At 35.2% G+C, this 70,655-nt stretch overlaps 5 protein-coding genes across 9 annotated transcripts; 4 read left to right on the top strand and 1 right to left on the bottom strand.

Annotated features, from left to right (window-relative positions):
• The first annotated feature begins 16,465 nt into the window (after positions 1 to 16,465).
• Positions 16,466 to 23,702, top strand: LOC113760538 (F-box protein CPR1-like). Its single transcript, XM_027303164.1, has 5 exons — positions 16,466 to 17,806; positions 18,444 to 18,618; positions 21,206 to 21,318; positions 22,001 to 22,046; positions 22,723 to 23,702. Exon 1 carries the CDS (start codon positions 16,791 to 16,793, stop codon positions 17,760 to 17,762), a length of 972 nt encoding a protein of 323 aa, XP_027158965.1. The 5' UTR covers positions 16,466 to 16,790; the 3' UTR covers positions 17,763 to 17,806; positions 18,444 to 18,618; positions 21,206 to 21,318; positions 22,001 to 22,046; positions 22,723 to 23,702.
• A 2,388-nt stretch (positions 23,703 to 26,090) lies between these two features.
• LOC113761838 (F-box/kelch-repeat protein At3g06240-like) lies at positions 26,091 to 34,064 on the bottom strand. The gene is made up of 2 exons (XM_027304991.1): positions 32,551 to 34,064; positions 26,091 to 27,084 (listed from the first exon to the last, which is right to left on the bottom strand). The coding sequence occupies exons 1-2, from the start codon at positions 33,768 to 33,770 to the stop codon at positions 26,472 to 26,474; spliced, it is 1,833 nt and encodes a 610-aa protein (XP_027160792.1). The 5' UTR covers positions 33,771 to 34,064; the 3' UTR covers positions 26,091 to 26,471.
• A 3,897-nt stretch (positions 34,065 to 37,961) lies between these two features.
• LOC113762824 (transcriptional regulator ATRX) lies at positions 37,962 to 41,752 on the top strand. Of its 3 annotated transcripts, none has more exons than XM_027306441.1 (7): positions 37,962 to 37,984; positions 38,572 to 39,089; positions 39,487 to 40,171; positions 40,271 to 40,371; positions 40,481 to 40,570; positions 40,657 to 40,781; positions 40,924 to 41,752. In XM_027306441.1, exons 2-7 carry the CDS (start codon positions 38,607 to 38,609, stop codon positions 41,072 to 41,074), a joined length of 1,635 nt encoding a protein of 544 aa, XP_027162242.1. In that variant the 5' UTR covers positions 37,962 to 37,984; positions 38,572 to 38,606; the 3' UTR covers positions 41,075 to 41,752. The 3 variants fall into 3 exon arrangements, with proteins under 3 accessions (XP_027162242.1, XP_027162240.1, XP_027162241.1); XM_027306439.1 differs by having other exon boundaries at positions 40,904 to 41,752; XM_027306440.1 differs by lacking the exon at positions 37,962 to 37,984 and adding an exon at positions 38,132 to 38,337 and having other exon boundaries at positions 40,904 to 41,752.
• Positions 41,753 to 43,105: 1,353 nt separating this feature from the next.
• LOC113761528 (RNA polymerase II-associated protein 3) lies at positions 43,106 to 48,189 on the top strand. 2 transcript variants are annotated; one of them, XM_027304552.1, is made up of 12 exons: positions 43,106 to 43,204; positions 43,958 to 44,026; positions 44,423 to 44,647; positions 44,732 to 44,856; positions 44,977 to 45,098; positions 45,179 to 45,261; positions 45,475 to 45,639; positions 46,088 to 46,216; positions 46,606 to 46,788; positions 47,250 to 47,344; positions 47,443 to 47,540; positions 47,817 to 48,189. In XM_027304552.1, the coding sequence occupies exons 1-12, from the start codon at positions 43,163 to 43,165 to the stop codon at positions 47,912 to 47,914; spliced, it is 1,434 nt and encodes a 477-aa protein (XP_027160353.1). In that variant the 5' UTR covers positions 43,106 to 43,162; the 3' UTR covers positions 47,915 to 48,189. The 2 variants fall into 2 exon arrangements, with proteins under 2 accessions (XP_027160353.1, XP_027160352.1); XM_027304551.1 differs by having other exon boundaries at positions 43,928 to 44,026.
• Positions 48,190 to 53,637: 5,448 nt separating this feature from the next.
• LOC113760669 lies at positions 53,638 to 65,444 on the top strand. 2 transcript variants are annotated; one of them, XM_027303344.1, is made up of 20 exons: positions 53,638 to 53,781; positions 54,846 to 54,984; positions 55,461 to 55,535; positions 55,790 to 55,905; positions 56,225 to 56,339; positions 56,803 to 56,931; positions 57,098 to 57,145; positions 58,505 to 58,695; positions 58,781 to 58,977; positions 59,687 to 59,970; positions 60,091 to 60,240; positions 60,726 to 61,109; positions 61,212 to 61,361; positions 61,636 to 61,714; positions 61,794 to 61,918; positions 62,409 to 62,600; positions 62,757 to 62,888; positions 63,124 to 63,264; positions 64,607 to 64,813; positions 65,025 to 65,444. In XM_027303344.1, the coding sequence occupies exons 2-20, from the start codon at positions 54,850 to 54,852 to the stop codon at positions 65,139 to 65,141; spliced, it is 2,967 nt and encodes a 988-aa protein (XP_027159145.1). In that variant the 5' UTR covers positions 53,638 to 53,781; positions 54,846 to 54,849; the 3' UTR covers positions 65,142 to 65,444. The 2 variants fall into 2 exon arrangements, with proteins under 2 accessions (XP_027159145.1, XP_027159144.1); XM_027303343.1 differs by having other exon boundaries at positions 60,091 to 60,258.
• The last annotated feature ends 5,211 nt before the right edge of the window (positions 65,445 to 70,655 follow it).

The raw sequence follows: 70,655 nt of genomic DNA, 5'->3' as shown, positions 1-70,655 counted from the left end.
CACAGGATTTCTGGAATTCCAGGCATAATATAATTCATGTGCATGTAGAGCAAGTCAAGTAAAGTCGATAAACAAGAACAAATTTGGATAGGGCAAGTGCGATAAAGTACACCCTTACTCTATCAAATCACATATATATCACGTATTCACGTTGATCAAAGATAAATGGCAAATATCGAGTTCAATCAGATATTTGGGAGCACTCACCAAAATAGTGCCTCTAGTGCTCGTGTCTGGGTGGTACTCCGGGTTTGGAGTCCAAATCTGCGATAAAACTTAACTTGAGAACTTTGAAAATCAACTAAGGTTCGAAACTTAAGCGTTTCGTTCATTAAGAATCAAGAAATTGAAATTCACTTGAGAAATAGTCGTGAAATAGTTGCTCGCTTTTCAAACTGAAAAATTTGATAACATGTTTGCTTGGAGATGACTTTTGAGTCAAAAGTGCAAGTAAAACGGTTTCATAGTGATTCATATCGTTTTCCTAAGAGTACAAGTTCGGCCAAGTCCTAACGTATAACCCTCGATAAACAAAGTAGCAAAGGTCCTCGCTAGTTCAAGTGATAATCACTTTTAACCTTTACTCAAGTTGCAAGTATAGTTTTCTAGTCCTCAAGCGTAAATTTGGCCAGCATGCCCTTTGTGTTTACCTAATTTTCCAGCCATTTATGGCTTCATTATTTTTCCTCAGCCAATCCCAAAGTCATACATATCATAGATTCAAGTAAATAGCCGTTCCATAGGCTCATAACAACATAAGAACAAAAATCAAAGTGATAACAAGTGCGGAAATGTAACCTAGCAAAAGACAGATTTGACGTGTGGTTGCGGAAATAACACATCCAAGGCTACGCTTATCAGATTGAGGCGCAACTTATACCATTTCGAAGCTAAGACACAGGGATAAAATTTTCATGAAGATCACTTAGTCCAGTTTCCAATGCAACCTAGTCAAATCCCTAATTTACAGAACCAAAATCCAACTAGTCGGCTAATTAACCGCACTGCACTGGAATGGTCATATCTCAGGTTACCAAGGTCCGATTAAGGTGTTATTGGAGGCGTTTAAAATATAAGACAGAATACTAAAACTTTCATGTTTTGGAAAATAGCTAAATCCCAACGGATTATAGTGAATAAACACAACCAAATAGACTAAACTGTCCACGCGGAACTCTGGAATGTAACCTAGAACAGCGAGGGTATTTTCATCCTTTCACAAGATACATTGCTCCGATTGGGCTGAAATTTTGTAGGAACATATAAAATACCATTATATACAACTTTCATGTTTTAGGCCAAGCCTGATTCGGCCTATAACTATGAGTACTAAAACCGGGCAGAATGTAAACATGAAATTCCAGAAATCTGGAATTTTTGGGATTTCATGACAATCTATTCATTTCCTTGCTTCCAACACTACCAAAGCCCCTTATATAATCTTATATACAACATATACCCACTATACAACAAGTCTAGGCAGAAATTTATTAAACCCTAACTTGCATATATCATCCAAAATCATCACAACAACTTGCATATCTTGTAATCAAGCCAAAACATGAACTAGATAACATCTTAAACCAAAATTTAAAAGAACAAGAACCATGATCAGATTTTATACCTCAAAGACAAAGCTTGGAAGAGTGATACTCCACCTCCTTTGGAAATTTTTAGTTCCCCTAGCTTCCCAACTCCACAACTCACTCTTTAATCGGTTTAGTTTTCTTTCTTCTCACTTGGATGACTAGATTTCAAGAGGAAATGATGAACTCTCTTTGTCTTTCTCTCTCTCTCTTGTCTCGGCTATGGAGCAGAAATAATGAAGGAAAGATGCAAAAATTGGGGTTAAAAAGGAATACTAATCTCTTGGTCAAGAAACCCTTGGGTGGCGACACTTGTCGCCACCACCACCTTTCATTTTTCTCTTTCTTTTCCTTGCTATTTTTAGCCTTAAAATTCGGTCAAGCTAGCTGGAAAATAAGAAGATATTTTGCTCAAGTATTAATGAGCTCATGTGGTAAGAAAGTGGTCATCAAGTGGTGTGTTCAATCGGTAGTGCGCGGTACCTGACGGTTCGCGCCGTTTTTCTTAAAAACACACGTACTAGGGTTTTTACTTTCTATTCACTAACCTTGTATCATTGCTCCTAATCACATATTATTTCTCATTTAAAAGTCACTTTTAATCACCAAATTTGATCCCTGCTCCGTACCGAAAATTCATCCGGTGAAAAATTGCGAAAACCCTAATTTTGCCCCAATCTTGAAACCAAAAGTGAAACTCTACTTTCTAGATTTATTTACACTCATTGTGGAATGATTTGGGTAGTAGGGCTTTAATAAATAATAATTTCCAAATAAAAGGCATTTTTGAGAAAAAATATAAGAAATTTGCGAGTCCTCACACATGCCTTACACTATTTCTTGGCCTAAAATTGCATAAAAGGTGGCGTATACAAATACAAACCAAGCTTGGCTTATGAAAGTTTGGCATAATTTCATAAGTCTCTCCTAAAGTTTGTAATGATTGCAATCACCTCTGTTAAGGTTTGAAAAATTACAGAAACCTCATGATACATTTTTTTTTCCCCTCAAAAACTTATGACTTTGATTGAATAGAAGCTTTCAGCATTTCATCAACTTAGGAGAATAGCAAGTTAATTTCTTGTTGGTGTGATCAATCTTAGAAGTCCCCAGCTAGGTTTCTGCAATGGACTTTCAACTGGGGATTAGGTAAGCATTTCATTAGAACAGTTAGCTAATATTCTTGAAACATCACACATGTACTCTTGATAGTTTAATAGCTCCACGAAGATCACTATACACGATAAAATAATTGGATTATTTGTGTGAATCTTCAAAATCTATCATTTATTCCTGCTTACCTTCTTCAGCTACAACACTTCTAATTGCAAAGTCATTTGCTCTTACATCTTTGTTTGAACAGTCAATCCACCTCTAATTCATTGTTTTTCAAATTCCAGTGAGAATCTCAGTTTCATTACAAAAGTCTCAATCTTGCATTAAATTTTGGTGTAAATAACCAAGATAGCTCCAAAGCTAATAATCTAGAATAACCCACAATGTTGTTCATGAACATGGTGCACTTTTATTGTACCTCCATCCTGTACCCGTGTCCATCTTGATTGGTGCAGTTCTAGCTAGAAAACAACCTAGATTGATTCTCTAAAACATGTTTTTTGATGTCGAAAAAAATAAGTATGGCAAAATTAAAATTAAAAGCCCTAAATATTTTGCATGTCCGTTGTGCTTAATTCGTGCATTAACTTTCTTTGGCTCAATGAAAAGATGGATATTTTTTGGGGTCAAATTGTTAATCTTTAGAACCCTTCTGTAATGAGAATCATATGCATTGGAGACTCTAATGGGATTACGGAAGACTTTAATGGGATTATGGGACTAAAACATGAAAGAATTTAGCCTCTGTTTGGCAAATGAATTTTTTGGGTGTTTGTCTAAAACTTTACTGTAACTTACTGTAGAAATTGTAGAAAATTTTTTAATATAGAAAACTTTTTTTTCTTTTTCTTTTTCTTTTTCTTTCTTTTTTCTTTTCTTTCCTCTCTTCTTCTTCTCCCTTCCCCCTGCCCTACCACCTCACCCTTCCCCCGGCAAAACAAGCTATAGCAGAAACAATTTTTTTTTTTTTTGCTTTTTTCTTTCTCTCCCTCTTACCCCTCCCCCTCTCCCTTTCCCTCTCTGCAGAATAGAAAGGGAAGCACACCGTCCAACTCTCCAACAGCTGTATCGATAAAGAGAAAGTCCAAGACAAGTATAAATAGTACTGGTCCTTCTTTGGCCGCCCCAAGGAGTTCAAGACCGCCGAGAAAGTCCCCGCTTTCGTTGACACCTTCTACAACCTCATCACTGACATTTAGGAGTGGGTTTGGGGTCAATCCTTCCATTTCTCTCCCTCCATCCCCGACAAGTCCTATCGAGACGCCACCAGAATCCACGAGGAAAGGGCTGTCGATCTCTTGGGTGTCAAGAAGAGTGCCTGCATTCTTGATGCTGGCTGTAGGGTCAGTGGCCCGATGCGCGCCATCGCCGCTTATTTCAGTGCCAACATCGTCGGCATCACCATTAACGAGTACCAGGTAAACCAAGCCCAGATGCACAATGAGAAAATTGGCATCGATTCCCTGTGCGAAGTTGTTTGTGGCAACTTCCTGCAAATGGCCTTCCCCAACAACCAACTTTGATGTCCACGAGATATTGTTTGTCACTGCCGATTATCTCACTAGAGGCGGGGGAGAGGGGAGAAGAGGGGGAGAGAAGAAGGGAGGGAAAGAGAAGAGAAAGGAAAAAAAAAGAGGTGGCTAGTGCCAACCGGTCTTGGCTAGCGGTGGAGGTAGTGGTGGGTTGAGGTGGAAGAAGAAAGAGGAAGGACTTTTTTTTATGTTTTGGGTATTTTGAAATGTGTAGTTTAAAAATTTTGAGAAATTTTTTGAAATTACTGTAATTAAAGTTGTTAAAAAACTGGCAAGAGACAAACTTGGCAAAAAGTCAGTTTGCCAAATAGGGCCTCACTTTGATTGCACGTGGTTTTGGGTTTGAAGTTTGATAAATGAGTATAAGTTGGCAACAAGTAAAAAATTACATATCATAAGGGGAAAATTGTATCAATCGTCCCTTACATATCGTTGATGTGAAATTTTATCTCTCAAAATGAAAATGAGCGGTTTTTTAGTTCTTACCATATAAAATGTGCTCGTATTTAGACCTCCAACATCTTTTCAAGTCAATTTGATTGAAATGAGTCACAAATCTATCACGTGTTCCATATTTAAAGGGTAAACTTAACAAATCACTTATTGCATTGACCCATATGTAAAGTGCAAATACTTGAGTGAATCCGGTGTATGACCTCTATATAGACCCTGTAGATATGGGCCACATCACGCCTCCTAACAAGAGTTCCTAGTTTTTTCCCACACAACAATAACTATTTTTGGATTGTCAATATAAAAGCATAAAAGAGTAAAACAAGCTTCAATTTTCAAAAGATATATTTTTTTTCTTAGATTGACAAGCTATTGCAGCAAAATTACCCAAAAAAAAAAAAACGTGCGAAACGCAAACAAGGATTCCATCTCATAATCAGAAGTTTCTATTAAATACCCCCAGTTCAAGGTTTTTTTTTCTTTTTTTTTTCAAAAAATTGGTTTTATCACATTCTAACGTTTCAAATTTCTGATGTTTGATTCATAATACCAAAATTCAAAATCCTATTGTACTTACAATTCTTGTGTACATTTCTTTTTTTTTTTTTCCTGGTATGCATTTCTAGACTAGCCTATACTTCACTTTTATCAAGGGCACTCAAAAATCTTTAAAAAAAAACAGGAAACAAAAAGCAAAAAACAAAATCACAACAAGCTAACCACATGAATAAGAGAGAGATAGTCCCTCACAGGACTCCACAAGTTACCGGCTTTTGGAGTTACTGTGGGGAGTTAGGTTTATTTGCCAAAAATTCTTACTTTCGTAAGAAAATGTCAGAAAGAAAACTCATTCTCAGGGGGTCTGGGGGGTCTTTATCTCTTAGTAGCGGGGCACCCCTGTGGGGTTTTCTATCCCACATCGGTAATGGGGGGGTTGGGGTTTAGGTTTATAAGTCCCTCACAGGACTCCACAAGTTACCGGCTTTTGGAGTTACTATGGGGAGTTAGGTTTATTTGCCAAAAATTCTTACTTTCGTAAGAAAATGTCAGAAAGAATAAGAGAGAGATATTGGCGGCAAATGATGAGTTAAGAAGGAGGAAGACAACAACAGTGGAGGAGCAAACGTGATTCAAGAGATCCGAAGAGGAGGAAAATGGTAGAGTTAATATTTCCAATGGGGAACTGGCGACTTAAATAGGGTGGAGAGTTGTGGAGAAGGGAATGGGGAGAGGGTCAGCAGATGAGGAGCAGGGGAGAAGGGTCAGCCCCATTTTTCATAATAGTAAGCTGAATGATATTTATGGAAATAATAATATTTGTATGCTTCAAAGCTTAAAAGTTGCGCAAAGATTATTATACATGCATGATTAAACAAGTAGATTACTTGGTCCTTAAAAAAAAAGTAGATTACTTAGTGTCATGTAAAATTATCAATTCTACACTCATTGGATTTAACGCACTTAGTAATAAAAAAAACACGTACCATGCACGTGTGTCATATCATTGATTTTTTTGTTTGGTCAACGGAAAACTCTAAATCTTACAATGAAAAAAGAAAAAGGAAAGTCTTGAGAATAGCATTAAAAACTTCAAGATCATTTGGTCAATATCCCTACTAGTAAAACTAGATTTTGTGTAGACAATTGTTTACCATTTTGAATATTGTTTAATGGGCATAACGTTCCATCAAAGTTGGTATACATAAATTGTTACAAACAATTGTAACAGCAATCGATATGGGTCATGGTCCATACTGAATTAATCATGCAGCCTATTCTTCAACCCTTGTCTAATTTAGCAACCAATATCATGCAGATTTCTTCCATCTAATCAATCCAAGTAGACTTTTTTCCCTTCAAGAATTTATGATTTTAGTTACACAGACATTTCTAGTATTTGGTGATGGTATGCTCAACTTTATAAGTCTCTAGGTCATTTGATTGAACTTGTTAATTAAATTTGGGCAATTTACTGAACATTTAAGTCAAGACTAGCTGAGGATATTTTTAAAAACAACTGAATGATATTCATGAAAATTTTATTTGTATACTTCAAAGTTTAAAAGCTATAAGCACATTTGTTATGCTGATTAAACAATTTGATTACCTAGTATCATGTAAAATGTGCAATTTCTACTTTTCTTGTATTTTTATACTTCGTAATACTTTTAATAAGCAGCATGTGCCACGCACACATATCGTGCTATCCGTACTTTACTTTCTATTTTTTTGACTTTTTCGATACCTAATAGTAAAATACATGTGCTAGTCATGTGCCTTACACAATTTCTTGGCCTAAAATTGCATAAAAGGTAACGAATATGAAAATGAATACAACCAAGCTTGGCTTATAAATGTTTGGCATAATTTCAAAAACCTCTTCTTGAGTTTGTAATGATTGCAGTCACCTCTTTTGAGGTTTGAGAAATTATAAAAACTTCATGATCCATTTTTTTTCCCCTCAAAAACTTATGACTTTGATTAAATAGACACTTTCAGCATTTTATCAACTTAGGAGAATGGCAAGTTAATTTCTTGCTGGTGTGATCAATCTTTGAAGTCCCCAGCTAGATTAATGCAATGGACTTTCCACTGGGGATTAGGTAAGAATTTCATTAGAATAGCTAACTAATATTCTTGACACATCATACATGTACTCTTTATAGTTTAATAGCTCCACGAAGATCATCATACACGATAAATTAATTGGATTATTCGTGTGAAAATTTTAACTAGCATCCATGAGTATTGTCCCAACCCTAATTTTCAAAATCCATCATCTACACCCCTTAAATTCCAATATGTATCTTAGTTTCACTCGGAAAGTCTCAACCTTGCACTAAATTTTAATGCAAATATCCAAGACCGCGTTATAACTAATACTAGGGGGAATGCCCGCACATCGCACCGGTGTTTGGCACGTGTGGTTAAAGAGGATTTTTCAGTGCCTGTTGTGAGAACCCGTAAATTTTCTTATTTCTAAGCCTTATTTTAATTATTTGCACGCCTTTTATGCATTTTCTTTATTAGAAATTTTCTAAATAATTTTTATGAGTAAATATAGTTTTTAGAAGATTTTTCTAGTATCGGTTAATTTTTGAGAAATTAAGAGCGTATACTGGACGTGGGACCCCCTAGTGCGAAAAGTTTGAAAAAATTCGACCAACTAGGTTAAGTTTTGGATACTGGGTTTAAATTATCGGGTGCTAAGAGATAATTAGAGATTACCAAGTGGATTGGTGTGAGAGGAAACAAAGTGATATGCATGCATTAAATAGGGTGACAAGTGTCACCATATGATTAAATCTTGCATTTTGACTACTATTCACCTTTTTACCATTTTACTAAATAAACTCAAAAATTGACCAAAACTCTTCATTTCCAAGCTTCTTGTGGCCGGCCACTTCAAACAAAAAGAAAGGGAAAATCTCTCCAAATTCTTGCTCCAATCTTGCTCAAATCCAACAAACCAACCATTTAATCTTGCATTTACTCCATAAAAACCCTTAAGTGAGTGGTTGTGAGGTGATTAGTGGAGTTGTTTGGAGGATTAAGGTGCCAAGTTGCTCTTTTCCTTTGGTTACTAAGGTGAGTAGTGAAGGAACCCCTCTCCTCTATCTAATGATGTCTAATTAATGACTTGTGGTAGCCTAAGGGGTGATTTGGTGGATTATATCATGATTTTGGTTGAATTTGGTGAAGTTTTATAATTATTCATGATTTTTCTGTTTTCATATGATTAATGTTGTGTGGTTATGTATGATGGTTGGAAATGATCTGGAATGAAACCTTAGTGTGTCAATTGTAGTTATTTGCGGAAAATTTCCGCATTGAACGGAAATTTCGGAAGTTAGGGTTTCGATTACCCCCTTTCTACCTGGTACTGTTCATCATAGTTAGAGGCCGAATTAGCCTTGGGTTAAAACATAAAAGTTGTAGGGAATGATATTTTAGAGATTCCTACAAAATTTCAGGTCAATCGGAGTAGCGTACTTATGAAAAGACTGAAATACCTCTGCTGCCCTGTTTCTACCCGAACTTGGTAATCAGCTTTGGTAATTGGTTAATTTGATTGGGAATGCTTCTGATTTGGTTATTGACGCCTTCTGAATAAATTTAACCTGGTTTCTTAGCTTTTGGATGGCTTTGGAATCACTTGATTTTGACTTAGGTAGCCTGACTTATGATGTTTGAACCAGAATGCGGTTTGTTCACCTGATTTTGCGGTTCTGGTTTAGTATATTGAATTTTTGACCTGGTTTCACTAGAAACTGGACTGAGTAGCCTTCTTCAACATTGTATCCCTACCTCTTAGCTTCGAAACGGTGTATCTTGCACCTCCATCCGATAATATGAATGCCAATGGTACCAAAACCGCAAAATGATGTCAAAAACTATTTTTATGGTTTAGAGCTTAATTCCATTTCCGGATTTCCCTGGTTTACTCTAGTGCTTATACATTCTTATGGAGCCCTATTTTGGTAGTATGTGGAATTGATTTATGACTTGTAATCGAGTCTTATTGTGCTTATTTGAATATTTTAGGGCGTGACGGTGAGTAAAGACGCTCTTTGGGCGGAAGTTTACGAAATTCCACTTGCTTGCTTGGTGAGTATACTACTCACTTGTTTGTTTACAATGTGGCTTTATTATATTGAACTTGATGCCTTGGAGGCTTATTTGCACTGTTGAAACTGATTAAAGTGAGGGTGTACTTGATCGCCCTCACCCCCTTTTGTATTATACACGACTGTCTACTGTTTCACTGTGGTACTTGAAATGTACATGAAAAACTGGATTTGGTGTCGTTTGGACGAGAATTCAATGGCTTTTACTGTTACTACTGAGCTCAACCTCATTGGTAGTCGATTGAATCGAGCCAACGAGGGTTTGGTCGTGAAAGTTGACGAGCCATGGGGACTGTTATATGCAATCTTGTAGTAGTGAGACTCTTGATTCCGGTATACTCGAATATTATCAAATTTGTACTGTATGGAGTTCGGGCCCGGTAGGGGTATGTTGGGTGGAAGGAATGGAAGTAAAGTGGAGCCTACGGTTGATTACTCGTAAACATTGACGGAGGGTCAATGAAGTCTGATCAAGTATACAAGCAAGGAAAGAGACTCTTGAGAGTTGTCTGTATCCTTTTACCAATTTTATTGATGTGTACTCTTGGCTTACTTTTATTAGATTAATTGGAATGAAATACTATCTGCTTATATGATCTTCGTTGCTTGAGTGGTAGTGTTTCACTGGGCGTAAATTCACTCTATTTCTTTTGTTTTCCTTACAGGAATTTGAATTCTTTTGGAAAGGCTATGCATGTTGGTTGCCGAATTGAGCTTATGTGACTGTAATTTGAATAGCTCCTTTTAGGCAAAATTCTAAATGTATTTTGATCCAATTATCTCCCTTTTATTTTGTAAATTTACAAACGTATGTGTATAACACTGTTTTAACCCCGTTTATGTGTCCTATTTAGTTGAAAATATTTTTTCGAATTATATGACATGACACCCACTATTCACCGACGGTTTAGTTTGCGTTTGGCTATTTTGCGATTTCGGCTTGTGTGAGTGCGTATTATTTTTCCGAAACGTCTTAGATCGTATTTGCCTACATCGTTAGTCCTGGCGAAAGTTGGACAGGCAGTCCGCTAACCTCTTTGGTTCGTCTTAGGGGAAAGTGGGGCTGTCACACCTGTGGTAAGCAAATAAATGAAGACAAATATAAGATAACAGCACATAAGTAATATTAAGGAAATATAACTTCTGCTGAAAACCATTATGAAATGCTGAGTGTAAATGCTGAAAAAATACTGCAACCATGAAAGCAAAAAAGGGGAAAACAGAAGAATGTGAAGGAGGAAGAATTGAAAAAGCCATAATTGAGACAATAACTTAGCAGCATACCCACATTATTGGCCGTTTAATTGGGATATAAATAGTGTTTTATTGCTAGTAGAGAAACTGTTTCCAACAACTGAACTTCTACTAAACTTCAGACATAGAAAAACAAGTGTTGATATAATTATGAGTGTTTCAGACAATTGAAATGGAGCTATACTGCAATTACTGAGGTTATCAGCAAGCAATGTGGTTCTATTTTAATTACATAATAACCCCATTTCAGTAATTGCACAAAAACACACGCTTATATGAATTGGACCAAATGCACAAATGATCGCCAAATAAGCCCACATTCCACAAATGCCCAGATGTGTCTATAAATACAAGTTTTAAATGTACAAATATGGGAGTTCTAATGTAAAAACACCCAAACATATGTTGCAATCAGTTGTACCAAAAGGTTGAAAAAAGCAACATATTTTTCAAATTTCCAAAATACCCCTGCCCATGTGGTTGAAATTCAACACCCTCTTTGACTAAATCTCAATCTTATATAGTATAAGGATTCGATAATATCCCCACTATATTGTTCATGAATCATGGTGTACTTTTATTATATCTCCATGCTATACTCGTGTCCATCTTAATTAGTGTAGTTCTAGCTAGAAAAACAATCTGAATTGATTCTCTAAAACATGTTTATTGATGTGGAAAACAAATAATTATGGCAACATTAAAATCAAAAGCCCTGAATATTTTGGATTTTCGTCTTGCTCAATTCGTGCAGTAACTTTCTTTAGCTTAGTGAAAAGAAGGATATTTTTTTTTGTCAAATTATTAATCTTTAGAACCCTTCTGTAAGGAGAATCATATGCATTGGAGACTCTAACGGGACTAAAACATGAAAGGAATTTACCTTGATTGCACATAGTTTTGGTTTTGATTTTGATAGATTAGTATTAGTTGGTAAAAAAGTAAAAATTATGTATCATAAATTAATTTGTCAATGACTACTTTACAAAACGCTTATATGCAAAGAATATACGTGCAACTGATATTAGATACTGAATACTAAAGAGCAATACGGTGTTCCTTTAGATGAGCTGCACATGCCACCGAGTGTTTAACCGACTTCATCTTGGGCAGGGTTGAGTTAAGTGGTAAGAAAGGAATGATTATAAGTAGGAGGTTTTAGAATCAAGATCTCCTTCTTACCCGCTTCCCCTCCCAAAAAAAAAAGAATTTCATCTCTCAATTTGGCTTCCTAACAAGTCGGCCTCTTATAACGTATAACACTACCACTATTTTCTCTATCGATCCTTCTTTATTCCCCTAAATAATTAACCAAAAATAAAGATGTAAGTCACACAAAACCGATGAATATAATCAAAATACAACAATATTGCAATACATGTACACATGCTTAGAAACCCGTATGGAAATAAAGATTTATCTTTTCTCCATAAGGGAGAACACTCTTTCTGGTTTTTATTTCGTCCGTTGGAAGGAAATTTTTCTACGAGTTTTCTCTTCTCCTAAAACTTCTATGTGAGAATTTTTTTTATTTTTTAGTTGTTTTCTTTTGAAATTTTATATCTCTCATATATCTAGATTACTATGCTATGGATGGAAGATATTTTAGAATTTCCATTCTATACTTATTTTTAAAAATTTTTTAACAAGAAAGATGTGGAATTTAATTTAAAAAGCAAGAAAGGATAAGGGAATCAGAGCCCTAGAGAATCTTAACCTCAACTATTAGAATTAATCCCACCATTGTAAGTTTCTAGTAATCCTTGGAGGAGAAAAATGGCAATAAAAGTTTGCCAGTAGAAGTGATAGTTGTTAAATTTCTCGTAAAATTGCCCTCAAGAATTCTAGCCAATTTTGTTTTCATTTGCATATCATACCATAATTTTATTTCCTTTTAAGAAGTTATGATTATAATTGAAAATGCATCAGTTCAACGAGTCAAAGGATTGCAAGTTTCTTGATGGTGTACTCAATCTTAGAAGTCTCTATGTCTCCAAATTAAACTAGGGGCGATATTGAGTCGAGTCGAACGAGTATTCTAAGTTGAACTTGAACTCGAACTTAACTTGCTAGAGTTCTTTATGAGTTCGAGCTTGACTTGTCAGAGCTCAAAAAATTTTCAAGCCTTATCTTCGAACTCGATAAACAGTTTTGAAATATATGATAGCTAAATATTGTAACAAATAAACCTAAAATATTAATTTGAAAAATAATAATATAATAATCAAATATTCAATAGAAAACTCGATAGAGCTTGTCGAACCTTCGATTCTTCCAGATCTGTACTCGAATTTGACTCGAAATCTCAATCAAGTAGTTCAAACTTGACTTGAATTCGGTCATCGCCGAGTTCGAGTCAAGCAGTTGACCAAACTGCTAATGAGTTCAAGTAAGCTACTTGATTAATTATCACCTAGATTAAACTTGTTTAAATTAGAAAGTTACAAAACATTTAACTTGGGGCAAGCTAAGGATCTAGTTAAAACATGTGACGGCCCCACCTCCCCCTAAGGCGAACCAGAGGGTTCGGCGGGTCGCCTGCCCGGCTCTCGCCGGGACTCAGTCGTTCACTACGGTCCTCAAATAAATTGCAAGATAAATCTCAAATTTACATCCATGGTCCACAAATATACATCCAAGTCTCCAATAATTACATGTCATAAGCGAAGCGGAAACAATTCTCAACTATACATAAAATGATTCCAAATCCAAACTGTACAAGATGCCACGTGAATAAGTACTACAAGCCTTCCTTCGCCTTGAGCCCTGTGGAGGGGAATAAAATATTTTTGGGTGAGCTAAAAGCTCAGCGAGTAACCAATAAAATCAGTAATCAAATCGGTTTCACAATAGTTCATTTCAATGATGTCATAAATCAAATGATAAGTCCAGAAATAATTTCAACAAGTTGTCAAAAATATAATGCATTTACCGCACTTGCGGGTCCCACGTCCAAAATACGCTTTTAATTTCTCAAAAACTAAACGATACTAGAAAAATCATTTTAAAACTATTTTTACCCATAAACTTTATCTGGGGAATTTTTCTAATCAAGAAAATGTAGAAAAGGCTGGCGTTTATAAAAATAAACCCTAGAAAATTAGAAAATTTCCGGGTTCTCAAACTCATTTTTTTTTCGGGGCGTCATAAACTCCCCTCCTTAAAAGAATGTCGTCCTCGACATTCCCTTTTGTACCAATCAAGTCAAGATATCCCGCAAAAATCTCTCAAGAGTCAAATCAAACCCACAGTCCGGCATCCTAAACTTCAAGCCTAGGATACACTATAGAGATCTGAAGCCTAAGCTCTGATACCACCTGTGACGGCCCCACCTCCCCCTAAGGCGAACCAGAGGGTTCGGCGGGTCGCCTGCCCGGCTCTCGCCGGGACTCAGTCGTTCACTACGGTCCTCAAATAAATTGCAAGATAAATCTCAAATTTACATCCATGGTCCACAAATATACATCCAAGTCTCCAATAATTACATGTCATAAGCGAAGCGGAAACAATTCTCAACTATACATAAAATGATTCCAAATCCAAACTGTACAAGATGCCACGTGAATAAGTACTACAAGCCTTCCTTCGCCTTGAGCCCTGTGGAGGGGAATAAAATATTTTAATTTACCGCACTTGCCGGTCCCACGTCCAAAATACGCTTTTAATTTCTCAAAAACTAAACGATACTAGAAAAATCATTTTAAAACTATTTTTACCCATAAACTTTATTTGGGGAATTTTTCTAATCAAGAAAATGTAGAAAAGGCGGGCGTTTATAAAAATAAACCCTAGAAAATTAAAAAATTTCCGGGTTCTCAAACTCATTTTTTTTTCGGGGCGTCACAAAACAGCTATATGATATTTATGGAAATAATATTTGTATGCTTCAAAGCTTAAAAAGTTGCCTAAGATTATTATATATCATTAAACAGGTAGATTACTCCGTGTCATGTAACATTATCATTTCTACACTCATTGGATTTATTACACTTTGTAGTAAAAAACACGTACAATGCACGTGTGTCGTACCATTGATTTTTTTTTTTTTTTGGCTTGAAAGGAGATTCCAAATCCTACAATGGAAAAAAGGAAAAGGAAAGTCTTGAGAGTAGCATTGAAAACTTCAAGATCATTTGGTCAATGTCCCTACTAGTAAAGCTAAATTTTGTGTACACAATTGAAATATTCTACACATTTTGAAGTCTATTGTAAGACTCCTTAAAATGTTTTTGTTTTTGAAATCTACAGTCACACTCCAAAAATAATTTCAATAATACACACAATCTCAATTACATCTAATAAATAAATAATTTATAACCTCTTCTCCTTTCACCCACAACCACTCATCACACAGCATAATTCCATGGCCCTGAATAAATGAATTCACGACACACAATAGTACAAAATTCCAAATTTCCAATCTGTCACTGTCGCTTTATGACGCCCTGCCAAATCAGCAAACACTTCAGTTACTCAACTCTTTTGCTCCCCCAACGGCGATCGTTCCAATTTGCTGCCAATTCTGCCACCATCTCCATCCCGATATCTCCCATCTAATTATTCCGAATCAATGGCTGAGCAAAACAAGCAATTGGTGGGCGAAAAAAATCAAAGCCTCCCAGAAGAAGTAGACATTCTTCTTGTAAGATTGCCTTCAAGAAATCTAGCCGATTTTAAAAAAATATCCTAAAAACACCAAATCCATGAGGAACTAATTCATTGGCATAAATTGCCACAAACAATTGTAACGGCAGTCGTAATGGGCCGTAGTCCATACTGAATCAATGGCGCACAAATCCAAGAAAATTACCATATGCCGAATTGTCACTTATGCTTGGCTTCCAAATCAGCAATCTCTACGGTTACTCGTCCTTTTTATTCCAAATTTCTTCTTACTAATTTTTAGACGACAACTATCTTCTTCCAAGTAGAAGTTTTTCCCTTCAAGAATTTATGATTTCGGTTACACAGACATTTCTAGTATTTTAACTTGTTAATGCTATGCTCAACCTTAGTAGTCTCTGGGTCATTTGATTGAACTTGTTAAATTTGGGCAATATTTTGAACATTTAAGTCAGGACTAGCTGAGGATTTTGTTAAAAAGAGCTAAATGATATTCATGGAAACATATTTGTATACTTCAAAGTTTAAAAGCGCTAAATATATTGTTATACATGATTAAGCAATTTGATTACCTAGTATCATGCAAAATGTGCAATTTCTACTTTTCTTACATTTTTATACTTTGTAATAAAAAGCACATTCTGCGTATGTGTATCATACTATCCATACTTTGACTAAAACTACAGAGTAACAACCGACCATTTATAGTTTTATACGTAGGTTTAACCTATATTAGGGGAGGGATCAATTGGACTAAGAAAAACTAGAGGAAGAGGATCTTATCTCTAAACCAAAAGGATGCACTACTACATACCATTTAAATTTTAAAACATGTGCAAAGGTTTGAAATCCTAACTTGTAACCAGATTTGCACTTTATGCTTTACCTAATGATCAACTCATCAATTTACCCGAGGGAAGTTGGTTCAGAATCCATCATTTATGCTTTTGCTAAAATCATGTAAAATTTTATTTTATATATTTCTCACAAGTTTTATACTCATCTTCAAATACACATGCAACTATGTGTATTTTACTATTTCTTGAGCCTAAAATTGCATAGTAGAAGGTGATGTATACAAATGAAACCGTATTTCTGTAATAACCATGAATTAGTTGTTTTTTTAGAGCGTTTTAAAAAAAAAAATTCGAGCATTACATTCCATGGCCTTTAATAAATGAATTCATGACACGCAATAGTACAAAATTCCAAAATTTCCGATCTGTCACTGTCACTTTATAACTCCCTGCCAAATCGGCAAACACTTCAGTTAATCAACTCTTCTGCTCCCCAAACGGCGACCTCTCCAATTCGCTGCTAATTCTGCCACCATCTTCAACCTGATATCTCCCATCTAATTAATCCGAGTCAATGGCTGAGCAAAACAGCGATTGGCGGGCGAAAGGAATCAAAGCATCCCAGAAGAAGTAATCTTCGGTGACATTCTTGTAAGATTGCCTTCAAGAAGTCTAGCCAATTTCATTTTCATTCGCAAATCATGGTGTCAATTTATAAGATCTCCATCGTTTATTAGAACCCACCTTAGTAATTGCTTTTCTAGTTATAAAGATGATCCATCAACTGGGTATCTTTTTCATATGTTTTTGGACGGGGAAGAGCGAGAAACTGCATACCATCTGTTATCTGATGGGCCTAATGGATATGCGAAGGTCTTAGAATTGAAACCCCCCATTGATTTTGTATCTGGGTCATGTTCGGTTGTTGATTCATGTGCTGGATTGCTTTGCCTCACAGAAAATGATGACGTATTATACGGTCGGGTTGTCTATTTCTGGAACCCTTCAGTTAGGAGAATTATAACCATTAGGAATTCTAGCTGTGAAGGGATATCTAAGGAATTTAGTTGGATTTCCCCTGGTTGTGGTTACGATTTTGATGCAGGTGTCTTTAAGTTGGTTAGGATTATATATGATAGCCCAAATTGTGAAGCTCCCTATGACCTGGAGAAGACTGAGATTGAGGTCTACAATCTGAGTACAGGTTCTTGGAGAAAGATTGAGAATTTAGTCGTTAATTGGATTATTTACTGCCAATTGCGAATTTTATATGTGAATGGGTTTGTTAATTGGCTTGCATTTCATCCTGAACGACACGATGAAGATTTGATTGTGGCTTTTGATGTTAAAAGTGAAGATTTTAGGACACTAGAGTTGCCGGATTTAGAGATGGAGGGGGATTATAGAGGTCCATTGCTCAAGGAATACAAGGACATGCTTGCATTTTTTGTTTGTGGAAATTTTGCAGCTCTTGAAGGGACTGGTACTTGGAGTTTGTGGGTGATGAGAGAGTATGGTGTGACCAACTCTTGGGAGAGATTGTTCAATGTGGTAACGGAACAGAGGATAGTTTGGTCTCTAGGGGTTACTAAAAACTGTGATATTCTGCTTCTCACCCCTGATTCAAAAGTGGTGGCATATGATTTTAAGGAGCAGGAAGTGAAGAATCTTGGGCTTCCTAAGTATTGCCCGCATAGCTGTTTCTTGATAACATACATGGAAAGCTTGCTCCTACTGGATGAACAAGCTAACCTGGATGGACATATGGATTAGAAATATGAACAAAAGGAAGAGGAAGCTGTGGATCAAAAGAAAAGGCAAGATGATTTCAACTTATCTGTTTGTGTTTCTTAATTGGTTGTGTTTACTTGTCTGCTATTTTGTATGCAGATCTGTTGTGCAACAAATGCCTACCTATGAATTTTTGCTAGTAGTTTCACAGCATGTTTAGAACCACGGACTATTTGCATTTCAAGCTCCTTTGGTCTTATCTTGGCTTAGTTAAATGTACATAATCTGCAGTTATTGCTGTTCTTTGTTTTTTGAACTGATTCTACTGATAGAGGAAATTCTTGTCCTTCAAAGTGAGTATCGTTATGACAAAACCCGAAGTGTTGATCCCTTATCTCTGCTAATATAGTTACTTCTAAGCTTTATCAGATATATTTGGATCCCAACTATACCTTTCCTCCCTTCAGGCTTAGGTTGTTTGATTTTTAATGTGGGGAAAGTTTTGAATTTTAAATGTCTTTCTGCATAAAAGGGCTTCATCTGCTCTTCTCAACATATGTTTAGATACTCTGGAGCTTTGATATGCATCAACATCTTTGTATCTGATGCTAAATGAAATTTTTGTGGAATTTTGATTTCACTTGCTTTAAAATTTGTATTTATCCAATGTCACATTGATATTTAGCTTTCAGGTATTTCTCTTCTTTCGCTATCCTTTTGCAGGCCAAGAAGAATGGATTTTGGAGCATACTGTTAGCTATCCTTCTTATGCTGTATCTGAGCATCAATGACTTGCTTTGAAGATATTGGACTTTGAGATCTGAGGAAGTTTGATGCTTATAAGGAGACTTGTGTCTTCATATCATTATGTTGTGAATCTTTTACTAGACAATTAGAGGTAAAACCAATAGCCTTTTTTCTTTTTCTTTTTTTTTTTGTGTTTTTGGGTCAAAAATGATATTTAACTCTAGTTGTGTCTTTCTTGTTGACCGGGAAGAATGTGTGTGAACAGAAAGGATGTTCCTTGGGATTATGCTTCTCATGGATTTCTTCCATGATTAAAATTTCTCTCTCTCTCTCTCTCTCTCTCTTATATTCTAACATGAATAAAGCATTACTTTTAATTTCGATGGATATCATACAGAACACATTTCTAGTTCAATATGCCATGCAGACATTCTGCATAATGGATGCCTAATGCACTAGTTTTTTGTCTAAACTATTGTATACTTATGTGTCCTGTATATGTTCTAAACTCAAGCTGGACTTTTTATGAGCTGCAAATTCAGAGAGGGTGAAAAATGTCTTTATGCATTGAATAACTGATTGACTGTGCGAAAGTAGGATGGGACGTAAAGAAGAAAGCTAGGACTGGCTCTAGAAGACCAAGACTTTGATCTTGTTTTATGTAAAACTTCTTTGTGTGCGACCTCATATGTGGTTCTTTTTTCATGGAGTGGAGGCCTGAAGGCCATTTTGTTTTAGGAGGCATATTACCCAAATTGATCATGTTGTTTCTTGCTCAAATGAGTTTTTTAAAGTTCTAGTTTGAACTCCACTGGATGAGCAATGGAGTGGCACTTTTTAATTGCAACTAGAAGATGAGATACAGAAACTTCCCCAAGCTTATAAGAGGTCTTTGCTAAATTCTAAAAGTTGTTTTAAATCTTTGAATAGGTGATAAAGGCTTGTATTATTGCTCGGTTTTGTTATAGGAAATTCTAGCATCTTTCTTTCTGTGAAGTAGGTCTTATTCTGAGTTAAAAGCCAACTTTTTATCTTAGCTTTTTGGGCATCTTTGGTACCACAAAAGCTCTACCCACCCGCTCTCGGAGAATTTCCCCTTCCTTACATGGTGCTATGAGAAAGACTCCTAATCACCATTTCTTTGTTAACTGGCAGCCAGCTTTCCGTTTTTTTTTTGGTATCACACTAGCACCAGGCACTAGCACAGCTCAATGCTAGTGACTCGGTTTACTACTCTTTTATATGCTTCAACTATGTTGATCCAAATTTAGACATTAGGCATTTTCCTATTACTCATATACAGTTTTTCCATCCAGTGTCTGGTTATGGTTCGGATTTAGCACTGCTGTCTATTAGACGACCTACCTTCTATCTTAAACGATTATTCTCGCCAACAGCTCATATGTTCTTGCAATTTTCTTTAATGAGTATCAAATTTTCTTAAAATGCCTCAGTCTTTCATGCTGGACTCCTGCTAAATGCTGAGAGCTACACTATTCTGACACCTTTATGTGTGTCCATTGATGATTTCCACGGCCAAAATCTAGAATTTGTGTTCTGGATATATGTTAGACATTTCCTAATCATGCATCAACACTTAGCACACTTAGTGATTGTAATTATACAGGTAAACAGCATGACTAAATATGAGCATCTCATCTATTGAATAGAGTCGAAAGGGAAGTTGCTGAGTTTTCTTCATATTTTGCTATGCTTTATCCTTTGAATATTTTACAGTTAGATAATATGGGTTAGATAATCCCCATACATAAGTATTTTATCCAGAAGAGGCTTGCAAATCTTCTGAAAAGCCAATGTATTGATCCGGTGCCTCTTTAGACTTTCTCTAACATCTCTGGCATCCATGTTTATTTTCCTTAAGCTTTCATAGTCTGATACAGTTTTTAAGAAATTTCGCTTCTATATCACCTGATTTAGCTATATAAAATTTTGTTTTCTCAAAATTCATTTTAGCATGCCAACAAATTTACATACTGGGGAAGAGATTTTGAAGCTCTAGATTTTTTGGGTTCACAATTTAGACCTAGTGATGACGTATTCCTTTTGGCAGTTGCTTCCCTTGGTGACACTTCAATTGGTCGTGGTAAAACTTGGCAAGACTTCTGCAGTTCTCTAGTAAAACTTTCTTGCATAGCTATGATTTTTTTTTTGGCATAGCTATGATTGATTCTTAAACTCCATAGTGTATATATATAACAAGGAGTAATACTGTCTTATTTTAGCAGAAATAATTCTCGGTATGTTCAACGTGTAAGACTTCTTATTCGAGTTTCTTTGGTTGGAAAATCATCTTGAGCATATCAGCAAGTAGGTGTGATATTATTACTCTGTACATAAATGCTATTTTTGCTTCCTCTGCCATTTGGAGAACCCATAATGACCTCGTTTCTTAGAATATTATATGTATCTGTTCAAGAAATATATCTTATGGTTCTAATATTAAGGGTCAATAAATCTATTGCTTTAGTCACATAAATTATTCTGAGTTCCTTCTAATCTAATCTTTGAAACTCATAATCCTTGACCGCAAGCTATAATTTTCTATCCTCCAAAATTAACAGCAATATTCATTCTGATATCAGCATATCTATATTATAGTGCAGTAGAACTATAGTCTTTAGTCTATTATAGTTGTTTTACTATATTTTCATTTTGTTGAATGAATTTGTTTGACTTTGTTCTGAAACTTTTTTTTCTTGGGTTGCTTCTGTTTTCAGGTAATTGTTGCCGTCAAAGTTCGCTCCATCTGAAACTTGTGGACCCAGTGATAGGTGGAGGTATTACATCACTGGCATTGATTGTATTCTTCCTACAACTGTATTAACAGCAGGTAAATCTGTTACAAATTCATGCAAGCATAGATGATTGGCAACTGTTAGCATTGGTTCTTTTAGCATTAAAGTTTGATTCAACAACTTCTTTTTGGTCAATGCATCAAGATTGATTGCAAATTTAATCATGGTTTTGCCATTTGTCATTTTTTTCTTGACGCGTTATTGCTGATTGAATTACTTTTCTTACTTCTTTTGACTCTGTGTGAGTCCAATCCTTCTTTGTGGTCCATTGGCCCTTGTTCAACCGTCTGAAAAAGTGGCCCAAAAAAGTATTATAGATCATGCTAGATCATGTCTTTCGTGTGTTTTTTTTCTTGTAAATTTCGATTAAATTTGAAGACAGTTGCTGAGCTGTGCTTGTTTCTTCTTTTATCTCATGTTAAATGGTAATTTCTCCTAAATGCTTGGTTCATTGCTAATTAGATAATGTTTTGTACAGTTTCTGTCGGTGCCTGCAGTAGGACATTTTGATTATGGTTTTAACTTTCCAGCTTAAGTACTACAGCTGGAATAGCTTAAATCCGTCACATTTTATATGTTTATATTCAGACATTTTGAAAGCATGACCTTTAACTTCTGAAGTGCTTTTCCTTATCAATCTTGTTGTTTATGCAAAGAAAGAAAGAAATGTTGCATTGGTAATGAAAGTTACTCACTTTGTCCTCTATTAATTTTCAGGTATGGCTGAGAGTTTCTACTTGTGGGGGGAGTTATTATGAGTTAGGTAAAATAACCTAAGCCTGCTAAATTTATTCTCATCGCATTGTTTTGGTCACTTAACTATTAGAAGTTTCGGATAGGTCAACAATTCTGTATACTAATGGTCATTCGGTCCATTTTGGCTGTTGCATTTCTTTAATTTGACTAAGTTTAGGGGCATTTATTTCCACAGATGATACTCTCAGAAAAGAAAAACAAAAAAAAAAAATAGAAGAAGCAAAATCATGCAATTTGTGTTTTCCTTATTCCTGTTCACATATTTCTTCTCCATCTCTTTTCATTTTCTTAACCATGTTATATGGTAATTTTCTTTGCTTCTATAATTTAATTTATTTTATGTACAGGTAAAAATCCTAGATTTAACTGAATGAAGAAGTCTTAACAATGACGTTAGACAGAATGACCAATTGTTGAGGGATTTAGTTGTTGGGTGAGCTATTTGAAGGTTTTAAGAATTCAGTGGCCAAAACTCTACGATCATAATATTTTAGTGACATGTTAGATATTTTATACAATCTTATAGGTAATGTGATAATTGGAAGTTTTAATTATTAGTCCTTTTCAATGTTGGACTGCTTATTAATTTGCTTGTCTTTTCTTGATTTATGCACGTTTGGTAATTGATTTGAAGTACTGATATGCTTATTTTGCACGCTTGACTGTTGCTGCAAATGAACCAGTTAATGATGTACAGTTCTGGAAGTGCAGCATACACATGAAATGTGACCAAAGATATGGTTCAATGTGAGGATATATCTTCAAGTAACTTTCAACATTGGCGAGTTTGATTTTTTCAAGCCCAATAACTGGCTGAAGTACAGAAGCTTAAGATTTGGAGGTGGTAATGGTTGGTTTGCACTGTTTAAAGTAACACAAACTACTGGATGGTTTATAAGTGAAACGGAGCATACACTTTTTTGGGTGTCTTTGTGCTCCAAATTTTGGGCTATGTGACCAGTATCAGTTAGAAAAAAAGACAGGACTATAAGTCAGGTATGCAGCAGACATGGCATTAAGATGAACTATAAGCCTGATCGTACTCGCCACAAGAAAGAGAGCGTTTATGATAGGTTGTGATTATGGAAGATCTGATGGCATGCCATGATTTTCATGTGAAAGTGAATCAGGCAAGTGGTTATCAGGGGGAGTGGTACATTGTTTTCTTGAAGAGTTCTTCAAGGGAGTTACTCATACTAGTGGACCATGGATGTAGATCTCTACCTCAGCCCATGTACCCTTCTCCAAGAGCCTTACCTGTGAATACTGTACAAGGGAAGTGACTCCTAGCTCCTAAGATCTTGCGAAGTTATTCTAACTTTTGCAGTGGACATTCTTTAGGCACTGAAATCTCTGTTTGAGATGTGTATTAAGATTTTGACTCATTATGTAGCTTTTGTTGCAGGTTAGCTCAACGTTAGCACCAGAAGTTGCAGAGGAGGTAATTTATGTTTAGAGGCTTTTAACAGGTTCATCTCTTCTTTCATTGCCGAGTAGGCTACTGAATCTCAACATACATTGATAAAAGAGTGTTTTTTGATCGAACTATCGATTTGTTGTTCTGGTATTTCCTCTTAATGGAAACAATCAGTATCTTGTGCAGCAATATTAATAGCTTATTTGAACAAAAATATTCTGTTCTGATCTCCCCCCGGCCCCGTGGCATATGGATGGTGTGGTTAACATGTCTCAAAATGCTTGGTTTAAAGCAAGCCTTATGATTCCCTCTCATTTTAGGATGTACGAGTTCTCTTTTTTTTTTTTTCCATGGAAAACTTATCTACTCTTAGCCTGTTAACCTATGATTCATTTTAATTTTGGCATATATGAAAAAAAAATACAATTTTTTTTAATTTAATTTTTCTATTTCTGGGTGAATCTATCAACTCTTCTTGACTTACCTTTAACTGAACGGTAAAACATATCAAAATCTTACAAAGTATTAATTAATAGTTGTCCCATCTTTCTTTCTTTTTTTTATCGCAACGATAACATTTGTACAACCTACTCTAACCTAATTTAAGGGAATGTGGAGTCGACAGAATTTTTTCATCGGAGGAAGCCAGAATTAAGTGGTAAGATAGGAGACAAGGGTTGAACCCATGACCTCCCATTTCCACCAGACATAATAGTTGTCCCATCGCTGAACAAGCAATATGACTATTTTACTATGACTGTTACTGTTAAATGCATAAACAACTCTTTTGGGAAACCAGGTCATCAGAATAATGGTGCATCGTCTGCGAACAGGCATGGCCGCTCTCTCTTGACTCTTTCGACCTATCCAAAGGTGCAAATACAACAATTTCTCTCAAACCATTACGGGGCAATGAATTGTTTCACACACTCCTAGCAAATACACGCACCAGAACCATGGAAATTCCAAGGCAACATGGCCCAGAAACCAACACCAGCAATCATATCCCGATTGAAATCCTGATCGAAATTCTTGTGAGGTTGCCAGTAGAGTACCTTGTAAGATTTTTACTAGTCTGCAAATGATGGCATTCACTCATCACCAGCCCAAGATTCATCATCATACGCATGCATACAAGTTCATTTCCGAGTAATATCCTTGTCAGGCCAAAGAAAGAAAAGTCTTACTTGTAGTAATCAGCCATCCAAACAATTTTGCGTAGTACTTAGAGACGAGAGGTTTCTTGAACATAGAAAATATCATTTTCCTTTACGATGTATTGAGGCACATGAACTTGTTTCTATAGGCAGTTCATGCCATGGTCTAATGTGTTTAGCCTTTGGGATGAGAAGAATTTTAGGAACCAAACTCTTCTTGTATAATCCTGCAGCAACCAACCGTTTCCAAACTATCTTCTCTCTCGCATTCCCAAGAGATGTGTTTTTTGGCCACGCAGAAGTGTTTTTCAGCCTTGTATTAGGATATTGTCGATGGACTGATCAGCATAAGATTGTGAGGATTGGTTACATTACCCCTATAACAAGGCAACCATGTTGGGCAAAGTGGCTTGCGAAGTTGAAGTTTATAGTTTAATCACTGATTCATGGAGAACAATCCAGGCAGGTGTTCCTTGTATAGCTGATTATGCTCATCATCGGCCTGTGACGTGCGATGGAGCAATAAATTGGCTGGCAAGCAGAAGGGATGATGAGGTTTGGGACGCAATCATGGCATTTCATGTCAGTAATGAGGTGTTCTCAGCAATAGTTCTGCCTGCTGAACGTTCACCTTTGTCGGATGGGGTTCTGTTGGTATTCGAGGAGTTACTTGCGCTGTTCTGTTCGTGGAATCTCCCTCCTAATGGAAGAGAACAAGAAGAGATGAAATGCTATTATGAGATATGGGTGATGGAGGAGTATAATGTTACCAAGTCATGGACTAAACAGTTTATTGTTGAGACAAAGAAGGTATTGGGGTTTACACAGGATGGCAAACTTATTCTTCTTCAGATGGATAACTGATACGGTAGTTTCATGGGATACTAGAGATCAACAGTTTAAAGACCTTGGGATTAACGGCGAATTCTATCACAATGTAGAAACTCACAACAGGAAAACTGTTGTACCTTGAAAGGTAATGTAAGATGACAAACAACTCTATTGTGGAATCCTCAGAACATTTCTTTCTATGTTTTTTTGGCCCTTTCACTAATGTAATCAGAGATGATGAAAGCCAATTCAATACATAGCTGTTCTGCACTTTGTAGAGATAATAAAAACTCGAAAAAGCATGCTTATGGGAGATTGTACTTACAGTCCAGAACTAAAGTTGTGGCCAAGTATTCAGGTTAAGCTCAAACAGCATTCCACTTAACAGAAGGGGGTGGTGATTTCATCTTTCATCTTTGTCATGCATCCTGGAAACTGAGGTTCTGCAAACTTCTGCGTGGCTTGTACCTCTTAGCTACCTAGAAAACTCAAAAGATCTTTGTTGCATAGCAAAAGGAAATTCATTTGTCATGGCTACTCTACCAAATCTCTTTCCCTCTGGACGTTTTACATAAGCAAGTATAGACCACATCCAGGAAACTGAGTCGTGGAGTGCCAGAGTGTGGACTAGAAAATGGATCAAACCTGTTGCAAATTCCTAGATCTTAATGTTCTGCATAGCTAAATGCTACATAGAGTCAGCCCTTTGTGATAAGTGTTACACAATAACACATAAGAATATCTAACTGACTTGCTAGGCACCAAAGTTACTGCTACTGCATTCCTGAAGTACAGACTATTTAGCAACAAATAAGTAAACATGCACCACCACTATGGAGAAGGGAGGTTCAAGTCGTCCAAGCGGATGCCATGTTGTGAACCGTTACAAATACATGATACATTGCGGTCGAAACAAACAGAGAGGGAGGGAAGAAAAATGGTAGGTTTAACAGTTTTACAACTGTTTGAAAAATTACGAAAATTGTAAAAGAAGAAATAGCTTACTAAAATAAAAGAAAAAGGAAGTTTAAAGTGAACCAAAGAGTTTACTACTGATCCTAAAAGATGCATAGACATGATAAATGGCCCACTTGACATCCTCAGCAGAGAAAGCTTCAGTCCTGCAGTCTAGGCCAAACCTAGCAGGATATTCTTCAAGAACAACTCCAACTTCATCTGCAAGAGGCTTCAACCCCCATCTGCTAAAATAATGCTTCCTTAGAACCCTGTAAACTAAATGACTGAACTCAATCCCATTTCTTTCCAGGAAGAATGGCCCGAGATACAATCTGTCAGGACCAACATTTACAAAACATATTTCTGGATTAGCCAAAAAATCTCTTAGTGATTCAGGAACATAACCCAGATCATCTTGCTTAATAAGCAAGCAATAATTCTCTACACAAAGTTGCACAGTAGAAGGTGAATCCCGTGGCTTAGCCATGATACACACTAAGGCTGGGCGTCTCCAACACAGACTTTTAAGTTCACTTATACCACATTCCAGCGAAGCAACATCAGCTGCTACCCTCACCGCTACTTCGTCACCATGAATTGGAACTTTAAGAGTATCCATGCTTGAGAGCAATTCCCGAGAATCCATGATCCTCATACTTTGGCTAGTTTCTGCTACTATTGTGCTGGCCATTAAAGTATCAGCATTAGTATGAAGAACCAAGAATATCAACTATGACACAAAAAATCAGTAAGAGATCTGTTTGCTAAAGTTCTATTTTGTCTATAAGATAATAGTTCAACTTGCAACTTTGTGGAAGAGAATATAAGACAATCATACAGCCTTTATCTTCTTAAGTGCAACTTTCACCAATACCATGTACCAAAACAGGACAAAATCTGTTGAAGCATTAAAAAATTAAATGAACCTCCAGACAGGTAAAGAATGAGGAAAAAATTGATTAACTGTTTTTTTTTTCCCTTTCTCTAGTTAATGGTGATGAAACTACACATCACTGGAACACTAAATTGGAAAGCCAATTTGCCAGTCATAAAGTTCAACCTAAACAAATGACAACATCAAACAAATTAAAATCTTTCATGAAATACTGACAGGAAACTAAACAATCTGTCAACTTACCACTCTACTCTGACAATCATCAAATTCCGTTATCAGCTGTGTTTAATATATCAATCGCTCGTATTTGCAGTAAATGGAAAGTTACAACACTCAATAATTTCTCTGAAGGATGTAAAACAATAGAAAAAGCGGAAATTTTACACCTGTGCAAGCTAATCTAGTAATTTGTCATCTCCAGTAATTGTCATGGAACTTGAAACCTTTGAAGGATTGAAAAGTTGTTTCCATGGATGTCATCAAGTTAGTTTTAAAGAAACTCTCATCTAATTAACAGTCAATATAATCTTCTGATTTTCTAACTAAAACAAATCATTCCAGAGATCATGGACCATTAAGTTAAAAAAAAAAAAAAAAAAGAACAGACAACCAAGAAAACCAGCCAAATTAAAATGCAATGAGACTTAAAATTTGTTGCCCAGGAAAAGAAAATCTTCTCAGAATGTAGAAACGCTGGATTTCATAGCTAAAATAGAAAATGAGGACAACTTTGAAGGTAGTTTTCTTATTTTTTGCAAGATGGGGTTCGTTAAATGTGTATATTTTGGTTACTGGCAGTGCTTTAGAAGCCTACCAGGCTGGTATAGAAACACTAGATTTCATAGCTAAAAAAGAAAATGAAGGACAACTTTGAAGGTAGTTTTCTTATTTGTTGCAAGATGGGGTTCGTTAATGTGTATATTTTGGCTACTGGCAGTGCTTTAGAAGCCTGCCAGGCTGGTAACATGGATCCAAATTGTTCATCCTTTCCCCCCCTTAGGTACAGTAAGCTAGCTGGTTATTATCTGCACTCCAAGCCGAAGCCGAAGAGGCAAAGGAGAGGAGGGGAAGCCGACGGTCTCACTGCCAAGTCAGGTCAGATGCTTTCCCAAATCATCTTTCCCTGCCTCGGGTAGAATCGAGTAATTAGAAGCTCTCCCGAAGCTTCCTTCTTTCCTCTCGTGCCTAATGTTGGTGATACCGGAATATTAGAGGGTTTGCAAAATGCTCTCCCAGAGCTTCTACCCCCAGATTCTAACTTGTTTGAAAAGAAGATCTTTAAAGCCTAGACCTGGAATAGTGATTAATACATTCTAAAGCAGCCAAATGTAAGAAATGCCGCAAATAAGACTAAGCAGCTAATGATTCTCACTACTCTGGATCACCCAATAACAACAGTTAGCAGTTACCACAAGCAAACAGATTACTATTCAATTCAGTGAGCATATGAAAGTCCCAGAAGTTGTTCAGTTGGAAAGCAGTTTCTCAAAAATTTTCTTGCAAAATTTTTCCCACCACCCTCTCCAACAACCTATATATCATGCTCTACTCTTCAAGAAAGTTATACAATAGCATTTTTCTAAAAACTCTTAAAAATGCAGCTGTCTTTTGATTGCTTCTGAATTTACTAACAGAATATACTTTAACTTTTGCACCAACAAAAATAACTTCTTTCTGACAATTGTCTTATCAAAATTCTCCAACACGACGAAGATTTACTTTCAGAAGGGGCCGTTTGGTAATGTTTTTGTTTGGTGTTTTTTTGTTTTTGTTCAGAGAATTCAACAGACGAAAACAAAAAACAATTTTTGTTACGGTTGTTTCTGTTTTTGCCAAATATGAAATGGTTCAAAAGAGGGGCCCTGTTTTAGATACACCAAAAAAGATGTTTCTAGTTGTTCGACAAGCAACATTTAGGACACGAGCCCTTTTATTTCTCTTTATAGCAATTTTTCATTGTCGCACTCTGTATCTCCTGCTCTGAGACTTCAGTTCAGCTGTTCAAGGTAACTTTCTCAAACCCTCACTCCTTTCTCCCTCCCTAAATTCTAAAATTGGTGATCTCCTCTCCTCCTACTCTTCCTCTGCACCCTTCCCGCGGCCCTCCCCACTTTAGATCATGGATCTCTTTGTCATCTGCTTCTGGTTTCTTTTCTTTTTTCTCCAGAATTAAAGCCCTAGAATGATCCCTTCTGATTTCTTCTTTCCTCATAAATGTTTGTCCCTTTAACTCTACCTAAACTTGCCCTTTTAATTTTTTTTTTCTTGTTTGCAAACCAATAGATTTTTACAACCCAAAAATATTCTGTGGGTGTTGTAGAGTTAATTATTTCGACAGGAAACAGGGAATTTCAAGTAAGATTTTCCATCTTCTATTGTTGGTATTTTTGTTTGATTATTTATTAACACGATGCATTTAAATCATAGCTGAAGAGAGTGGGATCCGGGCATAAGCAAGAAGCCAAGTTAAACCTGAAAATGTACCCCAAGCTTATTGTTCTGGTTTAAGTACAATTAACATTGTTTCTAGTTGCTCTATCTTTGTGTTTTTCCAGCGATTGTTCTTGGTGATTTGCCCCCACCCTCCAGCTCTTCTAAGTATTGTATGTAAACAGAAAAAATACGAGACAGAAAGATAAAGAAAATAGCCTTAATACTTTGGTGGAAATATTCTGATTATTTAATATTTAGTTATTAATTAATGTTATGCATGTTTAACAAATTCGGTGATTATATTAGCATGTCCGTCATATGCATGTGTTATTGCAGGATTTGGTAAAGGTTATCATTTGATTGCAAAATAACATGTTAAATCATATTCTGGATATAAGATATCTTATGAGGCTTTCAGATTTGATGCTGATTCCAAGAAGTTCTTCCACTGCATTGCGTTAAAGTTGAAATTTCGTCTCTGTTTTTAACACTTGTTTACTCTCTCTATCTCTCACACATTTAGTGTTTTCTTTTTTGATGGAAATTTAGGATGGAACCATGAAAGTTGTTTAAAGTCTTGTAGAGTGTGATAAACTCTTCAGAGGGATCCATTTTGCCAAAGTATTAGATAAATCCTACTTGACTTTGGCAGCCAGGCATCAAAATTTCATCTGAAACATCTCTAACCAAACATGTTTGATTTTTTTCATTTTTTAAACAATTTTGTAAACCAAACGTGTTTATGTTCAGTTTTTGCAAAAATAAATAAATAAATAAAAACAGAATAAGTATTTTGTTCTGTTCTTAGAAAAGAACAAAAACAAAAAAACATGAACATTACCAAATGGGCCAAGTTAAATATTTGATGTATCCCACGTTTTTAACCAAAGTCAGACACAAACAGAGTCAAGAAATATCCCCATTGAAGGACCAGAATTCATGGAGTATAGCATCTGCATGTTGGTAATTGATGCATCAACGTGTACTCAACTCTCAACAAACAGTCCAGTCAAAAATCACAACAGTTAAATCACCAATGCTGATCGCTCTTCTTCTCAAAAACAAAAATTCTATTTCATTTCTGAAAACTTATTTGGACAGCAAAAGCAGCTGCATACTAAATTCATGTGGTGAACTGATTCTAGACATCTTATTCAGAGGCAGAAACACCAAAGCAGGACCAAATAAGAGTATTTGATATTCAGATGGCAAAGCAAGAAGGTTGATGAGTACCAAGTATGTTCTCAACTTAGATACTAAGCAAGACTTTATTCTACAGGTGCTGCAATATATCTATTGATTCTCCTCATCTGCAAAATATCTATTGATTCTCCTCATAGTTATCTATAGTTTTTTTGTGCTACATTAATCTCCTCTTTGATAAATTCTCAAAAGAAACTTTTCCATAGAACCAAATCTCCTACTTTTAATGTATAAACATTATTTCACCTAAATTCAACTTCGTACATATGAAGCCTAATACCAATTCAAAATTAGCATTAACTGAGAGCCAATTCCTTAGTAAGTCAACCTATTATATTAATCAAGCTTGAAATAGGCAATAAGCAATAAACAATGCCATTAATCTTGACTATACCATTAATGTTTCTGCTCCTTCCCTAGAAGCTTTTCAACTGCGTACCAGTTAAATTTCTGCATTTGTCTTCTGGATTGCAAGTTTACCCTATCTATCAAAGACAGAACAAATGCAATTGAACAGGTTCTTAATATTCTTGGGAGATAGAAACCAATTTCCAGGAAGAATGGGAGACGGTTAGGATACCTACTCACTTAAAACCTATTTCCAGTTTGAGGAAGAAATAGATGACACTGATGAGTCAAACAGTATTTGAAGTAAAACTTTGTTCAAGGCACGGAAATTCTAGATTAATCCCAGAAACAATTGATATAATAGGGACTAGTTTCTTAGGCACTTGAATCCAAAATATACATAATTAAATTCTGTTATCAGAGCCAAACTGTACGATTTGCTATTGTGTGTATTTTTCTCATCTCTTGCAAGGGTAAGGTACTCTCTTCTCAATTTTCTTATTCCTACTTCTCCTTTAATATCCTATAGAAGGACACTATCCAATGCATTCATCTACCAGTTTCAATCTCTTCAGTTAGTAAACCCAAATCCTGGTCTTAACAAAGTAATCTTGTTCACCTTGACTGCCAAGAGATCCTCAATCAGCTATCAAGATGAGAAAGTACCCTATAAACTGCATATGGCTAGTTGCTGGAAAGGCAAGAAGGCTATGTAAAGAATGACATCCATGCGATTGCATGAACTGCAAGGTAGTTTTTCGTTCAGATACTGAAATCCATAAATTCCAGCATATGTCATACAATTGATCCATGTTTTTCTAGACTACTCATGTATTTCATGACCGGATAACAATAAATACTACTAACCAGCAGCCTATCTCTGACAGCATTTGAACACTTCTTCCCCTTTAATGGCATTGATAACAGAACAAATAACATTGGTGAACACCAAATTAGTCTAATGGTTTAGGGGAACGTATTGTGTAGGCAATGATACTCCATAAATAATTCCAACATGGTAGTGATGTATAGAACTCAGAAAGAGATTATGGTGGATTGCAGAAGCTTTATTTATTATATGACTGATGCATCTATAGCTGCAACGCATTCTAGCACCATTAATGCATCCTAGCACAGAGATAATTGATCAACGCATGCTAAAACACTTTATCCTGAAAACAGGAAAAACATCCAGCACTCTAGCAACAAGCTACAGATCTTTAACTGAGATAGCAAATGATAAATGAGCTAAAAGTTCTTAAGATCTTACTTTGTTTCTGCTGAAGCAAAACATCCACCTTCATATAAAACAAGACTCTCCACAAAAGAAGCATCCACATGATGTAGAAATCCATCAATCTCTAGATGTTTCAGACAGTTTCCTTCAGGCTCCCAAGATGCTAACCTATCACCGTGCATCTGCATCACAAGTTGTCCACTCTTTGTAAATCCAAATGCCTTCACAACAGATCGTTTTGTCTCCAAAACAAATAGTTTAGTCCAGGATTTGGCAACCTTATACTCCCTCATCACCCATAACTCGTAGCATTTATAGCCTTCGTACTCTCTAATGCTAATGCCATCCTTGAAAATAGCAAGCAACCCCTTGAAGACCAATAAAGTCCCATCCTTCAATGAGTGGCACTGAACAGGCAAATCGGTCTCACAAAACAACTCATGAGCAATATCAAAGGACATGATAGCATCAAAAATCCGTCCATTCTTCTTTCGAGCCAACCAATGAATAGATCCATTGCAAGAAACCGACCTATAATTGACAATACACTCGACATTTGCCTTAATCCTTCTCCAATTATCAGCATTCAAACTATAAACCTCCACCTCAGGTGCTACATTCCCCAACATTTTTGACTCCTCGTCCTTAACATAATGGATCCGCACAACCTTATAGTCATTAGTACACTCACAAAACCCAAATCCCAGTTTGCAAAACACTTTGTTACGATCAAACATCATATCAGCAAAGCAATTATGGGATATAAGCTTCATTCTCCTAATTACAGGATTGTACAAATACACTTTCCTACCGAAAAATGCCTTCTGATCAGTGAAACAGATTATTCCATTGCAAGAATTCCCAACGTACAAAATCTCAAGCCAATGATACAACATCGGAATTTCAAAACTTCCATTATCATCAAAAGTGCTATCAAAAAACATAGAATAAGAATGTCTCTCTAATTCCTTTAGTACAATAGGAATTAGCAAGACAGAGCTAAAAGGGGTAGCCGAGCTGCTGCTGCTGTCGCCGCTGCTGTAAGACTTATTAGACAGCGAGATGGAGTAATCCTTGAGATGCTTATTAATGAACATATAACTTGTGATGAGAGAGTACCATAATTTGGAGACTGTGGTGAATCTGCCAAGGACTTTGACTGGCAATCTTGAGAGAATCTCAATTATCATTTCAAATGGGAAAAACTCGAAGCTGAAATCAGCATCAGACCTCAATTCTTTTGGATTTTCCATGTCTCATCAATTATTCAAACGAAAAAAAAAATTGCTGCCAAGAAAAATAAATAAGACAAACCCACGTCAAAAAAGACAAACTTTGCAAGAGTGATGCAAATTATTGGGATTTCTGAGGTGGGATTTTGAGGATTTGGGAATTGGGGTTGAGGCTTGAGTCAAGAACGGAATGGTATGTACATCTTTTGTGAGTACTAGCATAATTTTTCTTTATTTCTTCTTGTTCTATTTCTCGGTGCAGTTTTCCTAAGCCTAACCAAGACAAATACAAAATAGCACGAGGGTTGAGTCAAGAACGGAATGGTATGTACATTTTTTTTGTGAGTACTAGCATAATTTTTCCTTATTTCTTGTTGTTCTATTCCTGGGTGCAGTTTTTCTAAGCCTAAACCAAGACAAATACAAAATAGCACGAGGGTTGAGTCAAGAACGGAATGGCATGTACATTTTTTGTGAGTACTAGCATAATTTTCTTTATTTCTTCTTGTTCTATTTCTTGGTGCAGTGTTTCTAAGCCTAAAACACGATAAATACAACATGGCAGGTGAATATGAAGCTAAAGTAAGATGCGTTGGATAAAATTGAAATTTAAAAATTGAAGTGTGACAGTTCATTTAATAAAATTGAAATCTGAAAACTATAATTTAAAATTTGAAATTTGAAATATGAATCCATTAAGTTATTGAATTGTTAAATATTAAATCTCATACCTTTAAGTGTATATCACATTAACTGATAAGTAAATAATTTATCACTTATTTTTAGCAGCAAGTTTTACCTAAAAAATTCAGTGTCACTGAAATATAAATCCATTAAGTTATTGAATTGTAAAATACTAAATCTGATACATTTTAGTGTATATCACATTACCTGATAAGTGGATAGTTTATCACCTATTTTTATGCGCATGTTTTGTCTAAAAAATTTAGTGCCACTTAATTAATTCGGATGTTCAATTTTTTGTTGTCAAACACGCCTGAACATGTTAAAATCGAAATCCATTAAGTTTAAATACTGATTTGGGTTATCAAACAAGGCATGAATCTGAAATCTGAAATTTGAATCCATTAAATTATTGAATTGTTAAGTATTAAATTTAATACACTTGAGTATATATCACAATAAGTGATAAATTTAAATTTTTGAAGCAAGTTTTGGTTAAAAATTCATTGCCATTTAATTAATTCAAATATTCAATTTTTTGCTAAATTTTTTAAATTTAAGTGCTAAATTGGATTATCAAACAATGCCTAAAATCAGGAATGCCCAAAAATGATACTTGTGACGATCATATATTTGATAGATTTTTTGTTTTTTTTCTTCTAAACAACAGGATTCCACATTCTTTTACTAATCATGTTCGAGTCGAGTCGAACCCTTTCAGGTATAATATCGTTTTATGGTATGCAACTAATTCATTTTATGTTCTGCAACTATATCCGTGATTTAAACCACAGGCTAAAACCGTTTTACAGTCTGCAACTATACCAAACCACAGGATTTTGTTTCTTATGCCAATGCTTTTCTTCTTCTTTTCTAGAAAGGAATCCTTTGTTTCGTGTCAATTTGGCAATCTGCTAGGTAGTAGGTATGTTTACATGAATGTTAGTCCAAAAAACTAACACAAAAAGAAAATAATAATAATAACAATAAGGTGTATTGAGCTTGGCACCATTTTTCGTTAATTGCATCTCATTTTGTTTATTGCTTCATGCAAAATTTATACAAAGCAAAGTGATGTTATGATGAAGTCGTGCAAGCTGTCCAAGATGCTTAACATGCTCAAGTCGATTCCGTGAACATCCCCAGCGGATCCAATGACGCGCGCTGGTGCCAAGAAACTTCGAGAGTCGTCCAACCGACAGTTCAAGCTGTTCAAGATTCGATTGGAATGCCGAGCATGATCATAGAGATTAACGAAGGGAGTTCATCTTTCGTTAACCTAGTTCGAGTCACGAATAAACGTACGAGAGAAATGAAAGCCGAATTTTCCAGCTTATGATTTAGTTACATTTAGTCGTTATTTTAGTTAATTATTAGGCAATAGACGGACCAGCATTAGACATGTTTGGATCCGCTTCTTATAACGCCGGGTTTATTTTCCAAATTTAGTTAGGATTGCTCTGTGTAAAAGACTTATAAAACTCTTGTTTCTTTTGAATGAAACACGCGAAATATTCCAGAAAAATTATTATGCATGAGCGTGAAGCTCTCTAAAGCTCTTGCGAGCATCCTTCAATACTTCCGAATTTCTTGAGCGTTCGTTTCGACTTATCAATCAAGTAATCATCTTTGATTGTGGCTCCAGTTACCTTCTTAAAGTTCGCAATTATTCAACTATTAAACTTGTGTCAGTCACTAAAGATCCGGATTTGTTATTCTTGAATTTCGTTTGAACGACAGGATTCATATCATGTTACTTACAAGCCATGAAAAGCTGATATTCGAACATATACCCCATGTTGGATTTCTTGCATAGAAGTCGATTTTGGGTCATTAATAAATGAATTTTAGTATGGCTTTATTTATTAAGTTTCTAATACAACAAACAAAAAATCTACGTGGTGTTAAGCTTTAGTTCTGTACGCGGAAAAAGGTTACTCTAAAGAATGTTAGGATGTTAGGTTTTTAAGCTATTAGGTAGATAATAAGGAGGTCGGTAAGCCATACAAATTATATTAGATTTGACTTATTGACCGTTACAATAATGAGTTACGAGGTGCCAAGAAGGAAGCCACTGACCATTTGGTCCAGTGGTCATCACCATTAAACGTGATGCTGGAGGTCAGGGGTTCAATCCCTGCCTCCCACAAATTTGCCACAATTTGTGGCGGTTTTAATTGACTTTCATCGATGGAGTCTGTATTCACATCGATGTGGTCAGGTACTTTATTGTAGTTAGCTTCTAACAAAAAATTGATATGAAAAGCATGTAATTTCAATAATAGAGTGATTGATTATCAAGAAAATATCTCACCTTTAATATCATGAAAAAATATGTTAATTGATTCAATGAAAGAATTTATGACAACTTGTAAAAGTAGTTTTTAAAGTTAGTAATTCCTTTATATCATAGATGTTCTAATCTTTAGTTTTTTTCTAAAGAAAAAGTCGTGAGTGTCTTTTGTTATTGAAATAAGATGAAGTAATAAAGTATGGAGGTTTAAACATGTTTACGAGACATCCAAACCCAAAAAAAAAAAAGAAAAACTCTTATTTCTTTGACATGTTGACCGTAGAAGAATTGAAATATTAGCTAAAACAGAAAATTAGATCTTGTTTGGATTGCATTTTTCAGAGAATTTTTGGAGAAAAATTATTATAACACTTTTTGTAAGATATGATATATTTGAGGTAAAAAAAGATTGAAAATATGAAAATGAATATTTTTTCCAAAAAATAATATATTTTTATGAATATTATGAACAGAAAAATTAGGTTTATAATAGGCAAAACTACTCTCTGCTCCCAAATCAATTTATCATTCTTTCTTTGAATGTTTATATATATAAATTCAAAATATAACATAAATAATATGTCATTTGTGTTTTAAAGTATGACCAACTTTTTTTTAATTTCACTTAAATAGCTAAATCCTCTGTAACTAGGAAAATCTAGACCAAATACTTGACACAACTTTCCAAATATTTCATTTAGGTGGAAATAAAACCACAAGTACTAAACGGGGTGGTTTCATAGAAAATTTAAAGGAAACAAATACTACTAACTTACAAGCTTGTGGTTGTGAATTTATTATGCATAAAGTACAAGTTAAAAATTGATCCCTTATCAAAAAAAAAAAAAAAAAAGAGAGAAGATTTTTCCCTCCTGTGGACCAAAAATGGAGGGAATGAAAAGCAGCTATGGATTAACACGTTTGTTGGAAAAAAAGAAAAGCAGCTATGGAGAAATATAGACAAACTTGAAGCTTGCGGAATAGGCCCAATAGGCCATAAGGGACGAGGGGCTAAGGACTCGGGAGGAACTATGGTTGAAAGTTGATGGAGCAGGCCAGCAGGTTCATTGATGGCCTCCTCTCCTCCCCCTCCTCCTCCTCCTCGCCCCAACTCCCCCAAAGTTCCCAACTTTGTCACTGTTTTCCAACTGGGCTCCTGTAATTCTTGACTTTCCTTCACAAAATTTCTGCCCTTTTCAGCTCCTCTCCAACCTCATATTTTGAGGGTTCTGTCATCTGTGGAAGAAAATAACTCAAGGTAATAAAATTTTCATCTTCTGCTTTTTTATGCTTATCATATGTTGTCTCTTGAGTTCCAGAAGGAAACTTGTAATTTTCTTCCCATTTTTATACGTTTTTCTTTTTCCAGTTTCTTGATGTCAAGCTAGTGTTTTTATGTGGGGTTTCTTTAAAAATCAATTATACCATGTTACCTGTTCCTGGACTTCAGTGAGATTCGCTTTTATGTTTTCTTGTTTGCTTTTCAAAGATTACATCATAAAGTTCACGGTTTCTTTTGATATTAGTCAAGGAGCTCGACCTCTGTTGGAGGACGTACGATAGTTGGTAGCATATTTTATGAGGAAAAAAGAAGTACTTTAACCAACTAGCGTAAGTCGGGACAAAGCTTATCATAGTATTATTTAATATGCTTACAAGGTTGTTTGTTTCTACTCAGAAATTGCATTAGTGTAGATATTAATCTCGTAGTCGTGTCCTTTTGGCAACTTTAAAGCAGATTGAGAATGTTAGAAATGAGATCTGCTTAATTCTTCTTTGATCTCCTTTTCTTGCACTATAACAGATTTTCGTGACTTTGACAATGTCTTACTTGATGAATTGCAGCAGCAGAGGCTTGGAAGTAAGTGGACTGTGCCACTATGGAAAACGTTGGAAGTTTTGTATTTGATGATACGGGCAGAAATGCAAGGAAAAAGAGGAGCATTCGGCCTCGCCGAAGAGTAGATGATTCTCAATCTTGTTTGGATTACCGGGATAATTCTTCCCTGTCATCAACGCCTGTATCAGACAGTATGAGCAAACCATCAAGTGAGGAAAATCTCAGTCATGCTGCTGCTACGGGGGGAAAAGAAAGTACAAACCAAAGCGTTTCCAGAGCATCGTATGATAATCTTGGTGACGCCGAAACTGTCTCTAAAATGAGTAATGAAGTTGGACGATTGGGAGAATCAAATGATGCAGGCATCAGTAAACTTAAGAAAGTGAAGCTTAAGGTTGGTGGTGTTACTCATACACTACATACTAAAACCGTTTCTGAGGCTTCATCATTTGCTGGGTCTTCATCAACCAAGTCTTCTCTCTCTTCTGATGGCCCACCTGTGCACCCTAAGCTGATTGCGCAGGTAACTCCGTGCTTTAATGTTTGCACTAAGTAAGGCTACCAAAGTCCGAGCTTGTTCTATTTGAAACTTCTAATCCTTTTGATATCTATAGTAGGTTTGTTCTCTTCTTCTGGGCTCTGGATCAAAGATGATCCCTTATTCGGGATCAATGACCAAAAAAGTTTAGCATAATAGCATGTTATTTTTCCAAGTGAGTTAACAGATAGCTAAGTTGATAAAAGACCCTTATTTTGTCCAACCATCACAGCGGTTTGGTCTTTACCAGTTCATTCCCGCCTCAATACAAACCATGCCTTCCCCCCCCCCCCCTCCTTGGGCCATATTTTTCTAGCTCTAATTTGTGAAAGATGGGTTGAATTAGAGCTTAACAGGGGCTTCTTCTTCCTACATTTTCCAGGATAATGAAAACACAGGTCGCTGCACTTCTAAGGACAAAGGAAGTGGATTGCAGGGCATTCCATGGAAGGATTTTTCTAAGAGTGGTTTTACTGTTAAGAAACATGTTATTTCACTGGGAAAGATGCCTGGACAAAGTGTCTCTACTAGGCAATCTGGTGCTCTTGAGTCCTCTCGTAAGAGCAAACGAGTTCCTAAGAAACGTTCATTAGGTGAAGTTTTTGATGATGGAGAAGATAATAGTGATGACGAGATTCGGTACCTTGAAAAGGTCAGACGTCTGAGACTTAGTTCAAGTCACGGCACAGAGTTTGAAGATGTAGATGAAGTAGGGAGCAAGAAGCAACAGAATGCATCTAGGTTATCTTATGGTGATATCTACAGTAATGATGTAGATTTGAGATATCATAACAGCTCTTCATTAGGCAAGGAGCGTAGGAAGTCCAGATCAGTTAAAGCATCTGAAGATGCAGACTATTTTGAAGATGAAGACTCATTCTCTGATGATGAGCCTGAACCAAAGAGAAAGCACAGCAACGAGTTAATTGATGAGTCAGGGGATTTTAAGAGGGAAATGGCTATCACTACCCGCCAACGAGCACTCAAAAGTGCAAGATCCACTTCTTCCCCTTCTGGTGCAAGTTTGATTGAGTTCCCAAATGGATTACCTCCTGCCCCACCTAAAAGTGAGCATTCCTGTTGTAGAACTCTGTCCTGGTTCAAATGCATCTGTAACTTTTCTAATTGAATGTTTACAATATAACTTATGTTGGGTTGAGTGACAGAGCAAAAGGAAAAACTGTCGGAGGTGGAGCAACAACTGAAGAAAGCTGAGGCTGCTCAAAGACGTAGGATGCAAGTGGAGAAGGCTGCTCGGGAGGCTGAGGTTGTGCTTCCTACAACAGACTTTTATGCCAGTTATTTAGGTTGATATTCCAGTCAAATTACGTTATGTATTGTAAAAGATATGACTTCAAGGGTTGATGCTTTTACAGGCTGAGGCGATCAGAAAAATCCTAGGCCAAGATTCCAGTAGGAAGAAGCAAGAGGATAAAATGAAGAAGCGACAAGATGAGCTGGCTCAGGTGACAACGCAAATGATCCACGTGAAGAAGCTATCTATGTGTCTTTTTGGATTCATTCTAAATTATAGGTCTCTGATGTGATGCAGGAGAGGGCTGCAAACAACGTTCTTGCATCAAATGCAGTTAGATGGGTGATTGGCCCGTCCGGGACTACTGTGACGTTCCCTGATGAGATAGGCCTCCCAAGAATTCTTGAATCCAAGCCTTGTAGGTAATATGCCACTTTTTCAATCCTGTGCACTTTTAATTGCACGCCAACAGATCTTCAGGAGTCTCCGTGGCACTACAAATATGTACTTCTGCTATTCTCACCCTCTTTTGTCTCTGACTCAGCCTTTGTTCTTTGCCGTCAGTTATCCTCCTCCACGTGAAAACTGTGCTGGCCCTTCTTGTACAAATGCATACAAGTACCGAGACTCAAAGTCAAAGTTGCCACTGTGCAGCCTCGGTTGCTACAAGGCAATACATGAGAAGATGCAGACTGCGGCTGCTTGTTTGATTTGACCACCTCTGGTTGTTGTCTTCTGCTGGAATTTAGGAATACAGTGTTTGCATAGTTCTGTTAGGTTTACCCAGTTTAAGTGGATGGGATGTATATAATCCAATTTGATGCTGGCATCTGTAGACTGGAAAGATGCGATGCTGAAATTTCGCTTAATTACTTTATTTGGTATAGCTTTGATAGGTTCCTTATTAATGTTCTCTTTAGAGATTGTTTTTGCACTCTACAACCGCCTGGCTGCATGGATCAATGTAAGTCATTTTGGTACGGTGTCCATTTGGAGTGCAGCTTTTGGGAGTTTCTTGAAGCAATTTGATCCCCCCTCATAGAAGGACCAAGATGCAGATCTTCAAGGCTGGAGTTGTAATATGCAAGAAAGCCTACATATGCCTTGGTGTTGGTTTACTGAAATTGTCATGCCCCACCAGAATGCGGGTTGACATTTGTCTAGAATTATCATCAAGTTGTCTTGTAAATCTTGTAATGCTATTAGGTTTGTGGTACCAGAATCACAAAGTTGGTTAAAAGCTGCAGAAATTTGCTTGTTATGTTTTTGCGTACAAGTGACTTATTCTCCCTTTTTGTGCTGAAATCTGTTGGTCTGCTGCGTTAGTAACGATGTAGAGATGATTTTCAATTTTTCATGCTGTCTTGGCTATAGATTAAATGTTGAAATCTGACTCTGGTAATCTTGCAACTTGCTTTTTCATTTGTTGGATACAATTTACTTTTCAGCTAGGCTCAATTGTCTGCTTCAACAGTTGAATATGAACAAACGTGCAGATACAATCTCTAGCCTGTGCTTAAGCAAAGTGTATAGTTACCATCCACATAAAATTCCATACGCATCCTCCGAGCTAATGGAAATGCATGATATCTAATGGCAAAACCAAAACGAATGGTTATTTATAAAACAATTTTGTGCGTTAAGTGGGTGATTTTAACTAAAAATAGTTAAGTGGCAAAAGTTATTTGTATAGTTTATTGGTGTTTGTTGAAAAAAAAAAGTATAGTTTATTGGTAAATAAGTTTCTCAACCATTAAATATTTTCATAAAAAATAACAATATTATATTTAACTATAAAAATAAATTCTTTAACATATTATGATCAAAAAATATTTTTTTTAATAGGAATGAAGGGGCTATACGATTGAAGTAGTCTAGAGGTAGAGCTTTTAACGAGACAAATCGAGTTGAATGCTTGATGTTCAGGCTTTGTTCGTATATTATACAAATAGGTTCAAGTTCGATTCGAATATTAACAAATTACAAATATCGTTTGAATTTGATTCGTTTATTTGTATAAACATTTAAGATTGAGCTTAAACTCAACTTGTTAAACTATACGAGCCAAATTCAAGGTCAAGCACGGCTCGAATTTGGCTCGTTCTCGAATTTGATTTTGAAGATGATCTAATTATATTGTTAATAAATAATACATTGTTTAGAATAAAAAATAAATAATGCTAATTTATGTATAAGTACTTTTTTAGTAAAATATAATATGTATTTAATAATATTAATTGTATTTATATTTATATATATGTGTTCACGAAGAGGTTCATGTTCGGTTCGATTATTAAACGAGTCTAATATTGTGTTTGAACTGCATTCGTTTATTAAACAATTGTACTTTTTTCGAATTCAAACGATTCGAACATAAATACGTTCGTAAACAGTTTGCTTCATTAAAAACTCTATCCATTGATAAATATAGTAGTCTACCCTTAAAAACTTTTCATAAGAAATAATAATCTATATTTAAGTGAGGAAAAAGATTATTTAGCACAATATTATCAATATTTACAATAGAGTGGGAAGGGAAAAAAGTAAAACTACACATATAAGAGAAATAATGAAGAACAAAAAAAAATTAGTTTGTAAATTTTGTAAATGCAGGGGGTCAATTTGCACTAACTCCTAATTACTGGGTACAATTTGTAATTAAGCCTTAAAGTTGATCCAGCTTCGATGGTAGTATTAAAATGAAATGTGTTTCTTTCTCCCCTTGGAATTCTAGAAGCATCTGAATTCTGAACTGCTTCCGCTCTCTCTTCTTCTCCGACTGCCGTGCCCTCTATTCCCAGCAATGTCTAGGGTTCCCTCCAAGCATTCTCGCGATCAAGCTCAGGTGCATATGCATTTTCTCTTCTATTTGTTAGCAGAGCAGCATTGCTGTAGTATCTTTTCACCAAGCATGATTTCAATATCGAAACGGCTTTAGCTTTTGCATTTTTTTTTGTGGGCTTGTTGATTTTAAGGTCTGGATTCTATACTTGCTGGAGGTATTAGTTCTATTGCAGTAAGTACCATCACATTGCTGGTGGAGAAGTTGGAGGTATTCAAGCAAGAAGAACCCTTCAAATTTGCTGCTTTATTTGTTCATGGAAATTAAGAAGAAATTAGATGAAAATGGTTGAAGATTATAGGGTTGGTAGAATCCATTTCTTGACTAGAAATGAAAAGTGTAAATAAAATTCTGAGAGCAGTAACTTCATCATTGTGTTTATGTTTATCTAGTGGAGTCAAGGCCTGTAGTAATTCTATTCTGTGAGTTCACTATTTTGTGGTCCGGGAAGGATTTCAAAGCCGTGTTAAGTTGTGGATGAAATCGAGCTAGCTGTAAGATTTCTTTGCGAAATATATTCTTGTACGAGGAAAAAAAAGAAAATAGATGTTGAGAACTATGGAGGTGCATTTTTTTTAATGTTACTGGACTGTATTATTTTTCTTTACGTCTAAAGTGTGTACTACTGGACTAAATTGGCCCAGAGAAAGTACAAACATGATGTTGCTCGTTAGTTTTTTTTTTTTTTTTTTTACACCTACCTTAGTGATGATTTTGGTTGAACAGGACTTTGAGGGGCTTCTGAATAATTTACAGGATTGGGAATTATCATTCAAGGATAAAGACAAGAAACTTAAGTCACAATCCCGAGGCAAGGAGAAGGCAGTAAGTTTTCTGTTTTCTTGTAGTTAAGATGTGCAGTTACTCAACCCTTGACTGTCTCAGCATACGAAATCATATTCATGTGCAGAATTCTGTTAGAATGCTCTATCTTAGAGAATTGTTGGCAGTTACATCGAGAGTGTTTTTTTTTTTTTTTTTTTTTTTTTATAGCCACTTCACCCTGACAGTGAATTTAGTCAGTGTGAATGCATTTCTGTTTGCAAATTTTTCTTTGTTTTTCTTTTCCCTTTCATTTTCTATTCTTGTTTGATTGCATTTAAGTGGTGCCAAAGGGGAAGACATGAAGGTGATCTTTTGATTGCATTTTCTGATTTTTACTGTTTTTTTTATTACATAAGTGTTGTTTTTGATTATTGATTGGATCAAGTTTTATTTCAGGATCTCCTTGCTCAAAGACATAATCATAATGTAGCAAATGCTAATCAGCTGTCTAGTAGCTCAAGAGTTGGTGAGAGACATGCAGTTGAAAAAAATGCCAATGAGCATATTGGTGATGCTGCTAAAAAATATGATTATTTGAGAAACTATGATGCAATAAGGCAGTTATCAAGTGGTTTCATGACAGAAGAGAGTTCAGTTGATGCAAACTCGGAGAAAGAGTTGGTATGCTTCACACTCAACAAATATGGTTTAGAATGACATGTTTGTCTTGTATTGATACTGATTCTTACTTTCTATCTTGCGTAGGGCAATGAATATTTTAAACATAAGAAGTTTAATGAAGCAATTGACTGTTACTCTAGAAGCATTGCATTGTTGCCTACTGCAGTTGCTTATGCTAATAGGGCTATGGCTTATATCAAAATCAAAAGGCAAGTTCATATCAACTATCTTCTTAGTTTTATTATTTCCAGAATAGAGAAATTATTCTCTTTTATAAGATAAAATGTACACACTATAAGAAGTGACATGTTCTCCTCATTTTAAATTAGATTCGAGGAGGCTGAGAGTGACTGTACTGAGGCCTTAAATCTAGATGATCGCTACATTAAGGCCTATTCTCGTCGTTCAACAGCCAGAAAAGAGCTTGGCAAACTAAAAGAAGCCTATGATGGTATTATTATGGATCCTATGAAACCTCTTTTTGATTTATTTAAAAAAGAAGTATTTCTGATGAAGTATGACTGATTGCAGATGCTGAATTTGCCTTGAGGTTAGAGCCACAAAACCAGGAGATCAAGAAGCAATATGCAGAAGCCAAATCTTTGCTAGATAAGGTTTACTCCTTACCTTGTAATCAATTTTCTTGTTCTCTTATTCTTGTAAAGAAATAGATTTGAGGACTCAGTTTGTCAAAGTTTTCACATGCCTCTGAACACTTAAGACGGCAAATTCAATTAAACTAATAATCCTTGAGTACTTGAGTCATATATTACTGCTATCTCTGGATATAGTTCTTCCATTTTTTATCAGTCATTGTCAATTTCCAGGAAATTCTTAAGAAGGTATCTAGAGCATCAACAAGCTCTGTGCAAGGGTTGCAAAAAGCTGGAAAGCCAAAGGTTGAGACAAACAAAGCTGTAAATGGGGTCAAACCTGTCTCCAGTGATTTTAATAGTGGAATGGTGGCTGAAGTTCAGGATGATCATACAAAGGTCTGAACAATGGAGTTTCTTCTTTCACTTTTTTGACTGCTTGTATATATGTATACTATTTGGTTTGGCTTGGCTGGGAGCAAAACTACTGTGAGTTAAAAAGGACTCCAGTAAATCACCTTCTTTTCTTTTCTTGCTCCTTTAGCTTCTGGAGGTAAAAACATGTCTTTGGGACAGTTCATTCTGTTTCCTGAAGGTTTATTTTGTGTTTAAGAGTTTTATAGTCATCTTCGTTGCAAGGTGAAAGCATGGGCTTTGGAGCTTCATATTCATTGCACCTGACCTGTCATAGAGATTCTTAAGAATGTATTTTGGATGATAAAAAATGGCTTTACATTTGTGATGGTTGGAAATTTTTGGAAAAAATAGCTTTACATTTGATCAGTATCTTCTTTTATCAGATAGTGGGCAAAAGTCATTTCTCTGAACTTTAAGCTGTGATTGGCAGGGTAATAATGGAGAAATTCCTTTAAAGACAGCTATGCGACTTGATGGTACTAGTATGAAGACTAAGGATCAAAATGGAAATGCTTCTCATGAACCAGCTCTTCAGAACACTGCTTTGGAGACAACGAAGGTCCATTGTTTTCTTTTCTTGTATAATCTTTTCGTTAAGAGCTGGTGTTTTTAGAAAGATAGTGAATGTTTAAGAAGATTAGGGGCAACAAACAATTCTAACATTTCAATTTTGATGATTAGAAAGGGCAAATAGTTTAATAACAAAGATTTAAGAGAACAAGATAATGAAAAGTTGCAGATTGATCTTTTATGTCAACGGTCTGCAAATACTTTTTGCTTTCACAAACAGGTCTAAAATAATTATAGATTTTATATGTGCATGGCATGACTTTGTGATCAGCTGGCTATTATCAAAATTGTAGCGTGATTTGTGGATTTATATGCTAAGACTCAGCCTGCCCTTGGGTTCTCTTTTTCTCTACTGATTCTTTTGGTTTTTAATCACAGAGAAGCAGCACCAATGGCAAGCATGAGTTGAAGACATCAGTTCAAGAGCTTGCCGCACGAGCTGCTACTCTTGCTAAGGCTGAGGCTGCTAAAATCATTGCACCTCCAAATTCAGCTTACCAGTTTGAGGTTTCTTGGCGGGGGCTTTCTGGTGACCGTAGCTTACAGGCTCAATTATTGAAGGTCTATTTTTACATTGTTTTGCAGCCGTGTGTCACTTTTGTCCTTTGCACGCAATTCAGAATGTACCATTTAGGATGCTAAGTTTCTGTAGTTGCATACTCATGGTTTTTATGAATCTTTCCAAATTTATTTGCTATGTTCTCTCAAAATCACTTTAAATTCTTTTTAACAATTTATCTTGATGGAGGAGAATGACTTTTCCATCTTGAGACTTGCAAAAAGGTTGATTGGCAAGGCGGAACTTTACCAACTCTGTTTTCAATTCAGTGACATGTCTATCTAAATGCTGTTTGTGTGGTATTTTTTGTTTTTTGGAAAGGACCATCTTCATGTTGAAACTGATCATAGATTGACAAAGAAATGGAAATTTCATGCTGATAGTAATTTCACTTTTCATTGTTGCTGTTGTTTATAGTTTGTTTCTTTTCCCATTGTGTGACCTCCTCTTTTTCCCTGATCAGGCAACTCCTCCAACTTCATTGCCACAGATATTTAAGAATGCCTTGTCTGCTTCATTACTCATGGATATTCTTGGGTGTATTGCTACCTTTTTCGTGTAAGTTAATATCTTCAATAAACTATTTGTAAATGAATTCGCAAAATTATGTTTCTTTTAATGATTTGCTGACATTTCTTCTGCCTTATGTTTGGCAGAGAAGATGTGGATTTAGCTGTCAAATTCTTAGAAAATCTAACCAAAATCCCAAGATTCGACATGATTGTCATGTGTCTTTCCTCTGCTGATAAGGCTGGTAGGTCCACGCTAATCTAATAGAATTATAATGTAATAGGGTTGAGACATGGTTAAATGTGCAGTTCGTGTTATCTAACATACTATTGTAAATGACCGCGTTAAATAATTCCCTTGTGCAGCCAATTACTACTGTTTTTCAGTAGTTCAGCCTATGAATCAGTTTATATGCTCTCACCAGAAAGACGAATGAATGCGTGTGGAGTTTTGTATCAATGATATTATTCATTTATTAAAGCTGAGTTTGATTGACCTGGATTCCTGTTTATACGTACAGACCTTTTCAGGATGTGGAATGAAGTATTCAGCCAGACAACTCCAGAATATGCTGAGATCCTCAGCCGTTTGCGCTCAAGATACAGACTCCAGAACTGATGGATTTAAAGCTTTTTAGGTTGATGCTCTAAACCATGAAGGATCAGTTTAGTCATTTTGTTACTACTCTATGTAAAAAGTAAGGCGAATGTATAAAATATTATGTACATAATAATTACTGGGAATCATTCTAATTGTACTTCTGACAACTGTACTTAAAAATGAAATGGTCTAGCAGGTCGAAGGTGATCAAGTTTTCAGTATGAATCTTGTTGGGTAACTGGTAGGCTATCCGAGGTTTTGACCTAATAATCTTAAATTCTCATCTTCTAATATTTGAGAAGGCCATGTAGCTTCTAATCCTTGAGTGTAAATCTTCACTTCTGCTTCCACAATAATCTGCATCTTGTCAGGTCAGTGTGGATGAGGATTCATTATTCAATTAGCTATAGCAAGCCTGAATATCTGTCTAGTCTCTCTTGAGTCTTAACCTTGCCATGTTTGTGGACTTATTGCTTGTTATCGCCCTAATGGACTTGTTATTCTGGTCGACTTATCCTTTGAACTGGGATGTCAGCACAATTGTGGCCCTCCTCTTGGTGTCAGTTCACAGGAAAACCAGTTTTTTGAATGTTTGTCTAAAATTTTACTGTAACTTACTGTAGAAGTTTTTAAAAAAATTTTTAAAGTGCGTAAATTTTTGAATATTTTGAAGTGAATAGTTTAAAAATTTTGAAAAATGTTTGAGATTACTGTAGTTAAAGTTTTTAAAAAATTTGTAGCAGACAAACTTGGCAAAAAACTTAAGTGCCAAACAGGGCTGAAAAAGGAAGTATGAAGATTAACCAATACTTTTGGTGCCTGTCCATCTAATTGGCACAACTACTGACCAACTCTGGTTGTTGGGGGAATTTAATTCCAATCCTCCTTGTCAAGACTCCAAAGCTGGTTGAAAGAGAGAGAGAGAGTAGGGAATTACTTATGAAGAAACAAATAGAGACTAGCATTCACAGCATTCATTGTGATTTTGACCCAATTTATGAAGAAACAAATAGAGACTAGCATTCATTTTGTGATTTTGACCCAATACTAGAAATACTTGTACTACTACTATTCTTGCCTTGCATACACTTTCGTTGTGATCATCAATAGAGAAAATGGATAGCAAACCAAGAATCCTTGACAGCCATGAGCTGGTGCTGGTAGCCCCACCTGCAATTGTTTTTGGCGAGGGATAAGGGATGTCTACCAAACTTTGAAATTCCGGTTTTTGCATTGTCCCAATGTGATTTTTTGTCTGGCCAACTTCTTCTTGACAATTTTGATTCACAAATCTCTGTTGATCTATTTATTAAACATTTGTGCGAGGATATTTATTACCAAGAACAATCATCAATAATGTTCCTGAAGGAGCCTATTTTTGCAGCGACAGATACCAACTGTTGTTGCCCTCTTTTAATAATGTCCATATTAGCTTTGCATTTTGTCAAAAATGCAACAAAGCTGCAGATTTTGTCATTAGAGTTCGAAAGATGTTTGGGAGCTTTTTGTTTTTTTTGGATAGTAATTACCCAAGAATTTTATTCATGTTGTGAAGGATAACGAGAGAGGAAAAATGTATATACAAATGTCAAATCCTATTTTCATCTTTTGTTGATATAATCTCACCCCCTCCCCTAAAAAAAGAACATTTATGGGACAATCCAAAAAACAATCTCCATTTGAATTAGCTGTTTTTTAAGATATTTTTGAAATATTTTACTATAATAATGTAGGTAAAAATTTTTTTACTGTAGATGAGATTATTTTTTAGGCTGTTTTTAGTGTTTTTGAGATTTTTTTTTTTTGGTATTTTTTGAGGTTGTTTTTAGTATTTGTGATTTTTTTTTTGTATATTACTGCAACACTATATATGAAAATCTTTGTTTTTAAAAAAATAACCAATCCAAACGCAGCCAAAGTAGTTTACTAACTCAAATTTTCATTTATTAGTTCTTTCTTTTCTTTGTTTTTAACCCTTTTTTTTTCCACTTTCATGAATCAAACTGTAACAGTTTAATAACATGTTATTTGGTCTAGACCCTCTCACATATACCAAGTAAAGTCCAGATTTGATGGAAATTGGTCTTGCCAACCAATCATTTGATATTTATTGTGGGCAAGAAGGTAGCTGGGAATTTGGGCAGGCAGACCACCAACCAACACAAGATATTTGGAGCTTCTTCACACAGTAGAGAGACAACTGGCTTTGAATCACACAAACTTTTAGGGATAATAGAAGAATTAGGGATTATCTGGATTAGGGGACCATCTCATAATTTGGATGAATTTCTAAAGAAGTTCCATCATTAACACAAAAATAAAAAAAATCTTGGGATGAACTCTTGTGTTTTCCTTTTTTTTAAACGGTTGCAGGATCAGCCTTACGTAACAAAAATTGTTCATTATTCCTCAAACGTTGCTTTCACAACTCTTAATTCCATGCAAGAAATGTCTAACATGAGTAATTAACCAATTGCCTAACCTTTCTTGCACGTTGATGTATACCATACAAAAAAAATATGTGGAGCAACAGTATTTATATTGGTAAAAAAAGAGGTAGTTTTTGTACTCTTTTTTTTTTTGTCGATACCATAGACCTACAATTATTCTATGCTACGAGAAGGGAATGAACTGAAGAGGCCGAGGGGAAATCGAAAGGGACTGAATCACCTACCGGCCCAGACGAGTGCACTACGCACTCGGCTGGAAGCTACTTGAAGTGGCTTGCCACATTTTTGTGGCCAATGGTGGGAGGCAAGGTTTGGTCCCCTGATCTCTCACCTCACCAACTTTGGTGGTGGCTACTGAATTAAGAGCTCAGTGGTTAGATAGTTTTTGTACTAGCAAGAAAGATTTGAATCATAGGGATTCAGCCTTGAAAGAGACCACATTAAAACATGCAACACCCTTCAAAAGTTGCATGATAAAACGAATTGATCCTTAGATGATATTGCTGAATCATATATTATCACATATCAGAAGAAAAAAAAAGTGGTATGGTTTAAGCAAAATGTCATCAAAATTGAACATCATGTACAACATTTTGTTCTTATTGGCATATCATATTTGGGAGACTCAAGTTAAAATTTATTGTTGGATGGTGGAAATAAGAATTTTTAATCCCTAAATTACAATAATTTTAATTATTTAAGATATAAATCACTGTCATTTTTTGAATAAGGTGGCAATCGGTGATTGTCATATATAGAATGTAGAAGTAGTTTCCTTTAAAGAAACTGCAGAATTTTCTAACCCTAAAAGAGGGATAAAATTTTTGAATAAAACTGCAGAATTTTCTAACCCTAAATGAGTATTAACCTTTACTGCAGGGCTCTTAAAATACACTACTCCGTTACTAAGGCCAAGAAAAGGTACTTGTAAGTTTGCTTTTAAGTTTGACTTCAATAGTCAATAGGTATTAGGTAATGGAAAAGATTCATTGTCGAGGTAATCTTTTGGATTACCGATATAGATCATTACAACGATAGATTCGCACGCAATAAAGTTTGTGTTTTGGGGGGGAGGGGGGGGTTTGGGGATGGGATAGCCCCCTCTCGGCCAGAAAAAACACACTGCGCCTGAATTTTAATTGGACCAACAAAGTTTGAGCCTAAATATTATACTCGAATTAAATGTGAATTGAACTTAGATTATATTAGATTAGACCGATTATAGTGTGATTCGTATATGAATATAATTATATATGTAAAAAATATATAATAATATTTATAATTTATGATTATCTATATTATATATAAAAGGAGAGGAAGGATTTGGAATAAACAAAAATTTATCACTTTATATATTTTTTAAACTACCATTGATGATGAGAGAGCTTCTGATATAAAAAAAAAATTTATCTATTTTTGATAATTATCTACTACCAATATGATTTTTTATCAAGTAATATGTATTTTTTTATATTTTATTTTTAAACTTATTTAGTAAATCTTAATTTTAATTAGCAACTTCCAATTATGGTTATGAATTTTTATAACTTTTATTTTGGTGCTTTTTTTACATATGTAATTTCAAATATATAAAACCAATTTTTTTGAAAATAATTTCAATAAATATACTCAAAATATTTCACAAAAATTTTTTCTATTAGTTGCACTCACATTAGTGTGTTCCTTGAATACTAATACATATTATGACATAACATGTTAATAATTTATATGTAAATTTGTATTAATTCATAATTATAAAATATATATTATATATATTTATGTATTTAATTATGAGTTTGGGTCAAATTCAATTTGAATCCGAAATTCATGTAATAGTGTGAGATGAACTTGAACCTTTTTAATTTAAATCTGAAATCCGAAAATTTATATAACTCATATGCCGAATTTGAATTTGCTGAAACCCGACTTAAAAAGCTAAATTGACACCACTACACTAACACTAAACAATAGAGGTGTGGTAATATAGTGTGATCAAAGAACTCTAATCAAATTGTCATTAAATTCATAACTTCTTCCCAAAGAAAAAAGAGTATAAACCAAAATTAGAAAAAAAGCATACTGAAACATGAAAATAAAAACGAGATAAAATTAAATTCAGATAAAATAAAATAAAATTAGATTAAGAAAACCAAAAAGTGAAATATTAAATTATTGGTGTTGTTTAGTCTTCCAAGTTCTGACACATCCAAAGACTAAAGGAACTCACTTTCTAAAACTTGGAGGACTTCACACTGCAACACTGTCTGACAATCACGTGCTGTCTGTCCTCCCTCCCTCCATTCCAATCCAAATTCTCCTTTATTAATAATTGGGATAATTTCATAAACTACCCCTAAGGTATCTGATAATTTTAATGAGCTCCTTTTAATTTTAAAAAATTACACCTACCTCTCATAATTTGATACTTTTAAAAACTGAACCTTAGATTTGGTAAAAATTTTAAACGAATACCTCTAAACACCCTCACTGTATAAATTTCAATTACTTTATAAAGCAATAAGATATTTAGTACAAGGGTAAGAAAAGTTCTCAAGTTTTCAATACCAAAATTTTATTATTTGGTAAGCAATTGTCTATCAATTATGATAAATTATTTTTAATAGTACTTTATTGAAAATACATATTTTTTCTAAATTGGGGAAGAAACTATCATCATAATGGTTTTAAAGTTAGTGAATTTTTGGATTGGTAAAACTGTCACAGTTTGATAGTAGTTTTGAGTCTTTTTTTGAGTTAGTGTCATTAAAAGTTCTTTAAAAAGGTCATTAATTTAATATTTAGGATCAGTGTTTATGGTTCCATAATTTTAATAAAAAAATATAAAAGTAAGGAATAAAAAAAGAGAAGGAAAAAAAAAATTATAAATCCCATTTTTTGTATACGTATATTCAATAAGGAAGTTTTATTAAAATATTAAAACTAATATTGAGTGTGTTTGGATTGTAAGTTATTTGAGATATTTTTACTGTAGCACTTTTTATGATGTGATGTATGTGAAATAAAAAAGTAATTGGGAAGATAAAAATGTGTATTGGAAATTGTAATAGTGATGTAAGCAAATATATTTGGCCAAATAACTTACTATCCAAACACACTCATTATCGTTTTGAATGAATGTCATGGTAAGTATAAATTTTAAAATCTTAAAGAAACTAAATGAAATTATAGAAACCTCAGGGGAGGTTTCTGAAATTATCCCTTAATAATTCCTCAAAATTCACGCGCCTTCTTTCACTCTCTCCCCCCTCTTTTTGTAAGTTTTTTTTTGCTTTTCTGCTTTCTGTACTTTTGTATACACTACTGTTCTCTCCCGTGCTTGCTCCTCACCGTTCTTGTTCAAAGTTCAAAACTTTCTGCAAATTATAGCAGTTTCTGTGGGAGTTTTTACTCCCCATATCTGGTTTCACAAGCAAGGTGTGTTATTATCCTTTCTTGGGCTTACATTTTTTTCCTCCATTTTGGTGTTCTGTTTCAGTCTAACAAAAAATTCCTTATGTTTCTTTTTTTCCTGGGCTCATTGATTTTGCTCTTTCTTTTCCTTTTTTTTTTTGGTTATTTGGGTTGCTCCTTTTGGACGTCTAGTACTAATTTGTGATGTGGGTTTTTCTCATTTTTGTGTAATTTTTTCTGGGTTTTTCTTTTATTTATGTAATTTCTTTGGTACACACTGGTGCATGTTTGTCTCTCGACTTCTTTTATGATCACCCCTTTGTTCTTACCTACAATGGGCTTTAATTATTTCCCATTTAAGCTGGAAAATCTTAGTCCTGTTTAAGTTTCTTGTGTGTCATTTTGTGTTTTGGGTCTCTCTAAAGTTGAAAGTTACCTTTTTGGTCTATTCATTCCTCTATTATTTTCATATTTTGCTAGTGTATTTTCTCCCCATCTTTCCTCGCTGTATTCTTGTTTGATTGTTTTTCTGGAAAGCTACATTATGGGTTTTGTTCAACTTCTTGCACTTCCTCTTTTTGTAGCTCATTGAGTTTGTTGTTTTGCTCACTTTTTTTTCGGTTGAGGTCTAGTGCTACTTTGATGTGGTGGATTTTTCTTATCCTTGGGCAATTTTTCTGGTTTACTTTTCTACGCTGGTGCACGAATGCGTTGGTTATTCCCTTATTTTAACTTGCCATTGACTTTTTCTTTCGTATTGTAGCCGGAAAATGGTGCTGCTACTAATTAATTTTCGTTTTTGTCAAATTTCTCATTCTCGTGTGCAAAAGTTCACTTTTTTTTTTTGGTTCTTCTCTTCCTCTGCTCTTTGTCACATTTGGTCCTTGTAAATCTTTTCGTTGTTCTTCTCTTGATTTATTCTTGTTTGGTTAATTTTGCCCCTAAGCTGCATTGTTGTTTAGTTGAGCTTCTTAAAGTTCTGTTATTTATTTATTTATATTTTTTGTTAAATCATGCACATCTGATGCAAACTTCAAGTTGTATACTCGAACACTTAGGCTGATCTGGTGGTTTAATGTTTATTTTAGGAAAATGGGGTTCATTTCCCGAAAGATTTTCCCAGCATGTGGGAATATGTGTGTATGCTGTCCTGCTTTGAGGTCAAGATCAAGACAACCTGTTAAGCGATACAAGAAACTGCTAGCTGACATCTTTCCCAAGTCCCCTGTAAGTTTTATATTTTGCTAGAATTTGGTTTGGATTTCTGTTCTGAGCACTATGATATGATGGAAAAAGCTACTTTTTTGGACTCTACATGTGGAAACTTGAATAGCAAATATTATCAATTATTGCTCGTCCATTATGTATCATGGTTTATAAGTTGCAACTCAATTTTTTGGAGTTTTTTTTTTCGGCCGGTGTGGTAGATAGATGATTGGAGGCTTGGAGCGCTCGTGAACCCTTTCCTGCAGAAAAGTTGAAATATGTTGTCAACTGAGAATGTGTTTTAATTTTACATACTTAAGTTAATGGCGTACTTTGATTTCTGCCGAGTTGGTAACTAACTGAATTGAACATTTGGTATTACTCAAGGAGAGGGCAAGTTCCCTTTTGCCATTCTCCTTTTAACATTCACGTGTTGTACAAGCCAGCTGGGATAGATAATAGCCAAGAATTACTGATGTTTACACTTCTTTGTGCAGGATAGCTCTTCCAACGAGAGGAAAGTTGTTAAATTATGTGAATACGCGGCAAAAAACCCTTTCAGAATCCCTAAGGTACTTAATTTTCCTATATGCTATATGTGTATATGGATGGATTCTGGAAGTGATGAAAGTTTCCTGTTTCCAATAGATATGCTGACTGTAATTAAGAAATACTGTAAAACTGATGAAGATAATTAGCATCTAAAATATATCATGGACTCTGTAATAAGACAGGTTCTACAAAAAACTATAGAAGAAAGATGGATTTTGCCATATAAACATATTCAGTTTTTCTAACTTGTTACTGACATTCTAATTTCCATCAGATAACCAAGTATCTTGAAGATAGGTGCTACAAAGAACTAAGAAGCCAGAATATCAAATTTGTTGAGATCGTTGTTGAGGCTTATAATAAGTTGCTCAGCATTTGTAAGGATCAAATGTGAGTTGCTATACTGATAGTTCTTTGCATATTTTATCTCTTGTTCCTCTGCATGTTAGCGATTTTATGAACATACTTTGGCATGAAATAAATCTCTTTTAGTGTTTGCTGCCATTATTTTAAGGGACCAGGTCTGGGACCTTTAGCTCTTTTTCTTTTTTTTTTTTGCTTTAAAGTGCTAACTTGGAATTTAAGAATGGCTAAGCTCTTATACATTTTTGTCTCTGCCTTAAAAATTCTTGTCTTCTCGTAGAAGTGAAGTTCCAGAAGATTTGCAGTCAAAAAGGGAAAAAAAACTTTAACATTTTTGAACTTTCAGGGCATATTTTGCTATCAACCTATTGAGCCTAGTGGTTGAACTACTTGATGAGTCGAAGCAAGATGCTGTCAGGATAATTGGATGCCAGATGCTAACTCAGTTTATTTACAGTCAGGTGAATTGTGTGCTCGAGCTATATTGCAAATACTGTGTGATGGAAGGGGGGCAAAATCTTTTGACTTGTTAGACAAAACTATTCTCGTGCCATTGGATCCTTGCTAGCTTATCTAGAAGTCCTCGGTCAATCTATGTTGCAAGATTTGTTTTTCCAAAACAATTGCAAATCATATGTAATTGTTGTTTATAGTTGGGCAATAGCTTTATTCCAACATTTATATTGAGAGTTGTTTCATACAGCTTTACTGTGATGACAATTTTTCTTGCTCCATCTCGATCAAATTTAAATGCTTTAAATGCTCCACCCAGTAAATCACATGGTTTCATTAGCAGATATTAATTTGATTTGCAAAAATTACCATGGCCCGCATTTAGATGCAGTTTATCTGCCAACTATTTTATCATTTATTTTTAGTGGTGCCATTTACGCTATCGTCCATATACTCACAATGCCTGAACAGGTTGATGGAACTTATTCATACAATTTGGAAAGTTTGGTTCACAAAGTTTCTATCATTGCTCATGAGACTGGAGAAGAACCTCAAAAACACCGCTTGAGAGCGTCAAGTTTGCAGTCTCTCTCTGCCATGGTGATTGGACTTTTTATTTTTATTGTGCATTTAATTCAAAATTTTCTGGATATTGCTTTCTGTTTCTTTGCAATTCACTCTCAAATCTACTAATGAACTTCGTAATCACTTGGTTTCTGCCCTTCTTGAAGATATATACTTTAACTGGTTTGCTTCTCCTTTGCAGGTATGGTTCATGGGGGAGTTTTCTCATATTTTTGCTGCTTTTGATAAGGTTGGTCTTCTTTTGGCTTGTTATTTGCATCTATTTTGATAGTGCAGTATCCATTACTCCCCCATGACTTTGTTAATGTTTTCTTTCCTGCTTTTTGATGTATGAAAGAAAGAGACATATTTGGGGAGTAACTTCTTACAAATGAATACCCCCCTCCTAAGGAGGAAATTTTGAATGATACAGAATTATGTTGTGCATAGATCCTGGGCTGCCTTATCTAGACATAATGGTTTGTATGTAACCTTTAAGACTCGCAATTGCCAATTCTGACTTTTAAATGGGGAGGAGGTCGCATTTTTTCAAATTCTTGATGTAATCATGGAGAGTTATCGTGCTATAAAAATGTAGTTGCTTAATTATTTCTTGAGCTTTCTATGGTTGAAAGGTGAAAAAATAACTGGGAAATGAAAATGCATTAGAAGTGACAGCGGATGACTTCCATTACAAAATAAATGGTTAATGTTAACAGTCAAATGGCTAGAGATTGTTTCATTCTTAACTGGTTCAGTACATTGTCAAACTATTACAAATCTGTATGTTCTAATTGTCAGCACTGTGCCTCTTATGGCAAGTGAAGGTTTGCCTCTTATGCAAATATTCGTTTGAGAGGGGGTAATTTTCTTGGGAATGAACACATATAAGCTTCAATTTTTCTTTCGCTTTCTTTCTTTTGTTGTGGGAGGTGGTTGAAAAATTTGGTAATCTAATGCTGATATGTTTACAACTGATGAATTGATAGCAATTTAGAGACTTTTTTAGCAGGAATTCTATTTCTCTGCATCTGTTTGTTATTGATTCAATGAGAAGACCTTGCATCTGATCAGTCACTCCAATTCTCTGAAGTATTATCCGAAAATTTACTTCTTTAAGTTGTTGCATATGCCATCAACTTGCCTTTTTGGTGTTGCTGGTGTTAATTTTCATTTTGATCAGTATGTATCTGAAGTGCTTATCTGCTCTCATTTGTTTAGTTCACTATGAGAAATCTCTCATGAGGATCAATTCATGAAGATTTGAATTGGAACCATGGGATAGTGGTCCTTTTTTAGGATGATAAGGGAGAGAATTTGTCACATGAGCAAGTTAAGATTGCGTGTCAATGGCTAAAAAGAACCTGTGTTAGCCATCTTTACCTACAAGAGATAAGGGATATCTCCTGTTTGGCATAGCTATTTATTAAAATAACATGGAATATAAGTCCTGCAAAAGAAAAAAGGGCCTGTTGATATGCTTGTTGAATTCAGTCTCGTCAATTATCTAAATGCCTTGATATAGGAATTTTCCATTGTTTCACCTTTTATTAGAAGCTTATCTTAAGAAGTACATATTAGTACTGAAGCTTCTGTATTGCTTTTTCAGATTGTTCATGCTACACTAGTAAATTATGACCCCGATAGACACAATGAAAATGATGAAGATGGAGGTGAAGCACATCATAATTGGGTTGATGAAGTAATTAGATGTGAAGGAAGGGGTGTTGGTGAATTTAGCCCTAGTAGTATCAACATCAGACCTCGACCAGACTGGAAAGATCCTTCTCAATTAGTCAGGTCAGTTTGTTGTTGGAGAATTCAATTAGCGAGGTCAGTTTGTTGAAAATAATGGGTGGAACTCTATGGATTTTGTGGATTGCAGAGAAGAGGTTGAGAAACCAAATATTTGGGCTCAGATATGTGTACAGAGGATGATGGAGCTGGCGAAGGAAAGTACGACAATTCGCCGTGTATTAGATCCAATGTTTGTCTACTTTGACAGTGGAAGACACTGGGTTCCACCCCATGGGTTGGCGTTGGTAGTTCTGTCTGATATGTGCTACTTTATGGAAAGTTCAGGTGAGCCACCCTTCTACTGGATTGATGTGGTTGGTTTTTGCTCAAACTATTTGTCTCTTTAGGTCTTCTAATACATTGCACTGAGGAATTTCTGTCTTTTTCTTTTCCTCTCCTGCTTATCATCAGATTCTATTGATGTCCTATAACATTACTTTGTGAAAAAAGGAACATAGTTTGTCTTATCTTGCTCTGGTCAAGTCTGAGCAATTTCCAACGAGGCATCTTTTCATTGTTGTGCTGTTAGTGCATGAATCATTATTTTTCCTCTCTGATGATTTTATTTCGTTCGGTCCTATTGCTTCAGAATTTTTGTCGTTCTGTTCATGTGGCTGCTTGTGGTATTGGTTTAAATTGTACAACTAATGGTAGTCATCTAGATGGTTCCTTATTCTACATAAATAGGTGAGTTAGAAGATATATTTGCTAGGAATATTACGTAAACCATTCAAGGATTGGAATGTAATTGAAAGTAGCAGTGTGCGTACTTGTTTTCAAGGAAAAGAACAAACTCAGAACAGAATAAGTTTAACCTATTTCAATCTTTACTTTTTCTTGTTAGTTAGTTAGAAAGTTTTGGTTTAGATAATTGAACTTATGTAACTGGCTTCATGAATGAAAATATGTGTTGTTTAATGTTTTCATCTCATTTCTTTTTCATCTCTGTATTTGAACTTTGATCAACCTAAACTTTTCTTTTTAACGGTTTCAGGGAATCAGGTCGTGATTTTAGCTAGTGTGGTTCGCCATCTTGACCACAAGAATGTTGTGCATGATCCCCAAATTAAATCTTTTGTGGTCCAAACAGCTACTGCTTTGGCTCAACAGATTAGAAGTGGAACTGTGCTTTTAGATGTTGGATTTGTTAGTGACATTTGCAGGCACTTGCGCAAATGCCTACAGGCAACATTTGAATCAGATGGGGAGAAGGAAGTGGATATGAATCTCACACTTCAAACTTCCATTGAAGATCTCTTGCTGGAAACTGCTAAAGGGGTAAGCACCAACACCTTCAGCAGACATCCTTGCTTTTATAGATCTGCGATTAGTGAAATTGTAGTTCACTTGTAGGTAAAAACGTTATTCCTGCCTGAAATCTATTTTTTGTTCTTGTAGATTAGTGATGGCCGACCACTCTATGATATTATGGCCATGTCAATGGAGAAACTTTCAACTGTTAAAGTTATTGCCAGGGCCACCATTGGATCATTAGTCATTCTAGCTCACATGATCTCATTAGCAGCAGTCTCTTCCCATGTGCAGCAGGTTTGGTGCTTTAATTGGGTAATGCAATCTTTTGTAGTAATGTTTTGCATGCATGCCATTTTCTGGGTAAAGAAGGGTGGGTGGAAGACTTGTCAGCTGTTTTCCAGTTTAATCTTATTTTAGTTCCAGGTTAGCCTTTCATTCTACTGTTTGAACCAGCTCTGAATCACATAGATGCATGATATCCTACTAAAAGCATTGAAAACAAATCTGCACTGACTTATATCTCAGCATGAGGTTCAATATCTAATCTAGTGCGATTCCGTCTCATCTGTCATCTTTGCTTGCTAAACCATCAATTCTTATACTACTTTCCTTGATTCTGCATCCTCATATTAACTTATAGATGTTATATAGTATTAATGGAAGATGTTATCTCAGAAACTCTGCAGAAAACTGATTTTAACAACTTGAACATTCAAATTAAGAGTTATTTTAGGATTTTCTTTGAGGGAAGGCCACATTACAGTTTAAATACTTTGCAGGGATTCCCAGATATGCTTCTAGTTCAACTTTTGAAGGTGATGTTGCATCCTGATGTTAAAGTACGTGTTGGAGGCCACCACGTACTCTCAATTCTTCTCATTCCGAGTTCTAACCTAACAAGAAAGGATGTTTCTGTTTACACAAAAAGATGGCATTCGAATAGTTCCTCTACATTTGACTCAGTTGCAGCTTTACTTGAGAAGCTCAGGAGGGGAAAAGATGGAACTAAGCTAAAAAATGGATATAGCATTCAAGATGATTCCAAGGAAAGAGATGTTGAAGAAGAACTTCATCAGGGGTGGGCTCGCAGAAACTCTCCCAATTTTAACAAAATAAGTTATATTATTGACAAGACTCCTGGATCAGCGAGCTTGATTGAGGCTGTAAGAAATTTCTCTTCCCAACTTGATTCCTCGTGCATTTTTTGGAAACTTGTCTTTGCTATTTATCTTTGACATGCGTGATCGGCATGTTCGTGCATGCAGGAACCATCTGTTATGAAGTTTAATGAGGACCAAATTACCCAGGTGCTAACTGCCTTATGGATACAAGCCAATCTTTCTGATAATCTACCAGCAAATATTGAAGCTATAGCTCATTCTTTCTTCTTAACACTAATTACTTCACGCTTGAAGGTGAGGATTCAGATCATTTATCATGTTTTAAATATACTTGCAGTGTTTCATTTTCCTATTAGATTTGTGTATCAAAGTTTGAGTCTTGGCATCCATCATACCTGACCTTTTCTTTTGTAGGCCGACGGGGTGGGTTGAGGTAAATAGATAATGATTTGTATGCTTACTAAAATGAGCAACTTCCAGTTATGTATTTGTACCACGTGTAATATGTGTGTGTGTGTGTGTATGCCCCTTCAATTTCATGAGGTCTAATGATCTTTTGTTGTTGCAGAGCCCCCGTGGCAACTTGATCATACGCTTCTTTCACTTCCCTCTTTCACTTTTGAAGATGTCCTTGGACTCTAACAATGGTATGTAAAATATATTTTGAATAAAGTGTACTTGTCTAGTAGGGTATTGTATCATTAACGACTTCTTTACCCTTCACAGGGACCTTTTCTCCTGCATACCGGAGATCGCTTATTGTGTTATCGACTGCAATGCTCATGTTTACAGCTAAGATATATCATATTGCTGATTTGATTAATCTTATCAAGACTTCAGTCGATTTCGATGTGAGTGCTTATAAGCTGTATCCCTACTTGATTATGTTGATATCACAACTTGTGATAAAATTACTGATTTATGGTTGTTATAACTTGTCATGGTTACATAATTTGAATGATACTAGACTCATATACCTTCTTTTGTTTCACGATTAGATGATGCTATAGCATTTGCTAAGGAATGTGAGGTGGTATAAGTACAATATACGAGTGGTTTTGGGCACTATACTCTTCATAGTAGATCTGAAATTGCCTCTTGATTTGGCAATGTGGACACTTTGACACATTTTCTGAATTTCAACTGTTTCTGTTGTCAACACTAAATGGTCAATTAACTAGTCTTTAAGTGTTACATTTCTCCAGAACTAGCTTTGTCTACCTCTCTATATCTTACCATGCATTGATGTTTGCTTAACTTTCCAGTTTGGGTAGTTCTTTGTATGGTATGGGACTTTTGTAGTGTTCTTTCTGATGGGCTTGCATATTGTTTTTTGGTCAGGTTGATCCATATGTTGGCATTAATGATGATATCCAAGTATATGTTAGACCACAAGCAGATGTTAGAGAATATGGTTCTCCTGGTGACAACCAGGAAGCTGCAGCTTTACTCTCTCAATTACATGGCAAGATTAAACAATCTGAGAAAGCTATATTAGATCTTTTGGTTGCAAGTTTATCTACCATTACTGGGGTATGGGCTTGTTGAAAAAGTTTGGACTTTCTTTCTCTATCTCAAAATACTATTGTTACATGCTTCAAGGCCAGGCTTTCTATGCTTTTGCATGAAATGAATGCAGGCAGGTAGGAAATTCTTGACTTACATTGTTATTTACTGTTTGTTCATTAGCTTGAGGAAGAGGATCTGATTAATCAGCTGTCAGAAGCATTCACACCAGATGATGTGCTGATGTTTGGTCCGCTTGACTTTGATCATGTGCATGGAGTACCCTTCTCCAAGGAATCTCCATCATTTGATGGTGTAAGTTCCTTTAAGTTTATTATGTTGCTTCCAGTGAAGCAGGAAGAAGGCACAACTTTTGCTTCTTCCTTCTCAAGTTGGAAACGGTGTGTTAAAAAAGGCTGAATAAGATCTTTGACATAACTTATTTTAGGAGTGAAGTTTTATGGAGACCTTTGTCTATAATTACCATCTTTGTGAATGTTTTTGCTAATAATGAAGCAGGAGCTGCCATTGATTATACTTCTTGCTGCAGGAGTTTCCTGCAAATGTGCTTAGTGAGGATGACATCATCAGTGAATCTTCAGTTGTTGACATCTCGCGCTTCATCAAAACGCCTATGTCACCATGCCCTTCCATGTCGCATGTTGTCAGCATTGGGCAACTTCTGGAATCAGTAATCTTCCTCTCTCTGGGTGTATGATACAGACGCTTGCACATGCTTCGGTCTTTGGTCGCACTTTCAAAAGTTAAATTTGCGACATAATATTAATAGACAGCATAAGGGCCAAGAAATATACAAAATTGTTTGTGTTGGTTATAATTTCTCAAGGCTTATGTTGAATGATACATGAATTACTGCATACTGAGCACAGACAAAAGAAATACAAAAATGAACTAAAATTGAACCGAAAGACTGCAGAGTTCCAAACCTTTAGATATTGCCTTTGTTCAGACTCAAAAGGCTTAAGATGTTTCTGAAGTCTAGAGGCAATTAGTTGTCTAGTTCTTTTTAGATTCTTATGAGAAACAGCGAGTGAATGAACAAACAATAGATTTCTTGGCCTTTTTGGATGAGTTCACATTTAGCTAAATCTCATTTGAGCTTTGGCTGCAATAGTGTGAAACTGAATGAGATGAGGTGTGAGTTTGCACAGACTTGTGTTTGATAGTTGGGTCAGACCAAGAATCCTTAGCTGGCTGTGTAGGGCTGTCTTTGTCCTGATACCTACATTTTGTGGACTCAAAGCATGAGCTGATGGGATGAAATTAGATTACTCAAATTCTCATTGTTATGTTGTATTAAAAAGAAACTGAGATTTTTGTGATTTGTACAATTTTGAACCAAAAAAAACAAATAGATAGTGTATTTTAGGGTCAGGATTTGTTTCACAAAACTATGGATCTTTTGAACTGAATATGTACTCGTTAAAGGCTGATATGGTGGTTTTTCTAGGATTACTTGTCAGTTACAATATCTGGTACAGATGGGGTGTAGTAAGGAGAAAAGGATGCAGAACTTTATTATTAAAAGGAGTTAATATTAAAAGGCATGGGTTAATATTAAAAGGGGTTAATATTATTTGTCTACAAAGGCATGGGTTAACATTAAAAGGGGGTGAAACAAACTACCAATTCGTAGAAAGATTAACATTATTATTTTGCTGATACTTGTGCACTAAGTTAATTAAACTTGTGACTGAAACTATCATCAATGACTTGGCCTAACAGTTCATTCAACTTTCTTGAAAAATCATACAGAATTTTATATGAATTGCATCATGGTTCTTCAAAAACACACACACACACACACACAACACCTGAGGATGGTAGGGGGTATGGCATGTGCCACTACAGGCTTATTGTAGCCTTGAAGTGCTCCCTAGTCTTATGTTTCATGAACAATAGAATTGTCTATGATGCTCATTATCTGATACACAGGCTGTAGTTATGGTTTCATAGGTTTATGTGTTTTACCATGTTCTTCTTTGTCTACAAATCTGACACTGTGTCTTCAGGCACTTGAGGTTGCTGGTCAGGTTGCTGGAACATCTGTCTCAACTTCTCCACTTCCCTATCATACCATGGCTAGTCAGTGTGAAGCTCTTGGTACAGATGCTAGAAAGAAGCTTTCGAACTGGTTGACTAATGATGGTCACTTTGTGAAGACAGACACTACGTTTCCACCAAATCCTGGATATTATGGCTTGTCAGCAATCAGGAAGGTGAGTGAATATACTAATTGTCAGCTAGAAACTGTACATTGATTCCTGGAGCTTCATGTGCATGCTGTTGATCAGACCTTCATTTTACCCGGGAGATTAAACCAAAGAGCTCTTGCTTTGATACTTGAATTTCTAGTCTTGAGCTAAGAATTTCTAAGCTCAATTAGCTATTGCGATAATTGTTGTGGCCTTGGAACTTCTATATTTGTAGGTAGGCAGTGAAGACGGGCCAGTTTCTGGTTCGGAGATGCCAAAGGAGTCATGGTCGGCTCTTAGGTTGCCTCCTGCAAGTCCTTTTGATAACTTCCTCCGAGCAGCTCGTGGTTAGAGAGAGGCCTGGTTCAGCTTATGTATCGTCTAACTTTGTGCTAGAGTGATTGTAAATTCGTAGGTAATGTTTATGAGGTTAGCCTTGTCAAGCCTAGAACATTTGCAGTGTTTGCACCTTGAGATGATGTGTAATTAGTTCGCTAGTTGCCTAGCTTTATGCCATTCGCAGCATTGGCTTTCGCATTGACACCAACAGTTTGCAGTGCAGACTAAATTATGCAACCCCTATGGGCTTGTAAAGCGCACAAGACAAAACCCTGTGTGTTTGTGTGTGAAAATGCGACCGAGTTTCTTATCTGCAGTCTACGTGGGCGAAATGCTTTCTGATGGAGAGAAAATATATATGCAGGAACTGATTTTCTTGGAAGGTTTTCTATTAGTTAATATTGTCCCAACCTTAAAAAAAATGAACGAAAATTGAAATGCCAGCAGCCATAAAAGAGGGCAAGAGCAGTTTCGTCCCTGTGCATGGTAATGTGTAGCTGTTGTTCAGGGTTCATGAAACCTGAGATGGCACTACAGAAGAAACCAAACTGAGTCGTTAACAAAACTAAGTTGATCCATAAAATGAAGCATAATCTCTTAACTATAACGTGTGAAATCATGATAGAATCATGGGTAACCTGACAATCTTGATCCATAAAATGCATCATGGTACTTAAAAATCCCACGTACAAGTTACAATTTTGTTTTTCGGGAAAATCATATTCTTGGACCCTAATGAACTACAGAAAATGTGGTTCTAGACCAGTTTTAACCTGAATATGGCTGTAAACTCAAAGTGGAATACAACTCCATGTGTGAAGCGAAAGGAACAGGAAGCAACTTGGAAAAATGTTGGTGACTCAGTCACGACCATTATTCGTTGAGGTAACAAATTTTGGAGTAAATCTTTCCTACACTGGCAGTATATACACTATCATCGTTGGATTCATGACATGTGTACAAAAATTGAATTTCAAATTCAAATTTTGCATAGTTATCATTCATCCAATGTTGATAGTGTATACATTGTCAATGTAGGATAAATTAATCCTAAATTTTGACCATCTCTTTTCTGTTTCATACCCAAAAAAAAAAAAAAGAGATAAAGTTAAGAGAGAAAGCAAACTAAACTCTAGAAGACTAAAACCAAGGCTTTTATCACATGAAAATTTCTCGAAGTATAAATGCGGAAGTGAAATAGGGGCCGAGTTGTTTCGTTTGCCTGTCATTGTCTGGAATTCATGTAAAAAAAATATTATTGCAATTTGATATATGTGACGTTAAAAAAGATAATTAGGAAATGTGAATATGTGATTATGTGATTATGGAAAATATAAAATTTTTCTTTTTGGAAAATTGCAATCCAAACAAGAGGCTAACGACAAAACTTGCAACCTAATTTCCATTCCCACTAACAAGAAGAAAGAAAAGCATGGTTTTTCGGCATCTGGTTTCATTAGCAATTCAGGCAAGATTAGGCCCCTGTAGGATCCAGAAATTGCGGCCAATGTTTGTGTAGATGACATAAGATTTTCATGAATCGTCTCGAAACCCTCTACTCTTGTAGCTTCTCTTGTGTCTCTGTCTGTAGTACTGAATTAAGCCTTGTAGAGGTGCCTGAGTATATGGGTAAGCTTTCCTTGTTTCGGCCTAATTGTTCTTCTGGTGGACTCTCTATGGGACCTCCTTGTTATCTTTCGACTGCCGGAGCCCACCAAAATAATTGGCGTTCAATTTTTGTTCGTATGTTATACGAATAGGGTTAAACTGTCAAACTCGTTAGATTTGAACTCGATCTAATATTGAAGGAATTATAACTGTTACTTGATTTCTATTTACTCATTTGTATAAATATTCGAGTTCCAATTCTAGTTCGACTCCACAAGAAAAGGTTTTTTACTCTCACAATTGCAAATCACATATACTTCTCCAATTATCCACAAGACGGCTCTTTCTATTATTTTGACTTCTTCTAGATTTTTCATAATTTTTAAGCATTTCTTTTTTAAAAAAAAACAATTCTTTCATTTTCTACTATAAATAATTTTTTTACAAATATATTTGTTATTAATTACACGGATATCGAATCGAGTGTGCCTTAAACACTAATAGACTATATCAAAAAGACAAAAACAAAAGTATCCACATATATTTTGCTTTTATCATGGTACTTATCTTTTCTTTTTGTTTTTTGTTTTTGGGGAAATGGATTTCCTATTTAGAACACTTATTGGGGGCCCTATTGAATGTGCCAGCCAGTGGCCCTCAATTCAGATGGGCCACCTGGTAAGGATCCTAGGTCGAAGAAGTTCATTTAGTTTCTGCAACAGTGACTATGCATTAAAACTAATAAAAATACTAATACTTTTTTAGCACAGCATCATGTGATTATTAAACAACATAATCATTTCCAAATGCAGATTCACAAATCACAATCACTTTTTCAACCTACAATTCGTAATCTTGATTTAATAATATGTGCTAAAAGGTTCTGGTCAATAAGAGATACACAATCATATCTGGTGAATAAAGTATATCCTACATAACTCAAAAGATTTGCCTCCAAGATTCGTTTGATTTCTGGGGATGCTATTGAATATCTCTGCTTTTTCTTTTTTCTCTTTCCTTGTGGTTGACATTTTGTTAAAAGTTTACTTTACATGCTCATTATGAATAATGATTTTTCTAACGGGTGCTCAACGGGTACTCGTTAACATATTTGAAATTCACCTTTAGACTTATGTTTGGATGGAAAATTATTTGGGATAAATTTTTGAAAAAAATATGAATAGCGTATTATTTGAAATATTGTTTAGAGTAATTACTGTAGTACTTTTTTGTGATGTGATGTACGTGAGATAAAAACATAGTTGGAAATATAAAAAGGTGGATTGGAAAATACATTTATGAATTATGATGCAAGTAAAATATTATGTGAAACAATTCAGCAATCCAAACACACTCAGTACTGTAACACTTTTTTTATGTGATATATATGAGATAAAAAAAATATGGTAGAAAAATGTGTTGATGATGCAAGCAAGTCAGTATGTGTAAATAAGATGCAAATCATATACTACAGTTATTACCCTCTCTTGCATTTATACACTTTCTGTATTTAATCTTATCTATCCTCTCCTGTATTTATTTATTTCCCCTAATTAGTCTTATATTTCTAAAAAGGGTTTTTATAACAGGTGCTCTTAGGACACTCGTTAACACATCTAATATTCACCTAACCTGCAAAACATATACACGTACATATAATTATTATCCTCTCTTGTGTTTATATACTATGAGTGCTCTATAGGCACCCATTAGATAAACTGTTTTAAAAATATGACACATGAGCTATATCTTAATGAGTGGCCACTGGACACCCGTTAGACAAACCTTATTATTAATTACATTCTGTCACACATGCACCATTATTAGTGAGTTATTTCTAAAAACTGCCAACCAAATGAGCCCAAGTTTCTATCGAGAGATCTCAATACTATTGAGTATTGACAATTATACACTGAACAAGAGTACATAAAGATTAATTATACATTTAAGACAAGACGATGTACTACAAACTTGTGTGTGTACGTCACAATATCTCATTTACTCAAATAATTTGTCCCCATCGCCACAACTCAAATATTTCAAGGGCAATGTAATATAACTTTTAATAAAAACTTCAATCCTAAAGGCATGGTAAGAGAGTTTCAAGTATTAATTTTTTTAATAATAAGGGTAACTTTATTTTTAATAAGAATTTTTCTAACGGGTGCTTTCGTTAATATATTTAAAATTTATCTAACTTATCATGTGCATACATATATTACAATTATTACCCCGTTTTGCATTTATATACTTTTCCTATATTCCCATCTTATCTATATTCTCATATATTTATTTACTTTTTCTAATTAGTTTTATATTTCTAAAAATATGACACCTAAAATATATCTTAACACTGGACACCCGTTAAAGAGACTCTATTGTTAATCACATTTTTGTCACACATGCACCATTATTAGTAAGTTATTCCTAAAAACTGCCAACCAATTGATCTCAATACTATTGACAATAATACACTGAACGAGAGTACATAAAGATTTATTATACATTTAAGACAAGTTGATTTACTACAAACTTGTGTATTTACTTTACAATATCTCATTTACTCAAATAATTTGTCTCCAACGTCACTACTCAAATATTTCAAGTGCAATTTAATATAACTTTTAATAAAAAATTCAATCCTCAAGGCATGGTAAGAAAAAAAATTTTGAAGTAATTTTAATAATAAAATCTAGTTAAGAAAGTTCAAGTGTTAATTTTTTTTGGCAAGAATGAAAATAATTCGAGAAAGTGTCTAAATTCAAAGGATAATAAATGTAAGTGTATGCATTCACATGATAAATTAGATGTAATTTAGGTATGTTAAGGAATACGGGACACTCATTAGAAAAATCTAAATATTAATATCAAGACAACATACATTTCATCTACTACTGCAGGGAAATGAAAAGGTTGGTAGAATATAATTAAGAGTTGATGAAAAAAAAAGGAGAAGCTCTTAATTTTTTTAGTGTAATTAGGAGATGAAGCTCTTAATTAAAGAAAAAGATTACTCAAAACTATATAGCACCTATATCTGTGGGGTTTTTTACTAGATTTTTTTCTTCTTTTTAAAAAAAAAAAAAAAGAGTCCAACGGTTTATTTTTTTTCCTTAGTCTTTGGGCCGACGACGTTTTCTCAATTGAGAACTAGGTATACATTTCCTCGGCCGGTGTATTTCGTTCAACGGGATATATTCTTCCTCATCGCTGGTTACGTTGACATATTGTACTATATTCTACTGCATCGACAGAGTTCTTTACTTTTCTCTTTTGACCAAAAAAAAGAAAAAAAGATGAGTTCTTTTTCCGGTCTATTGGCTTTGAGGACTTTTAAGTTTTAATCCGCTCTCATACTGTTTTGGTAGTTGAGTAATAGCTTTCACAGCGTTCATTACCTTGAAAACATTTATTAGTTATTTTAAGGCCTTTTGTTTTCAATTGATTTGTATGTACTACGTAGTCTATTTTTTGAGTTGGGTAGTTTAGAAATTGTTTTAAGAAACAATAACGTGGCATGTTATGTTATGTTATCTGTGCAGGTAAAAGATAGTCATAAACATAAAATAGTGGTTGAAATATATAAGTTTAAAGATTAATCTTATATACATTGACATTATTTACATCATGAAATTCATGTGCATGATAACTAATTTAAATTTGAATTTAAAATTTAAAATTTGCATATATGTCATGTATCTGACCTTAATGATATACACATTATTCATGTATAAAAAATTTGCTCTAAATTTAATCAAAATTTGGGTGTTGTTGATTGGGTTTTGAAATATATTGTGGATTTTATCTTTTGAAAGAATTTCTGAATAAGATATTCATAAGGTGCTTTAAAGATTTTTTTACGTTATTTTTATAAATCATAGCAGTTCTTCTCCCTTCTTCCTCATCTTTCTAGCCCCGC

The sequence above is a fragment of the Coffea eugenioides genome, chromosome 2 (genome assembly GCF_003713205.1).
Source record: "Coffea eugenioides isolate CCC68of chromosome 2, Ceug_1.0, whole genome shotgun sequence".
In the NCBI taxonomy this organism is placed as follows: Eukaryota; Viridiplantae; Streptophyta; class Magnoliopsida; order Gentianales; family Rubiaceae; genus Coffea; species Coffea eugenioides.
This window is presented reverse-complemented; position numbering and strand designations above follow the sequence as displayed.

What these genes read in the sequence shown, in the direction of transcription:
- LOC113761838 (XM_027304991.1), bottom strand. Translation starts at nt 33,770, where the DNA reads ATGGAAAATCCAAAAGAATTGAGGTCTGATGCTGATTTCAGCTTCGAG. An exon ending in TTTGCTTCAGCAGAAACAAA is followed by an intron (nt 27,085 to 32,550) that starts GTAAGATCTTAA and finishes TTTAATGGCCAG; the next exon opens with CACAATAGTAGCAGAAACTA.
- LOC113761528 (XM_027304551.1), top strand. Translation starts at nt 43,163, where the DNA reads ATGTCTAGGGTTCCCTCCAAGCATTCTCGCGATCAAGCTCAG. An exon ending in CCAAATCTTTGCTAGATAAG is followed by an intron (nt 45,262 to 45,474) that starts GTTTACTCCTTA and finishes GTCAATTTCCAG; the next exon opens with GAAATTCTTAAGAAGGTATC. An exon ending in TTCCTCTGCTGATAAGGCTG is followed by an intron (nt 47,541 to 47,816) that starts GTAGGTCCACGC and finishes TTATACGTACAG; the next exon opens with ACCTTTTCAGGATGTGGAAT.
- LOC113762824 (XM_027306439.1), top strand. Translation starts at nt 38,607, where the DNA reads ATGGAAAACGTTGGAAGTTTTGTATTTGATGATACGGGCAGAAATGCA. An exon ending in GACAAGATGAGCTGGCTCAG is followed by an intron (nt 40,571 to 40,656) that starts GTGACAACGCAA and finishes GATGTGATGCAG; the next exon opens with GAGAGGGCTGCAAACAACGT. An exon ending in CTTGAATCCAAGCCTTGTAG is followed by an intron (nt 40,782 to 40,903) that starts GTAATATGCCAC and finishes TCTCTGACTCAG; the next exon opens with CCTTTGTTCTTTGCCGTCAG.
- LOC113760538 (XM_027303164.1), top strand. Translation starts at nt 16,791, where the DNA reads ATGTTTTTGGACGGGGAAGAGCGAGAAACTGCATACCATCTGTTATCT.
- LOC113760669 (XM_027303343.1), top strand. Translation starts at nt 54,850, where the DNA reads ATGGGGTTCATTTCCCGAAAGATTTTCCCAGCATGTGGGAATATGTGT. An exon ending in ACCCTTTCAGAATCCCTAAG is followed by an intron (nt 55,536 to 55,789) that starts GTACTTAATTTT and finishes AATTTCCATCAG; the next exon opens with ATAACCAAGTATCTTGAAGA. An exon ending in TGCTGGAAACTGCTAAAGGG is followed by an intron (nt 59,971 to 60,090) that starts GTAAGCACCAAC and finishes TTGTTCTTGTAG; the next exon opens with ATTAGTGATGGCCGACCACT.